This window comes from Dryobates pubescens, chromosome 5, assembly GCF_014839835.1.
Source record: "Dryobates pubescens isolate bDryPub1 chromosome 5, bDryPub1.pri, whole genome shotgun sequence".
In the NCBI taxonomy this organism is placed as follows: Eukaryota; Metazoa; Chordata; class Aves; order Piciformes; family Picidae; genus Dryobates; species Dryobates pubescens.
The window spans coordinates 46,078,359-46,147,005 of record NC_071616.1 but is presented as its reverse complement, the minus strand read 5'-3'; the positions used below and the strand labels follow the sequence as shown (position 1 = coordinate 46,147,005).

The 68,647-nt window shown below is 52.8% G+C and overlaps 2 protein-coding genes across 2 annotated transcripts; both read right to left on the bottom strand.

Annotated features, from left to right (window-relative positions):
- Positions 1-14,627: 14,627 nt before the first annotated feature.
- SCG5 (secretogranin V) lies at positions 14,628-47,714 on the bottom strand. The gene is made up of 7 exons (XM_054162191.1): positions 47,674-47,714; positions 47,339-47,476; positions 44,762-44,994; positions 34,070-34,219; positions 28,921-29,033; positions 20,844-20,897; positions 14,628-14,991 (listed from the first exon to the last, which is right to left on the bottom strand). The coding sequence occupies exons 1-7, from the start codon at positions 47,712-47,714 to the stop codon at positions 14,896-14,898; spliced, it is 825 nt and encodes a 274-aa protein (XP_054018166.1). The 3' UTR covers positions 14,628-14,895.
- Positions 47,715-50,720: 3,006 nt separating this feature from the next.
- ARHGAP11A (Rho GTPase activating protein 11A) lies at positions 50,721-67,520 on the bottom strand. Its single transcript, XM_054162124.1, has 12 exons — positions 67,380-67,520; positions 63,895-63,965; positions 63,487-63,583; positions 62,182-62,432; positions 60,777-60,937; positions 60,539-60,685; positions 58,600-58,674; positions 57,852-58,019; positions 55,506-55,641; positions 54,812-54,920; positions 53,489-53,636; positions 50,721-52,279 (listed from the first exon to the last, which is right to left on the bottom strand). The coding sequence occupies exons 1-12, from the start codon at positions 67,518-67,520 to the stop codon at positions 50,721-50,723; spliced, it is 3,063 nt and encodes a 1,020-aa protein (XP_054018099.1).
- Between the last annotated feature and the right edge of the window lie 1,127 nt (positions 67,521-68,647).

Below are 68,647 nucleotides of genomic sequence, written 5' to 3'. Positions count from 1 at the left end.
ATCATGTCTAGCGTGGAAGTTTGTATTCCTTTTACTGCTGGGTTCTTTTAACAAGACATTCTCTGAGTCTCATCCAAAGGTTCAGCTGCGCTGGTCAGACCCCAACCAAAGGCTACCTTCAGGCTTTAATAAACCTCCCACTGCTTAAAGGAAAATACTTCCCTTCCTCCCCAGCTATCCACACTTGAAAACCTGTTGATTCATTCCTCCTCTTCTTCCTTCGCCTCTCCTCCTCTTCTTCCTTTGCTCCTCCCCCTCTTCCTCCCCCTCTTCCTCCCCCTCTTCCTCCCCCTCTTCCTCCCCCTCTTCCTCCCCTTCTTCCTCCCCCTCTTCCTCCCCCTCTTCCTCCCCCTCTTCCTCTCCCTCTTCCTCCCCCTCTTCCTCTGCTTCTCCTCCTCTTCTTCCTTTGCTTCTCCTCTTCTTCTTCCTCCTTTTTCCTTCGCTTCTCCTCCTCTTCTTCCTTTGCTTCTCCTCTTCTTCTTCCTCCTCTTTTTCCTTCACTTCTCCTCCTCTTCTTCCTTTGCTTCTCCTCTTCTTCTTCCTCCTCTTTTTCCTTCACTTCTCCTCCTCTTCTTCCTTCACTTCTCCTCTTCTTCTTCCTCCTCTTTTTCCTTCACTTCTCCTCCTCTTCTTCCTTTGCTTCTCCTCTTCTTCTTCCTCCTCTTTTTCCTTCACTTCTCCTCCTCTTCTTCCTTTGCTTCTCCTCTTCTTCTTCCTCCTCTTTTTCCTTCACTTCTCCTCCTCTTCTTCCTTCACTTCTCCTCTTCTTCTTCCTCCTCTTTTTCCTTCACTTCTCCTCCTCTTTTTCCTTCACTTCTCCTCCTCTTCTTCCTTCTCTTCTCCTCCTCTTCTTCCTTCTCTTCTCCTCCTCTTCTTCCTTCTCTTCTCCTCCTCTTCTTCCTTCTCTTCTCCTCCTCTTCTTCCTTCTCTTCTCCTCCTCTTCTCCCTTTGCCTCTCCTCCTCTTCTTCATTTTCATTTGTTTTTATACTTCCCTCTCCCATTTCCTGCTGGTCCTCACTGTGTGAGTTCTTTGTTTTAGTGGAACAGTAAGAATTGCCTTTAAGCTTAAGAGAAGTGCTGTGCTTAATTCTTACAGAGAAAAATGGTACTGGGCTGAGCTCCTGTTTGCTACTGCTAAGGCTGAGTGCTGCACAGCATATCCTCACTGCCAGGACACTTGGAGCCTTATTAAAAGCCTTTGCAGAGAAGCCAAAGACTGAGGGGCCAGATCCTCTTCTTGAGTAAATGAAAGAGCTTAGAGTAACTTCAGGGAGATGCAACTGATCATTTCTGAGGGAGCCTGGAGAAGAGGAGGCTCAGGGGAGACCTTCTTGCTCTCTACAACTCCCTGAAGGGAGGTTGTAGCCAGGTGGGGGTTGGTCTCTTCTCCCAGGTAACCACCAACACAACAAGAGGACATAGTCTCAAGCTGTGCCAGGGGAGGCTTAGGCTGGAGGTGAGGAAGAAGTCTTCCCAGCAAGAGAGATTGGCCATGGGGATGTGCTGCCCAGGGAGGTGGTGGAGTCACCATCCCTGGAGGTGTTTAGGAAGAGCCTGGCTGAGGCCCTTGGTGCCATGGGTTAGTTGATGAGATGGTGCTGGGTGCTAGGTTGGACTGGATGAGCTCTGAGGTCTTTTCCAACCTTATTGATTCTATGATTCTAAAAAATCATTTCAGAAGTGTAGCTGAACCTTGGCCTGGCCACTGTGCCTCATGATCAAGCTGTACAAAATAATGACCAGGAAAGGCTGAGCTTGGCCTCAGCTGAGTTAAATTTCTCATAGAATTTGCCAGGGCAAAAAAAAATCAAACCAGACCCTGTGCCAACATTAGGAGACTGACCAAAAACCCCTGTTTTAATTAAAGAATTATCTTATTTGAGGCTTATAATTAATGACTGTGTGGCTGAGGCTCCACCTCACAGCCTGAGAGGAAAGATTTGGATAATACTATGCAATAATGGCAAATTTGGGTTGACAGGGGGGAAAAAAAATCAGCATTTTAATGTACAGATTTCCATCAGCTGCTTGAGAGAGGATTACAGAAGGGAAAATGTTTATTTTGAAGAGAGCTTTTGTTTTGGTTTGCTTTGTTTGTTTCTGAAAGTGAAATATTTTGTTGTTCTTGCTTCAGAATATTCCCTCATCCAGGAGTGTGTCCCCTTTCAATTTCTGAATGCTCAGAAACAGAACAGGAAGGCATCCAGGTGGGGTTGGAAAGGCTCCAGAGCAGGAGACTCCACAGCCTCTCTGGGCAGCCTGCTCCAGGGCTCTGCCACCCTCACTGTCAAGAAGTTTCTCCTCCTGTTGAGGTGGAGCCTCCTGTGTTCCAGCTTGTCCCTGTTGTTCCTTGGGCTGTCACTGGGCACCACCAAAAAGAGCCTGGCACCTTCATCCTGACCCCCAGCCCTCAGCTATTGATAGACATTGATCAGATCCCTCTCAGCCTTCTCTTCTCCAGGCTAAACAGCCCCAGGGCTCTCAGTCTCTCTTCACAGGGGAGATGCTCAAGTCCCCTAAGCATCCTCCTGGCTCTCCCTTGGCCTCTCTCCAGCAGGTCTCTGTCTCCCTTGAACTGGGGAGCCCAGCACTGGGCACAGGATTGCAGCTGTGGTCTCAGCAGGGCAGAGCAGAGGGGGAGCAGAACCTCCCCAGCCCTGCTGGCCACACTTTTCTTGCTGCCCCCCAGGATACCCTCTTGGCCACCAGCGCACATTGCTGTCCCATGCAGAACTCGCTGTCCAGCAGGGCTCCAAGGTCTTTCTCCAATGAATGGGTTGAAGATGAAGGTAAATTCCCTAACATTTAGCACCTCAGTACTTTAAAAGGTTTGGGATCCTGCTGGGAAACCTCTGGCAGGCTGCTGTGTCTGCAAAGCTTTCTAGTTCGGCAGGGCTCATCCCGGGGGAGTCAGGTTTCGGGCTTGTAATGATCTCTGCACCCAGAGCCGTGGTCACCCACCAGCATTCCACTGTGCTGTGTGCTGCAGACTGAGAGCAAAAAATGTGTTTTCTGGCCTCAAAATACCTCCCTATATAATGCAACCCATATGGGGCCGTTTTTCAGGAGTGCTTTAGAAAAGCCTGCATTAGTAGAACGCAGGTTGGCTGTTGGACAAATACAAACCTTCAGGTCAAAAGAGGAAACAGCAGTTGTCAGCCTTAACCTTTTTGGTGGTCATTTTGGGTTTTTTTAGAACTCTTCACAAACTTTCTCTCCCCCTTTCCCTCTCTCTCTCTCCCCCTTTCCCTCTCTCTCTCTCCCCCTTTCCCTCTCTCTCTCTCCCCCTTTCCCTCTCTCTCTCTCCCCCTTTCCCTCTCTCTCTCCCCCTTTCCCTCTCTCTCTCTCCCCCTTTCCCTCTCTCTCTCTCCCCCTTTCCCTCTCTCTCTCCCCCTTTCCCTCTCTCTCTCTCCCCCTTTCCCTCTCTCTCTCCCCCTTTCCCTCTCTCTCTCTCCCCCTTTCCCTCTCTCTCTCTCCCCCTTTCCCTCTCTCTCTCCCCCTTTCCTGCATCTTTCTGTATTTCTTGGTTCTGGAAGGATTTGCCAGGCAAATGAAAGCCATCAAATCCCCCATGATTCAGATTGGCTGTGAGGAAGAAGTTGTTCCCCAGGAGGGTGGTGAGAGCCTGTCACAGGTTGCCCAGGGAGGTGGTGGAAGCCTCCTGCCTGGAGGTGTTTGCAGCCAGGCTGGAGGTGGCTGTGAGCAACCTGCTGCAGTGTGAGGTGTCCCTGCCCATGGCAGGGGGTTGGGACTGGCTGATCCTTGAGGTCCCTTCCAACCCTGACAGCTCTGTGATTCTATGATCTGGGGCATTGGAATGCAGACAAAGCACTGAAGAACTGCTGGGGATTCCCTTTTCTTTCTCAGAACGAAGAATTAGTTTAAAAGAGGCTAAGACTGAGTTCAGCACCAAATCTCTGTGCACCTTCTATGATCCAACAGCTTGACTCTGTCCCTTAGTACCTGTAGCAAAAGGAATTGGGCTAAGAAAGGCAGGATGCCTGCTTTGTTGTGCAAGGAGCTTTGCAAGGCTTTTGTTTTGGTTGGTTTGGGTTGGGTTTTATTATTCCATTGCCCTCTTCTCAACTTTGAAATCTTATCTGTCTTCTTTTTGATTTATTTTTTCCCCCTTGGTTGTTTTTCTGGCAAAATCTGGATAAAAATGCCAGATGGAAAAAGTAGCTTTGCAGGAATGAAAGAGCTGAAGTCCTGGCCTTGGTGTTTGGTTGGTTTGGGTTTTTTTTTTGACTGAGACAACAACTTCTTTAGATTGTATAGATCTGAGGAAGAAGTTCTTCAGCAGGAGGCTGCTGAGGCTCTGGCACAGGCTGCCCAGGGAGGCTGTGGCTGCCTCCTGCCTGGGGGTGCTGAAGGCCAGGCTGGATGAGGCCTTGAGCAGCTGAGTGGAGCTGAGAGGTGTCCCTGGGCATGGTGGGGAGGTTGGGGCAGCTGAGCTCTGAGCTCCCTTCAGCCTGAGCCAGTCTGTGATTCTGTGATTCACTCACACTGATTTTTCTCTTGATTCTATTTCCCTACCTATAAAAAAGGGAACAGAGCCCTCAAAGGAGCAAGAATCATTCTGGCCTAAAACCTCCAAGTTAGTTTGGTACCAAACTTCTCATGAAATAAGTAGCTGAGAATTCTACTTAATCTAGGAAAACAACGATTTTTCTGCTTACTATTTTTCATTCTTTTTCATTCCTCTCCCCTCCCTTCTCCTTTCCTCTCCTCTCCCCTCCCTTCTCCTTTCCTCTCCTCTCCCCTCCCTTCTCCTTTCCTCTCCTCTCCCCTCCCTTCTCCTGTCCTCTCCTCTCCCCTCCCTTCTCCTTTCCTCTCCTCTCCCCTCCCTTCTCCTTTCCTCTCCTCTCCCCTCCCTTCTCCTTTCCTCTCCTCTCCCCTCCCTTCTCCTTTCCTCTCCTCTCCCCTCCCTTCTCCTCCTTGTTTCTCTCTCTTTTCCTCTCTTTCTATAATTTTCACCTATTTCCATAGAACCATCACACAATGGCTCAGGTTGGAGCTCAGCTGCTCCAACCTCCCCACCATGGGCAGGGACACCTCTCAGCTAGACTCAGCTGCTCAAGGCTTCATTTTGTGTCTACATGCCTGAGTGTATTCAGTTTGGACTTTCTGAAAGCTTTTAGTGGGGAGGAAAGCCTTTTAACTTCTGTCATTCTCCACAGAATGAAAAAAGATATTTCCAGTGGGTAAGCCAAGATTTCACTCCTGTGGACAAAAAGGAAATCTAAAGGCAGACAGGGAAGTGTTTAACCAGTTGTGGTTGTCTAAAAGAGCTGCTAAAGATAAGGCTTCAATTTCCCACTCCTTGTTGAGCATTTACAATGCAAACAGATAGTTAATTGCTGTGGTGAGAAAGGTGGATTGTGCACATACTTCAGGTTGGGGCTAAACTTGGATTCAGACCCAGATCCTGTAGGGGCTTGCCAGATGCTTTGACTTTCTTTTCAGTGGGGCTTTTGGGGGAGGATAACATAAAGCACACAGAAAACAATCCAAGAGGCTGGAGTCAGGCAAGTCTTGCTTAAAGACCTCACCATCATCTAGGGCTGCATCTAATCTATAGCAAGTCTTGCTTAAAGACCTCAGCATCATCTATAGCTGCATCTGATCTATAGCAAGTCTTTATTAAAGGTCTCAACATCATCTAGGGCTGCATCTAATCTATAGCTGCATCTGATTGATAGCAAGTCTTGCTTAAAGACCTCAGCATCATCTATAGCTGCATCTGATCTATAGCAAGTCTTTATTAAAGGTCTCAACATCATCTAGGGCTGCATCTAATCTATAGCTGCATCTGATTGATAGCAAGTCTTGCTTAAAGACCTCAGCATCATCCATGGCTGCATCTGATCTATAGCTGCATCTGTTCTATAGCTTCATCTAATCTATAGCAAGTCTTGCTTAAAGACCTCACCATCATCTATAGCTGCATCTGATCCATAGCTGCATCTAATCTATAGCAAGTCTTGCTTAAAGGTATCAACATGATCCATGGCTGCATCTGATCCATGGCTGCATCTGATCCATAGCTGCATCTGATCTATAGCAAGTCTTGCTTAAAGACCTCAACATGATCCACGGCTGCATCCCATCCATGGCTGCATCCAGTCCACAGTTGCATCTAATCCACAGCTGCATCTAATCTGTGGCAAGCCTTGCTTAAAGACTTCAACATGATCCATAGCTGCATCCAGTCCCTAGCTGCATCTCTCCCCTGTTGCAGGCCATCCCAGTCACCGTGCAGATTAGAACGCTAAACTTGGTGAACTGAAGAAGTCCAACGCAATAACAAGAAGAATAATACCAATAAAAGACAAAAATAACCTGGCTTTTATCTCTGTGCTTACCAAAAAAAAATTTACTCTTTCAAAAATTGCCAGAAAAAGGGAAAAAAAAAAAATCCCTTCTGGGAAACTCCAGAGGCAAGCCTAGAGCCAAATCTCTTGTCTCGCTCTTTCCAACTGCTCTGTTTTGCTTCTTCTGTTTCCTTGTCAAAAGTACCCTGGTTAGGCTGCTTGGCTAAAGCCAGTTGGCTATTTATTCATTGATCCTTGCCCTTTCTTCCACTACCTTGATTTCTAATTAGCATTTTCCAAGTCCTTTCTGCTTGATTCTCCAAACACAGCCACAACAGGCATCACCTAGCCCTGTTCAAAGCCATGGCAGAGCTGTCACCTCGCAGGCTAGAGCTAACCACACTGCCCAGCACATCTCCATCAGCTGCTTTCATTGGCAGTTTGACTGAATGGTTTATAACTTTTTTTGGGTGGTTAATTCAATTTCCACACACACACAAACAACAGAAGGTTCAAAGTGCCTGGAAAATGCAGAACCATAGCGTCAGAGAATTGTCAGGGTTGGAAGGGACCTCAAGGCTCAGCCAGTTCCAACCCCCCTGCCACGGGCAGGGACACCTCACACTGCAGCAGGTTGCTCACATCCAGCCTGGCCTTAAAAGTCTCCAAGGATGAGGCTTCCACCACCTCTCCCTGTAAAAATCACTTGATGTTAGGAGAGGTTCTGTAGATAGGCTTGGGAGCAATGATTGAGGTGTTTGGAATTAATCAGGCAGCAAACACCTGGAGCTTCTGGATGCACTTTGGAAAAGCCTACAAATGTCAACAGGGGTTTTTGGTGTTTTCTTTGGTTTTGTTGTTGGGTTTTTTTTTTTCATCTCCCCAGGAAGTCTTAATGCAGTAAAGATGTAAGGGAAGAAGTTTAAATTGCAAGTGATCCAATCAATTCCACTTCAGATTGGGCTGTGGCAGAGCTTTATTGGCTCCCAACCAGATGGAATGAGCCTCCTTATGAAGGAAGGAGGTTGAACATGAGCCAGCAGTGTGCCCAGGTGGCCAAGAAGGCCAATGGCATCCTGGCCTGGATCAGCAATAGTGTGGCCAGCAGGAGCAGGGAAGTCCTTGTGCCCTGTGCTCAGCACTGCTCAGGCCACACCTTGAGTCCTGTGTCCAGTTCTGGGTCTCTCAGTTTAAGGAGGACAGAGAAGGGCAACAAAGCTGGGGAGGGGTCTGGAGCACAGCCCTAGGAGGAGAGGCTGAGGGAGCTGGGGTTGCTTAGCCTGGAGAAGAGGAGGCTCAGGGGAGACCTTCTTGCTCTCTACAACTACCTGAAGGGAGGCAACCAGCACCAGAACAAGAGGACACAGTCTCAAGCAGTGCCAGGGGAGGTTTAGGCTGGAGGCGAAGAAGTTCTTCCCAGCAAGAGAGATTGGCCACTGGGATGTGCTGCCCAGGGAGGTGGTGGAGTCCCCATCCCTGGAGGTGTTCAAGAGGGGACTGGATGTGGCACTTGGAGCCATGGTTTAGTAGTCATGAGGTCTTGGTTTACAGGTTGGACTTGATGATCTTTGGGATCTTTTTCAACCTTATTGATTCTATGATTCTATTATTATTATTATTATTATTCTCTGTCAGGCTTCAATCACCAAAACCTATCAGACACATTATCTGTATCTCTATCTATCTATCTATCTACCTACCTACCTACCTACCTACCTACCTCTCTCTCTCTCTCTCTCTATATATATATATATATATTTTCCCCTTGTAGGTGTTTCTTGCTCTCCTGGACAAGAGAAACCAGCAGGGTACTTTCCTGCCTTGGGAAGCAAAGAACTCCTCCCTTTTTCTTTCTTTTTCAATACAGTAAATTCACAGAACCACAGAATCAGCCAGGTTGGAAGAGACCTCAGAGATCATCCAGTCCAGCTGATCACCCAACCCTATCTAGCCAACCAGACCATGGCACCAAGTGCCTCATCCAGGCTCTTCTTAAATGCCTCCAGGGACCCCACCACCTCCCTGGGCAGCACATCCCAATGGCCAATCTCTCTTGCTGGGAAGAATTTCTTCCTCACCTCCAGCCTAAACCTCCCCTGGCACAGCTTGAGACTGTGTCCTCTTGTTCTGGTGCTGGTTGCCTGGGAGCAGAGACCAATCCCCACCTGGCTACAACCTCCCTTCAGGTACTTGTAGAGAGCACTAAGGTCTCCCCTGCTTGGACTGCAGGTAGCGTTGGGCAGAGGTCATCACCATCTCTGCTGGGCTAAGAGCTCCTGTTCAGCTTGGTGCCCACCCTGCCTGCCTGCCCTGGGGGGAGGAGAGGACATGGACATTCTTAGACTGAGAATGTTTGACTTCTTTTGGCTGTGCCTTTTTCTGTAGGCTGAAGTTTTTCACACTGACACTGAGCCTCTGTTCCAGGAAGGATCTGCAGATGCTGGAAGGTGTCCAGAGAAGGGCCATGAGGATGAGCAGAGGGCTGGAGCTGCTCTGCTGTGAGCACAGGCTGAGGGAGTTGGGGTTGTGCAGGCTGGAGAGGAGAAGGCTCCAAGAAGACCTTGTTGTAGCCTTCCAGTATCTGCAGGGCGCTACAAGAAAGCTGGGGAGGGACTTTTGATGGTATCAGGGAGTGATAGGACTGGGGGGGATGGAGCAAAACTGGAAATGGGGAGATTGAGATTGGATGTGAGGAAGAAGTTGTTCCCCATGAGGGTGGTGAGAGCCTGGCACAGGCTGCCCAGGGAGGTGGTGGAAGCCTCCTGCCTGGAGGTATTTGCAGCCAGGCTGGATGTGGCTGTGAGCAACCTGATGTGGTGTGAGGTGTCCCTGGCCATGGCAGGGGGTTGGAACTGGCTGAGCCTTGAGGTCCCTTCCAGCCCTGACAGTTCTGGGATTCTATGAAAGCTTTTGCAGCGAGCAATCAATGTTTTAGGGGTAGTCTGTGAAGGCCTTAGCAACAAGTTTGTGAACAATTGTGGTCCTGGCTGCTGCTGAGAACATTAAAACCCAACAGGAAATAGCCAACAGTGTCAGAAATTCGAATGTAGCCTCAACTGCTCAAGCACAAAACAAGGCATTTTAAACAGAAAGAGAGATCTGTTGCTCTGGCATGGACTGCTTGCTTGCTGGGTAGCTTGCACTCAGGGAGAGCCCCTGAAAACAAGGCTTCCAAGACCCCATCCCTTCAGACCCACAGACATCAGAAAGGCTGCAGCAGAGCTGGAGACATTGTAGGAGCAGCAGGAGAAAGCTATGGAGCAGAGGAGCCTGAGGGCTGCCCTCATTGCTGGGGATAATGATGTGCAGGGCAATGTGGGGAGGATGGAGCCAGGCTCTGCTCAGGGATGGCCAAGCACAGCACAAGGGGCACTGGGGGCAAGCTGGAGCAGAGGAGGTGCCAGGGGAACAGGAGGCAAAACTTTGTCCCTGTGAGGGTGGCAGAGCCTGGAGCAGGCTGCCCAGAGAGGCTGTGGAGTCTCCTGCTCTGGAGCCTTCCCAACCCCACCTGGATGTGTTCTGTGTGCCCTGCCCTGGGTGCCCCTGCTCTGGCAGGGGGTTGGACTTGATCTTCTGGGGTCCCTTCCAGCCCCTAACATGCTGTGACTCTGTGAAGGGCAAACTTTTCTGCTTGTTGAACTGCACACACAGGTTACAGAGGCACAGAGCCCTCTGGCAGCTGGGGCTGTGTGGGGATCTCACCGCTCACCAGGCTCTGTGCATCAAGGATGGCAGCAGTGCTTATCTGTTCCAGCAACAGCTTTTAAAACAGCTTCATTAAATCAGCCAAGGCTATTTTTAAAGCTGATTAATGATTTATGCAGCATTTAAAAACAGGTTTCTTCCTTCAGCTGCAGGAACACAAGTTTTAAAGCCCATAAATCTCCCAGCTCTTGCAATGCCCACTGGAGACGCTTGGAAGTTTTGCAATGGAGTTAAGTCACTGCTTGAAACTCTAACATTTAAACAAGAAACAAGGCAAAATGAAGCAGAGCTGAAGCCTGAGAGCTCCTCTGGGTGACCTGACTTGTTTTGTCCAGTTGGAGATAAGAAATGCCACACTGTAGTGGTTTTTTTAGTCAATGCAGAAAGGTGGTCTGTGTTAAGAGGAGGAATCATAGAACAGTTTGGGTTGGAAGGGACCTCCAAAGGTCATCCAGTCCAACCTCCCCTGCAGTCAGCAGGGACATCCTCCACTAGATCAGGTTGCTCACAGCCTTTTCCAGTCTGACCTTGAGTAGCTCCAGGGATGGAAGAGACTCAAGTCCCTCCCTGGGCAACCTGTTGCAGTGTTCCAGCAGCCTCCTGGTGCAGAACTTGTTCTTCACATCCAATCCCAATCTGCTCTGCTCTCATTTCCAGCCATTGCCCCTGTCCCTGTCCCTGCAGGTCTTTGGCAACAGTCCCTCTGCAGCCTTCTTGGAACCCCTTCAGGTCCTGGCAGGCTGCTGTTAGGTCTGCCTGGAGCCTTCTCTTCTGCAGGCTGAACACCCCCAGCTCCCTCAGCCTGTCCCCATAGCAAGGTGACCGCATTTCCCCATATGGACCATCCCACTGGAACTTCAGCTGCTTTTAAAGGACTTTGGGGCATTGGAATGCAGATAAAGCACTGAAGAAGTGCTAGGCTTTCCCTCTTCTTTCTCAGAATGAAGAAAAGAGGCTAAGATTGAATTCAGCACCAAAGCTCTGGGCACCTTCTGTGATCTAACAAAGGTGCAGATGCCCAGGACCCAAACCCCCACCCCCATCATTTGTAACAGAGATCTTTGGTGGCTCCCAAGAAAGTTACCCTTCAGGTGGTGCTTAGGTTCAGAAGAAGGATCTGGAATAAAAGTAGTAGTAATAATAATAGCTAAATAAAAGTAAATTATTAATAATGAATCACTAAATCCTAATAAATCACTAAAAATGCATAATTAAATAGCTACCTAATATAATGTAATAAAAGCAGGTCCCTGCCCATGGCAGGGGGGTTGGAGCTGGCTGATCCCTGAGGTCCCTTCCAAGCCTAACAGTTCTGTGATTCAAGGGTCTGTAGCTGCATGAACAAGGGAGAGTTTGAGGCTGGTAGCAAAGAGCAAGTTATTTCCCTTTGTGCTTTCTCCTTTGCCTCACTCAGCTGACAGAGACATTCAGCCACCCACTCCCACCCCCTGTTTTTCTTGGAGAGCAGGGTGGGATGAAGAAACAGAGCAATGAAATGAAGGAGACACCCCAGGCTCTGCAGGAAGAGCTGGATTCCATCTGCTTTGGTTACAGGATCCATAGGAGAAAATAGAAAGAGGTCACTCAGGTCTCCCTAGGTTCCTACCCCCTCTGATTCCTGCCCTCCTTACAAAAGCAGACCCTGTTAGTCCAACAGGGCTTCCAGTTCCAGCTGGCAGAGCTGCTGCCATGAGACTCACATCATTGAAGCTCTGTCCTGCTCCCATGTGCTGCACACGTGGCTAGCAGCAGCCCCAACCACCAGGGCCCACAGCAAAGCAGTTGGCATCACAGACGAAGCAAAGGTGGAAGGGATGCTGCCTGCTTCCTCCTCGTGGCTACTGACTGCCACTCTTCACCTAACAGCAGCAGGCTTGAGTGTCCACTCCTGGGCTCCTCCATTTAAGAAGGATATTGAGTGCTTGAATGTGTCCAGAGAAGGGCAAGGAGGCTGGGGAGGGGTCTGGAGCACAGCCCTGGGAGGAGAGGCTGAGGGAGCTGGGGTTGCTTAGCCTGGAGAAGAGGAGGCTCAGGGGAGACCTTCTTGCTCTCTACAACTACCTGAAGAGAGGTTGTAGCCAGGTGGGGGTTGGTCTCTTCTCCCAGGCAACCAGCACCAGAACAAGAGGACACAGCCTCAAGCTGTGCCAGGGGAGGTACAGGCTCAAGGTGAGGAGAAAGTTCTTCCCAGCAAGAGAGATTGGCCATTGGGATGTGCTGCCCAGGGAGGTGGTGGAGTCACCATCCCTGGAGGTGTTCAAGGAAGGCTTGGATGTGGCACTGGGAGCCATGGTTTAGTTGTCAGGAGGTGTTAGGTATTAGGTACTAGGCTGGACTTGATGATCTCTGAGGTCTTTTCCAACCTGGTTGATTCTGTGAATCTATGAGTGTGGAATTCCTGGACCATACATGTGCTTGACCCTCTCATTGTTTCCTATCTGGGAACCTTGGCTTAGGACCCACTCCTGTGCCAGTCAGCCATTATCTGTGGGCTCCTCTTCACCATCAAGAGGAATAGTTCTCCTCAGCCCCAGCTCCTGGCAGCTGCAAACAAAGGAGTTTCGGTGTTACTCTGTCCACAAGGAAGGTTGGACTTGATGATCTCTAAGGTCTGATGATCTCTGATGATCTCTGATGATCTCTGGTTGTTTCTGTGATTCTAAGTCAAAAGTTAATTGTAGTCATCTTTCTGCCTGGGTCCTTCCCCCAGTTCAGCTTCAGCTTCACACTTGGGGAGGTGTGCTTGCAAAGTTCCAGCTTGGAGAGGGCCTAGAGAATGAGTCTGATGCAGAGGAGCTGAGGGAGCTTGGACTGTTCAGTGTGAGGAAGAGGAGGCTGAGGGGAGACCTTATCACCCTCTACAGCTACCTGAAAGGACAACAGAGAGAGGCTGCTGCTGGTCTCTTCTCATTCAAGATGTGGCCTCCCCAGAGCTGAGTCCCAAGGGGACAATCCCCTCCCTGCTCCTCTGGACACAGCATTGCTGAGCCCAGCCAGGATGCCTTTGGCTCTCTTGGCCCCCTGGGCACACTGGATGAGCAGAGGGCTGGAGCTGCTCTGCTGTGAGGACAGACTGAGGGAGTTGGGGTTGTGCAGTCAGGAGAAGAGAAGGCTCTCAGGAGACCTAATTGTGGACTTCGAGGATCTGAAGGGGGCTCCAAGAAAGCTGGGGAGGGACTTCTGAGGGTGTCAGGGAGGGATAGGACTGGGGGGGATGGATCCAAGCTAGGGGAGAGCCTCATCCCTGGATTTAGAGAGTCACAGAATTGTCAGGGGTGGAAGGCACCTCAAGGCTCAACCAGCTCCAACCCCCCTGCCATGGGCAGGGACACCTCACACTACAGCAGGTTGCTCACAGCCACCTCCAGCCTGGCTGCAAACACCTCCAGGCAGGAGGCTTCCACCACCTCCCTGGGCAGCCTGTGCCAGGCTCTCACCACCCTCCTGGGGAACAACTTCTTCCTCACATCCAATCTGAATCTCCCCATTTCCAGTTTGGCTCCATCCCCCCCAGTCCTATCCCTCCCTGACACCCTCAAAAGTCCCTCCCCAGCTTTTAGCTTCAGGAGATGTTGACACAACTTCAACCCCTCCATCTTCACTTACAGTGTCCCAGGCATGGATCATTTAAGCAGCTTACAATGACCAAATGCTGCAAAGAATCACAGAATGTGAGGGGCTGGGAGGGACCTGGAAAGCTCATCCAGTCCAACCCCCTGCCAGAGCAGGGTCACCTAGAGCAGGAACCAGGGGGGGTTGAATATCTCCAGGGAGGGAGACTCCACAACCCCCCTGGGCAGCCTGCTCCAGGGCTCTGTCACCCTCACAGGGACAAAATGTTTCCTCCTGTGTCCATGGAACCTTCCAGTGTCCCAACATCTCAGACAGGTTCCACTGCCTTCAGCATCTTTGTGGCTCTGTGCTGGACTCTCTCAAGCAGCTCCCAGAGGTCCTTCCTGAACTGAGGGGCCCAGAGCTGGAGACAACATTGCAGAGAACAGTGGGGCAGGTGGAATTTCCACCCAGCAGTACCACTGGTAAGGACTGGGTGATGGGTTGGACTTGGTGAGCTTGGAGGCCTCTTCCAACCTGGTCGAGTCTGTGACTGTGTGAAAGAAGTGGAAGCCTTCAGGAGAGCTGTGGACACAGAAGGCTTCAAACTTATCAGGGGGAAAAGATTGCAGTGGAGAGAAGTCCACAAACCAAAAGCAACAATCCCTGAGACAAATGAGCCCCTGAAAGAGTCTGGGGGAGGAGGGAAAAAACCCACCCCAAAGTCACATTGCAAACCTTGTAGATTGCTTGAAAATGTTTATTAAAAGGGACCAAAAGCCAACAAAACCTCTCTGGGTTAAAATAAATACTTTGCCTTTGCTAAGTAACAATATTTGGGCCCCAAACACGAAGCTGTAATTTCCATGTGTCAAACACAGTTAACATTTCAGGCTCAAGCCCTGGAGTCAGGCATCCTCCTCTTCACGAGCTGCTCCAGCAGGACCCTTCCTACCTCACGTGAGCCAGGGGAAAAACAACTACACAGGTTGAAAGGTTGCTCCATGCCTGAAAGAAAACCAACAGAAAGCCTCTATTTTATTTTTTTGGGGGTCTTTGTTTTCCCTTTTCTTTGCCTTTTTTGTTTCTTACCATAACTTAACAGAAAGCAGAACCATCTCCCTTTGTTATCTAGGAGAACCTCCTCTTATAAATACAGCTGGGTTTCATCTACCAACCAGAGACATAATAAACATGCTGCCCCAGTCAGGAGGGGGGGGTTTAATAGCAAGGATCTAGCAGAGGATGGCAGAGGAGTTTTCATCATTCCTTTGTTGGGTGTTTTCTGCTGCTGTCTTGGTTTGGTTTCTTTTTCAGTTGGACTTATTCGGGGCCTTGGTCTTCGTCTGAGAAGTGCGGCACAGACTTCTTGGCCACGACGTTGTCCAGGCGCTGCCCTTGCAGGTAGGGGTTCACACTCTGCAAGAGGGGGACAGCATTTGTGCTTGTTAGAAGCCAGGAAACACAGCAAAGGAGACTGGGGTTAGTGGATCATAGAACCATGGAGTGGCTCAGGCTGGAAGGGACCCCAGAGCTCAGCTGCTCCAACCTCCCCTCCATGCCCAGGGACACCTCTCAGCTACACTCAGCTGCTCAAGGCCTCATCCAGCCTGGCCTTCAGCACCCCCAGGCAGGAGGCAGCCACAGCCTCCCTGGGCAGTCTGTGCCAGAGTCTCAGCAGCCTCCTGCTGAAGAACTCCTGCCTCAGCTCCAGGCTAACCCTGCTGTGCCTCAGCTTCAAACCATTCCCCCTTGGCCTGTCTCTAGGCACCCTGATGGAAAGTCCCTCTGCAGCCTTCCTGCAGGATGCCTTCAGGTCCTGGCTCTGAGGTCCCCCTGCCTATGTTTTTCTATTTCTTATCTGTCAAATACTGGCAAAACTAAAAACCCAACCAACTGCTCCCAGGGAGTGTCTCCAGAAGTCAGTCAGTGTTTTGTTTTCTGGGTTGTGTGTGTGTGCAAGAATCCAATCCAATCCACTCAGAAGAATGCAAGTGGAGGAGGGCTACTAGAACACAAGGCAGAATCACAGAGTGTTAAGGGTTGGAAGGGACCTCCAGAGACACCCAGTCCAAGCCCCCTGCCAGAGCAGCATCACCCAGGGCAGGCTGCACAGGAAGGCATCCAGGTGGGTTTTGAAGGTCTGCAGCGAAGGAGACTCCACAACCTCCCTGGGCAGCCTGCTCCAGGGCTCCATCACCCAGCCTGAACTAAACACTTTTTGCTCCACTCCTCCTTTCCTTGGCTCAGCAGAGAGGCAGCAGCAGATCTAACTCCCTTATTCTGCAGACAGGACTTGCTAGAGGTGAGCTTTAGCTTAACCAGCGACCTCTGCTGAGGGCTAAGTTAGGTACCAGGATACCACTCGGGACCAACATCTCTCCTTCAGCCTCTCTCCTCCCCAGGAAACCCCTCCTTGCTTCCCCTCTTTGATGGCAAAACAAACAGCTGCTGGCACAGAGCTAGAGCCAAGCAAGGCTTTGGCCTAGGAAATGGCTCTCCCACCACTGCCAGGACGAGGGAATGCTGGAAAGAAGATCCCCAGAGAGAGTTTAACTTCACTCTGCGCCATGTAAGCAGCACAACATCAGAGTGAGGATGAACAGATCCTGTCTCAGAACTGCTTGCAGATTACAGTGCTGGAGAAAGCCTATGCTTGAGTGTTCTCTGTCTTCACTGGGGCTTGCAGCTACCAAGCAGCTCAGTGGAGCTTCCAGCATGAAGTGTTATTTACAGCCACTCTCTGGCCTTTTCAGCCTGCCAGTGCAGACCCAGCTCAAACATCTCCTTTCTCCTTCACAGATAGAGACAGAAATTCTAGCCTGCTTTTTCTCCTTTCTTTTTTGATGCCAAGAAAAACTGTTGGCCTGAAGGACAAACTTGGGAGGAATGCAATTTTTCCAGCACCTCCTGATTCCTGTCAGGCTGTGCCACACAGAAACTGCTTTTCTTGAGGTACTGCTGTGCCTCCTTCACCAAAGTGTAGCTCCTCAGAAATACACTGAAAAAACCCCAACCCAACCACAACAACAACAAAGGCAACAAAAATCAAAGCTGCTTTGGATAAAAGGCATAAAATATTTGTTTTCAACCATCTCAGGTGTTTATCAGATCTCTGCAAAACACTTAGGGGTTGCCTGTCTTCAAGAGCTAAGGCCCCTGGGATCCTACAGGTTGGTCAGCTGCTGACTGTAAAACTGAGCACAGTTAGAGCACAGAGAGGACTTTTTGCCTCCCCTTTTGTTAATCTTGGTTGGGTTTTGTTGTTGTTTTTTTGAGTGTTTTGCATGCTGCAAGTGAAAAATATCCACATCTTAAGGAGCAAGAAATGAGTGTGGAACAGAGGACCACAGGATGTTAGGGGCAGGAAGGGACCTCTGGAGATCATTGAGTCCAAGCCCCCTGCCAGAGCAGGAGCACAGAATCCAGCACAGGTCACACAGAAAACATGCAGATGGGGCTGGAAAGGCTCCAGAGCAGGAGACTCCACAACCTCTCTGGGCAGCCTGCTCCAGGGCTCTGGGACCCTCCCAGGGAAGAAGTTCCTCCTCATATTGAGGTGGAACCTCCTGGGCTGCAGTTTCCATCCACTGCCCCTTGTCCTATCCCAGGGCACAACTGAGCAGAGCCTTTCCCTGCCTCCTGACCCCCAGCCCTCAGCTATTGATAGACATTGATCAGATCCCTCTCAGCCTTCTCCTCTCCAGACTGAGCAGCCCCAGGGCTCTCAGCCTCTCCTCCCCAGGCAGTGCTGCAGTCCCTTCAGCAGCCTTGGAGCCCTCCCTTGGCCTCTCTCCAGCAGATCCCTGTCCCTCCTGAGCTGGGGAGCCCAGAGCTGGATGCAATATTCCAGGGGAGGTCTCAGCAGGGCAGAGCAGAGGGGGAGGAGAACCTCCCTGGCTCTGCTGGCCACACTCCTCTGGATGCCCCCCAGGACCCCCTTGGCCCCCAGGGCACATTGCTGTCCCATGCAGAACTTGTTCCCCACCAGCACTCCCAGGTGCTTCTCCTTGGGGCTGCTCTCCAGCAGATCCCCTCCCAGCCTGTCCTGCTGCAGGTTATTATTGCTTCCCAGGGGCAGGACTCTGCTCTCATCCTTGTTGAAGCTCAGGAGGTTCCTTGGAAAAGAAAACTAACACTAAAGCTTTAAGTTGCTAACAAGGAGACAGATGTAAATGATTTGTGTTTGTTTAAAGGAGTTCTGTTCAATGGCAATTCAGTGAAAACTGGGCTGTTCCAGAAACTTCTAGGAATTGCTTGAGGATTCTTAGGAAGATGAATTGGTCTTGGTTTGGTTTTTTGGGGTTTTTTGAGTGGCAGCAGGGACCAGGACAGACTTGGGCTCATCCTGCTGGAAAGCAGCTCCAGGGAGAAAGACCTTGGAGTGCTGGTGGACAGTGAGTTCTGCATGGGACAGCAATGTGCCCTGGGGGCCAAGAGAGCCAATGGGAACCTGGGGTGCAGCAAGAAAAGTGTGGCCAGCAGGGCTGGGGAGGGTCTGCTCCCCCTCTGCTCTGCCCTGCTGAGGCCACAGCTGCAATCCTGTGCCCAGTGCTGGGCTCCCCAGGTCAAGAGAGACAGAGACCTGCTGGAGAGAGGCCAAGGGAGAGCCAGGAGGATGCTTAGGGGACTTGAGCATCTCCCCTGTGAAGAGAGACTGAGAGCCCTGGGGCTGTTGAGTCTGGAGAAGAGAAGGCTGAGAGGGATCTGATCAATGTCTATCAATAGCTGAGGGCTGGGGGGCAAGTGGAGGGGGCCAAGCTCTTTTGGGTGGTGCACAGCAATAAGCCAAGGAGCAATGGATACCAATTGGGACATAGAAGGTTTCAACTCAACATGAGGAGAAACTTCTTGACAGTGAGAGTGGCAGAGCCCTGGAGCAGGCTGCCCAGAGAGGTTGTGGAGTCTCCTTCTCTGGAGCCTTTCCAACCCCACCTGGATGCATTCCTGTGCAGCCTGCCCTGGGTGATGCTGCTCTGGCAGGGGGGCTTGGACTGGATGACCTCTGGAGGTCCCTTCCAGCCTCTGATGCTCTGTGATCCTGGGGACTGCCACAGCTGTGCTAAGAAAATTCCTCAGCTGCAATGTAAGAAACTGGAAGTTTCACCTCCAGCATTCTGGCCTAGCCCTGGCCCTGTGGCTGCCACCTCTCTCCAGTCATCATTCCTGTTGTGCTTGATCCCCTCAGTCAGCAGGGAGCCAGCAGCTGTGCTGCTTTGGTTTGTTGTGGTGGCTGGTTTGTTTTTCTGATGTATGCATTGCATTAATCCTACTTGAACATGCTGTTCTAGCTATTAATAAATATTCCACATGAGTAGTGCCAGAGTAAATTCTACTTCAGAGCTAAAATCAGGTGCCCAGCCTTTTTTCCTTTCCCACTAACAAAGCTGATAATCAAATGTAAGCAGGAGGCAGATATGAAGCTCAGCACAGGTCATTAGCTTGGGGCTGAGCAGTGTTTATTAGAAGTGATGTGTGAATTGGGAGGAAATCAACTGATCCTCTTCTCTTTCCAGCAAGGGCTTCAGGACTGAGAGTTAAATAAATACATGTGCAAGTAAATCATCTGCACTTAATGCTTCAGTTGTTTTAAACCAAATTGCCTTCATTTACAACATAAACTGCACTGGCAGACTTGGAGAAGCTACTTCCTGGCAGAGAGCTGAACTTTGTTCTTCTGGTAAAACAAATATGAAATATATCTATCTAGATATACCAGCAGCTAAATAGGATCACAGAACTGTCAGGGCTGGAAGGGACCTCAAGGATCAGCCAGTTCCAACCCCCTGCCATGGGCAGGGACACCTCACACCACAGCAGGTTGCTCACAGCCACCTCCAGCCTGGCTGCAAACACCTCCAGGCAGGAGGCTTCCACCACCTCCCTGGGCAGCCTGTGCCAGGCTCTCACCACCCTCATGGGCAACAACTTCTTCCTCACATCCAATCTCAATCTCCCCACTTCTAGTTTTGCTCCATCCCCCCCAGTCCTATCACTCCCTGACACCCTCAGAAGTCCCTCCCCAGCTTTCTTCAGATACTGGAAGGCCACAATTAGGTCTCCTCAGAGCCTTCTCATCTCCAAACTGAAGCTTTTAACCCTGCCTGAAAATGATGCTTTGATAAAAGCCAGGTTGACAGTGCCAGAAAGAGAGAGCTGAGGGTGGATGCCCAGAAGTTCAGTGTGAGATGTGGATTTGTTTCAGGGATGAGAACACATTCTCTAGCAAGAGTTTAATCTGAGGTAAAACCTAAGCATGTGAATCACAGGATCACAGGGGCAGGGGTTGGAAGGGACCTCTGAAAATCATCCAGTCCAAGCCCCTGCCAGAGCAGGACCATAGAACCCAGCACAGGGCACACAGAACACATCCAGATGGGGCTGGAAAGGCTCCAGAGCAGGAGACTCCACAACCTCTCTGGGCAGCCTGCTCCAGGGCTCTGGGACCCTCACAGGGAAGAAGTTCCTCCTCATGTTGAGGTGGTACCTCCTGTGCTGCAGTTTCCATCCATTGCTCCTTGTCCTATCCCAGGATGCAGCTGAGCAGAGCCTGTCCCCTCCCTCCTGGCCCCCAGCCCTCAGCTATTGATAGACATTGATCAGATCCCTCTCAGCCTTCTCCTCTCCAGACTGAGCAGCCCCAGGGCTCTCAGCCTCTCCTCCCCAGGCAGTGCTGCAGTCCCTTCAGCAGCCTTGCAGCCCTCCCTTGGGCTCTCTCCAGCAGATCCCTGTCCCTCCTGAGCTGGGGAGCCCAGAGCTGGATATTTATAAGCATTTATTAAACCCCCTCTCAGTCTTCTCCTCTGCAGACTAAACAGCCCCAGGTCTCTCTGCCCCAAATCAAATCACATCAGCTCAAGAACCAATTCCCCTTCCATTTCCCCTTTAAAAAACAAAAGCTATTGTCCTGCAGAGCAGTCATGAATTCTACCAGCACTTTGTTCTGTTGTTTTCAGTAGGAACCTCTGAAATCCTGCTTCAGAGACATTTAACTGATGTTAAATGGGTTTGTGCAAGCAGGAGCCTTTGCAAGGCACAGAGAAGCTGAAGTCTTTCTTTCAGTCCCTGTTGTGCACTGCAGTGCAGCTGTGGAAAGCAAGCAAGAAGCTGTTTCAAGAAGTACATCTTGTAAGCAGTGGGCAGGCTTGGTGCCTGCTGTAGCAGCCCAGCTCAGAGCTGCTTCACACTAACCCCTTCCTTTCAACACCACCATCTGAGCTCCTATGAACACTCAAGATGACACAAGGGCTAGAAAGCACTCTGATACTCACCCTCTTTCTTCTTTTTGGAGCACCATTCATCTTCTCAAAGAGTAAATTCTTGCTCTGGAAAGGTTAAAACAGAAAACAAAACCAGAGCCATCAAGTTCATTAGGGCTTCCCTTAAGATGCTTCCCCTCCTGTTAAATATTGGGAGGCTTAGAGGGGTGTGTGGATTTACAGGAGAGAGAAACCACAAAGAAACATTTGGGTTTGCCTGCTGACAGCTCTGCAGAAGCAGTCACAGGGGGCTGGAGCAGCTCTGCTCTGAGCTGGGGGTGCTCAGCCTGGAGAGAAGGCTCCAGGCAGACCTAACAGCAGCCTGCCAGTGCCTGAAGGGGCTCCAAGAAGGCTGCAGAGGGACTGTTTGCAGTGATGGGATGAGGGGCAATGGCTTGAAATGAGAGGAGATTAGGATTGGATGTATGGAGAAAGTTCTGCATGCTTCTGTGCATTTAAACCCCACTAATTTTCCACTGTAGCACTGTCTGTGTTAAGGCTTCTTGCCTGAACTTGTGCTCCAGGCACCTACTGCTGTAATGATATAGACTGCATTATCAAAGGGTCTGGGTTGGAAGGCACCTCCAAAGCTCACCCAGTCCAACCCCCCTGCACTCAGCAGGGACATCCTCCACTAGATCAGGCTGCTCAGAGCCTTGTCCAGCCTGACCTTGAGTAGCTCCAGGGATGCAGCCTCCACCACCTCCCTGGGCAACCTGCTGCAGTGTTCCAGCAGCCTCCTAGTAAAGAGCTTCCCCCTAACAAAGTGATCCAGCCCCCTGAGGGACAGCCCTTGTCACTGCTCTCCATCTGGACTTGCAGCCACAGTTTCCTACAAGCAGTGGGTTGTGCTGCAGCCTGGAGGGACACACACATGCTCAACACAATTTTGTTTCTCTTTATTTCCACTGTGGATTAGGAAGGGGGAGGGAAAAAAACCCCACCACAACCCAACCCCCAAAGCCCTAACCTGAAAATGGAAGGAGAGGAGAAGAATGAAGCTGTATAAGAGCAGGACACTGTATAAACAAGGCCATTAATTCTGCCCCTCTAAACAACTGAGCTGAGGTTTGGTTGTATAAATAGAGAAGTGTAATCCTGAGCCCCAGACAAATTCACCAAGCACTTCGACCCTCTCTGCAAGCCCTGAGAGGAGGAAAAACAAACACCTCCAAGTGTCATGCTGAAACCTGCCAAAGCTGCCTGCTCTGCTCTCCTCAAGGTCATTAAACCCCACATTCACAAGGCCCTAATCTCTTGCCCAGCCCTCGAGGTGTTGGGGGTTTTTTTTCCCCCTCTCTCCTTGTTTGAGTGGTGCCAAAAGGGAACAGAGGATGAAGCTGGCCAGGGAGGCTTTCTTGGCTGGGCCCTTGTGCAAACTCACTTCACATTGCCCATTTTAAAGACACCCAGGCTCATGCAAATGCCTCTCTTGAGGAACCAGGGCACCACCAAAGCCTCTCTCCTCTGATCTTATGCTTTTCACCAGAGCAAAAATTGCTGCTGCTGAAGTAGGGAACTCATTCTGCCCTGTGCTCAGCACTGCTCAGGCCACACCTTGAGTCCTGGGTCCAGTTCTGGGCTCCTCAGTTTAAGAAGGACATTGAGAGACTTGAAGGTGTCCAGAGAAGGGCAACAAGGCTGGGGAGGGGTCTGGAGCATAGCCCTGGGAGGAGAGGCTGAGGGAGCTGGGGTTGCTTAGCCTCGAGAAGAGGAGGCTCAGAGGAGACCTCCTTGCTCTCTACAACTCCCTGAAGGGAGGTTGTAGCCAGCTGGGGGTTGGTCTCTTCTCCCAGGCAAGCAGTGGCAGAACAAGAGGCCTCAGTCTCAAGCTGTGCCAGGGGAGGTTTAGGCTGGAGGTGAAGAGAAAGTTCTTCCCAGCAAGAGAGACTGGCCATTGGGATGTGCTGCCCAGGGAGGTGGTGGAGTCCCCATCCCTGGAGGTATTCAAGAAAGGCTTGGATGTGGCACTTGGAGCCATGGTTTGAGTCATGAGGTGCTGGGTGCTAGGTTGGACTTGCTGATCTCTGAAGAGGGAGACCAGACCTGTAATAACCCAGCCTAATAAACACCATTGCTGTGCAGAGACTTACCAGCAACAGCTGGTAAAGAAAGGTGTGCTCATTGCTGACCACTATGACTGCAGCTGAACTAAAGGAGGATCTGAGTGCCTTAAAAACTCTTGAACACGGAGCTCAGCTTTGGTCAATTGCTTTATAGCAACAAGGAGCTCAGCTTTGCTGAATATTTCAGTTCCTGCTTCCCTTTTGCCTTTGTGCTGTCTTGGATCCCTCCAGTGCAAGCCTGGCATTATCTCTACCTTGACAGCAACCTTGCTTCAACACAAAGCAGTGCTGCTGAACAGCACAATTGCTTTCCATTTGCTCTTTGTACTGATGCTGGTGTCAAACACAACCCCCAGCCAACCACCCCCAACTGGACTTCCCTCCTCTCCTTAACCTTTTCCACCTGGTAGTGGTTAACACTTAGGGCTTCAGTGACTAACAACTGACATGGCAGTGGCTTTTGTATTTGTGCTGTAAAATGCACAGTGGGAATGATTTTTGGGCAGGCTTTTCTGCATGCCAACACTTCTCCAGACCACCTAAAGGAGCCCAACTGCAAGACACAGCAAAGACTCAGATGGAAAGTAACCTGGCTCCTGCAAGGACAATTCTGAATGGGCACGGGGGAGCCAACCATCCTAGAGACTGCAGCTGCACACTAGGGTAGAAACCTCCACAAGTCTCTCATCTTACTATTCCCACTGTCCCTCCTTTGCTTTCCACATGTGAGAAGACAATAAGAGAGTCTTTGGGGCTGGGGAGGAGAGAGTGAGCCATGTCACCATCCCTGGAGGTGTTCAAAAAGGGGCTGGATGTGGCACTTGGAGCCATGGTTTGGTTGTCATGGGGTGTTGGGTGACAGGTTGGACTTGATGACCTTTGAGGTCTTTCCCAACCTTACTGATTCTATGATTCTGTGTACCTCACCCTACAAGGAGAGACTGCTCCCAGGACTTCCCACAGGTCAGAATATCAATTCTGGGTTGGAAGGGACCTCCAGAACTCATCCAGTCCAAGCCCCTCTGCACTCAGCAGGGACATCCTCCACCAGATCAGGCTGCTCACAGCCCTGTCCAGCCTCACCTTGAGTATCTCCAGGGATGGAGCCTCAACTCCCTCCCTGGGCAACCTGTTGCAGTGTTCCAGCAGCCTCCTGGTGCAGAGCTTGTTCCTCACATCCAATCTCAATCTGCTCTGCTCTCATTTCAAACCATTGTCCCTGGTGCTGTCCCTGCAGGCCTTTGGGAACAGTCTCTCTCCATCCTTGTAGCTGTCCCAAACCCAGGAAAAGTCTTCACTTTTTTGTCTCTATTTTTCATTCTGTATTCCTCCTCTCCTTCACTGGCACTGCAGTATTTATTCCCAGCAGCCACATGCAATCATACACTTTGCTCTAGCAGCCACTTCCTAGGCCTTATCTAAGAGACCTTCTACTCACAGGGTACTGCAGAGGTCCCACAGCTTTGCCCAAACCCCAGCTGGCTCCAACCTCTCTTCAGGGAGTTGTAGAGAGCAAGAAGGTCTCCCCTGAGCCTCCTCTTCTGCAGGCTAAGCAACCCCAGCTCCCTCAGCCTCTCCTCCCAGGGCTGTGCTCCAGACCCCTCCCCAGCTTTGTTGCCCTTCTCTGGACACCTTCCAGCAGCTCAACATCTTTCCTAACCTGAGGGGCCCAGAACTGGACCCAGGACTCAAGGTGTGGCCTGAGCAGTGCTGAGCACAGGGCAGAATGACCTCCCTGCTCCTGCTGGCCACACTGCTCCTGATGCAGGCCAGGATGCCATTGGCCTTCTTGGCCACCTGGGCACACTGCTGGCTCGTGTTCAGGTGCTGTCAACCAGCACCCCCAGGTCCCTCTCTGCCTGGCTGCTCTCAGCCACTCTGACCCCAGCCTGTAGCTCTGCATGGGGTTGTTGTGACCAAAGTGCAGCTCCCAGCACTAGGACTTGTTGAATGCCATCCTGTTGGCCTCTGCCCATCTGCCCAGCCTGGCAAGGTCCCTCTGCAGAGCTCTCCCACCCTCTAACAGATCAACTCCTGCCCCCAGCTTGGTGCCATCTGCAAACTTACTGATGCTGGACTCAATGCCCTTGTCCAGATCACCAATAAAGATGCTGAACAGGATGGGGTTTGGGTTTTGGTTTGTGTTTTTCCCCCTGACCTGCTAATGCAATTTGGGTTTTACTGTGGTTACACTAAGGAATGCACGCTGGCTCCTTGGAGGGACAAGTCAGGGGGAACTGTGGCATGCCTCAGCTGCTGTGTGGCAGGAAAAGGCAGGGGAGAAGCTCCCCTGAGAGCTGGGAGCACACAGGCCAGCTCGCAGGGCTCCAGGAGACACAGCGGCTCCGAGGGCTTCAGACAGCGGTGACAGCCCAGAGCCTTCCCAGCACGCAGGGCTCCCTGCACATGCAGCCTGCAAACACAGCCCACGGGGCAGCTGGGCCCAGGCTCCTCCAGGGCAGAAGCAGAAGCAGGCTGCTGGTGGGCAGAGGGCCTTCTGGAGGCTGGGGTGGGGGCAGGGGGAGGATGAGGATGCATGCACTGGGCCAGAGGCAGCTGCGCCGCTCGCTCCGGATCTGAGCGCGGTGAGAGCAAGTGACCTACAAGATCTGAGCAGCTTCCTCCTCCTTCCTCCAGAGAGCCTCCAGCAGCCAATTGTGAGAGTGCTCCTCTGCTCTCTTTGCCTTGTTTTGTTTTGCTCCCCAGTAAGATAAAAATAACCAAAGCAGCCAGCAAGGCAGATGCTGCTGCATTCATCATTCCAGTGTGTACTCAGACACAGGGAGGCGGCTGGGGCAGCGCTGGCGCTCAGCACAGCATTTGCTGATGCACAGCTGCTTCACCTCTTCAACTGGAAAGAGCTGGAGCTGGCTACACTGCAGCTAGAGAGGATCCCCTCTTTAGTACCTACCAGTCTGGTTTAATCCACTTGCTCTTGAGTACCTACACTCTGGTTTAATCCACTCCCTCTTTAGTACCTACAGTCTGGTTTAATCCATGTGTGAGCAGCTATCCTCCCCCTCCCCCCCCAGATTAGTGCAGATGGACAGAGAAATGACACCAAAAGAAAGGAGGCCAGGATTCACTACTGATGCCCTACCACTTGTCAAGCATATATGTGGTGCTGAGGCAATGCAGTGTGCATGCTGGAGGCTGAAATCTTGCTGAAATATTGGAGCCAAAGATCATAGAATCACAGAATTGTTATGGTTGGAAGGGACCTCAAGGATCAGACAGCTCCAAGCCCCCTGCCATGGGCAGGGACACCTCACACTGCAGCAGGTTGCTCACAGCCACCTCCAGCCTGGCTGCAAACACCTCCAGGCAGGAGGCTTCCACCACCTCCCTGGGCAGCCTGTGCCAGGCTCTCACCACCCTCACGGGGAACAACTTCTTCCTCACAGCCAATCTCAATCTCCCCACTTCCAGTTTTGCTCCATCCCCCCCAGTCCTATCCCTCCCTGACACCCTCAAAAGTCCCTCCCCAGCTTTCTTGTAGCCCCCTGCAGATCCTGGAAGGCCACAATTAGGTCTCCTCAGAGCCTTCTCCTCTCCAGCCTGCACAACCCCAACTCCCTCAGTCTGTCCTCACAGCAGAGCAGCTCCAGCCCTCTGCTCATCCTCCTGGCCCTTCTCTGGACACCTTCCAGCACCTCCAGATCCTTCCTGTCCTAGGGGCTCCAGAGCTGGCCCCAGAGCTCCAGCAGTGGTCTCAGCAGAGTGGAGCAGAGGGGCAGAATCCCCTCCCTGGCCCTGCTGGCCACACTTCTCTTCCTGCAGCCCAGGCTCTGCTTGGCTCTCTGGGCTGCAAGTGCTCACTGCTGGCTCCTGTTGAGCTTCTCCTCCCCCAGCACCCCCAGGTCCTTTTCTTCAGGGCTGCTCTCAAGCCAGTCCCTGCCCAGCCTATATCGGTGCCTGGGACTGCCCTGACCCAGGTGCAGGACCTTGCCCTTGGTCTTGCTGAACCTCCTGATGCTGTCATGGGCCCTGCTCTGCAGCCTGTCCAGGTCCTTCTGGATGGATCCCTGTGGTGGGTTGAAATTTCCTCCCAGCATTAACTTCTGCCAGACCACAATCCCTTCCCTCCAGCTGTCTGCTGCACCACACAGCTTGGTGTCATCAGCAAACCTGCTGAGGGTGCCTCAGTGCCACTGTCCATGGCACCAACAAAGATGTTAAACAAGCTTGGTCCCAGGACTGATCCTTGAGGGACTCCACCTGTCACTGGCCTCCACTTGGTCATGGACCCTTTGACAGCTCCCCTTTGGGTGCAGCCAGGTGGTCACAGGATGCCAGGGGTTGGAAGGGACCTCTAAAGATCATCAAGCCCAACCCCCTTGATGCTCGGTTCTGAACTATTGCTAGAGGCCACAGATTAGCAGTAGTGCTGTTGCTGGTCTTCAGAGTGGTCTCATGAAAGCAAATCACTGAAGAACAATCCTGCATGATCTGGCAGGAATCAGCAAGTTCACCATCTGCTCTGTTCCACAATGAAACAGAACAAAACCCCAACCCCCTTTCGGATGGCAGTTCCTCAGAACGCAACAAGAGCCTCCCAAATGTGGAGCTCTGGCATGACTCTCCCTAGACAGTTAGGCAAGTAATTAAAGGCAATAAATCTTCCCCTGGTTTGATTAGGACTGATGAATCATTGTCTCCCAATTAGGGCAGGAGGAGAGGCTGCCAAACGTGTCCCCAGTTATCGAAGGCTGCTCGCAGAGCGCTGGGTTAGGGCAGTCCTGCAGTGCAGTGTTACAACAATGCCACATGGAGACTGCAGCATTTGCTCTGGGAGCATAAATTATGGTCACTGTTATTGTTTCCCTGGCGCCTGGAGAGGGATTTGGGATTGGACATTTCACTGATGTAATCTAAGATTAAGCAGCAGAGCTCTCTTTGGAGCCTCTGCCCTGCAGAAAGAGTCTGGCTGGAGCTACTCAGAGCAGGGCTGGTGTCCCCTGCCTGCAGCCTCCTGCATTTCTTAGGTGCAGTGTGGGAAAGAGGGTCTCAAGGTGAGAAAGGGAGAGAGGAGGCAGGGGGAAGGAAAGGGAGAGAGGAGGCAGGGGGAAGGAAAGGGAGAGAGGAGGCAGGGGGAAGGAAAGGGAGAGAGGAGGCAGGGGGAAGGAAAGGGAGAGAGGAGGCAGGGGGAAGGAAAGGGAGAGAGGAGGCAGGGGGAAGGAAAGGGAGAGAGGAGGCAGGGGGAAGGAAAGGGAGAGAGGAGGCAGGGGGAAGGAAAGGGAGAGAGGAGGCAGGGGGAAGGAAAGGGAGAGAGGAGGCAGGGGGAAGGAAAGGGAGAGAGGAGGCAGGGGGAAGGAAAGAAAAATCATGAAGATAATAAAGGAAATAGGAGGAATAAAGGAAATAATAATGGAAAGAATACAAAAAATAGTAATGATAAATAATAAAGGAAAAAGGAGCAGCAAGTCTTCTAAACCCCTTCAGTCAGAGAGGATTCCTCAGAGCAAGTTGTCTGGACCCAGATTTAGGCTCTGCTGCACTCCAGTTGTTATCTTCCTGCTGAGCATCTCAGTGGCTGAACAGGGAACAGTCCCTGCCCCTGCAGCAGCATTCAGGTATTCTGCTGGGTATCTGAGCAGCTGAACTGGACCTGGAGAATCTTTCCCTTATGGATTTTAAGTGTCTAAATAGATGAACTGAACCTGCAGACTCTTTCAGTTCATGGTTGTTAGTATCTAAGCAGCTGGATGAGCCTGGAGAACCTTTCCAGTTAGGGCCTTGGCATGTTTGGAAAGCTCAGTTTTGGTTCCCTGGCCACTGGGGTCTGAAAGGTGCTATGCTGCCTTTACCAAGTCCCTCCATAGCTGTTATGCTTTGAGACAGGTCATAAGCCAAGGACTTCTCCCTTCTAGTTTTCAGGGATTTCTCACCATGGTTCCTACCTTTTCCAAAGCCAGCCCACCCCTCTGAGGAGTCTCCCTCACTGGGTTCCCATTATCCCAGGCAGCAGGCAATTAATCCCCAGCCTGACAAGCCACAGAAATAAGCACCAAGTGTGTACTCACCCACTTGCCCATGTTGGGGTAGTCATGCTCTGGATCAAACAGGTGCTGGTGCAGCTGGTACTCCCTGCTGAACTCTGCTGTGTCTGGGGTGTTCTCCAGACAGCCATCATCAGCTGCAGAAGGAGGTCAGAAAGCACTGAGTGCTGATTAGACTGGAAATGCACACCACCATCATGGAATGGCTTAGCCTGGGAGGGACCTCACAGATCACCTACTCCAACCTCCCCACCACACAAGAATTTGCAGACAGTGTCACAGCAAGGATAATAACCTCTCAAAAACGACTCATCAGTAGTTTAAAGGCTCAGCAGCTTGAGGCTGGAGTAGTTCTTTGGGTAGAGTATTGGGAGAGTTGACCTGCACCAGGGCAGGAGGCTCTGCAGAGGGACTTGGATAGGTTGGATCCATGGCCAAGGTCAACAGCAGCAGCTGCAACAAGGCCAAGTGCCAGCTCCTGCTCTTGGGGCACAACAACCCCAAGCAAGGCTCCAGGCTTGGGGCAGTGTGGCTGGAAAGCTGCTGGCAGAAAGGGACCTGGGGGTGCTGAAGGACAAGCAGCTGAACAGGAGCCAGCAGTGTGCCCAGGGGGCCAAGAGAGCCAAAGGCATCCTGGCTGGGAGCAGCAATGCTGTGTCCAGAGGAGCAGGGAGGGGATTGTCCCCTGGGACTCAGCTCTGGGGAGGCCACACCTGGAGTGCTGTGTCCAGTTTGGGCACCTCAGTGCAAGAGAGATGTGGAGGTGCTGGAGCCAGGGCAGAGCAGGGCAAGGAAGCTGGGAAGGGCCTGGGGAATACATCTGATGGAGAGCAACTGAAGGAGCTGGGGATGGTTAGGGTGGAGAAGAGGAGGCTGAGGGAGACCTCACTGCTGTCTACAACTACCTGAAAGGAGGCTGTGGAGAGGCTGCTGCTGGTCTCTTCTCACAGGGAATCAGTGACAGAACAAGAGGCAATGGCCTCAAGCTGCAGCAGGTTTGGACTGGACAGTAGGAAACATTTTTTTTCCCCATCAAGAGTGGTCAGGGATTGGAATGTGCTGCCCAGGGAGGTGGTGGAGGTTTTTGCATCCAGGCTGGATGTGGCTGTGAGCAACCTGCTGCAGTGTGAGGTGTCCCTGCCCATGGCAGGGGGTTGGAACTGGATGCTCCTTGAGAGCATGGTTGGGGTTGGAAGGGGATTCCAAAGGCCATTCAGTCCAGTTCTGTGATCCTCTGACACAGGCACTGTGGTTCATCTTCCCAAGGCCTCTATGCCTTTGGGTGGGAAACAATAATATCAGCTAGACACATGTGTGCCCTCTCTGCCTGCTAAGCCAGGAGTCTCCCAGCTCAAGTGCTTCAGGCTCTGCTCCTCCTGCTGTGGAATGTGTGGGAGACACTGCAGACAGGGGCTGGAAAAATTGTTTTCCATTAAGCAAATCCACAGACCTGGCTGAGGAAGGCCTGCAGTAATTGGTGTGCACAATGCAGGCCCCACTTGAACCTCCATTTAAGGCTCTGAGGAGCACTGCCCTCTAATCCCAGCCGATAGCATCTTCCCTCACAGCCTACCAAGGACAGAGCCATTTGTCTGGGCAGCCTGCACTTCCCTGCCTTCAGACCTGGCTCTGGTGAGCTTAGCTAACAACTTTTCTTTCACCTAAGAAAGAGAAATGGAAGGGATTGCCAGAGGCATTTCCCTGCATGCCAGCTTTGTAATTTATTGATCTAATCGCTACCAGAAGTCCAGGAGGCAAGAAGGGAGAAAGTCTGAGTGTGAGAACACCAAAGCCCATCCCCTGCAGCCTGTCAGGGCACAGGCTTGGGAAGGGAGGCACTGCCAGCTGCAGGAGGTACAACGAGGCCAAGTGCAAGGTCCTGCAGCTGGGTCAGGCCAGCCCCAGGCACACATCCAGGCTGGGTGCAGAGTGGGCTGGGAGCAGCTCTGCAGAAAGAGCCTTGGGGGTGCTGGGTGCTGAGCAGCTCCCCAGGAGCCAGCAGTGCCTCCTGCAGCCCTCAGGCAGCTGTGTGCTGGGCTGCAGCCAGAGCAGGGTGGGCAGCAGGGCAGCAGAGGGGATTCTGCCCCTGGGCTCTGCTCTGCTCTGACCTCACCTCCAATCCTGCCTCCAGCTCTGCTGTCCCCAGCATGAGAAGGACACAGAGCTGCTGGAGAGAGTCCAGAGGAGGCCACAAAGATGCTCCAAGGGCTGGAGCAGCTCTGCTGTGAGCACAGGCTGAGGCAGCTGGGGCTGTGCAGCCTGCAGAGGAGAAGGCTCCAGGGGGACCTCAGAGCTGCTGCCAGGACCTGAAGGGATCCTGCAGGAAGGCTGCAGAGGGACTTTCCATCAGGGGGTCTAGAGACAGGCCAAGGGGGAATGGTTTGAAGCTGAGGCAGAGCAGGGTCAGACTGGAGCTGAGGAAGAAGTTCTTCAGCAGGAGGCTGCTGAGACTCTGGCACAGGCTGCCCAGGGAGGCTGTGGCTGCCTCCTGCCTGGGGGTGCTGAAGGCCAGGCTGGATGAGGCCTTGAGCAGCTGAGTGTAGCTGAGAGGTGTCCCTGGGCATGGAGGGGAGGTTGGGGCAGCTGAGCTCTGAGCTCCCTTCCAGCCAGAGCCATGCTGGGATTCCCTGCACATGGAAGATCAGATACCACAGAAGAGCTGCAGCCCTCACCACCAGAGTGGCTGTGACAGGGCACAGGCAGGCCAGGACCTGCTGAGGCACTGCTGTATTTTCCAAGCTGTTTGCAGAACTCCTTGTGACAGATTTTCTCACCCCCCCCCCCCCCCCCCAATCAATTCTCAGCCAAATTAGAACATTTTAAACTAAGAATACAGGCAACTGGTTTGCATTTCCCAAACAACATCAGAGAAGACTAAACAGAGAAGATTTCTGAAAGGATCTTTTAGCTCACAAAGGAAAAATGAGAGAGACAGAGGGGGCTCATTCCCAGCTCCAAGCTCCTGCTTTCAGCACTGGAAGTCATTCCTTGGCTCACACAAGAGCAAAGAGGTCAGTTCCCTTTGGGCATGGCTGTACCATGCACATGCAGAGCTGCTTCAGAGAGCCTTCAGCATGGCTTAATGCAGGCATGGCTGCAAGCTGAGGGGCTGCTCTTGCACTCCAAGGCTGCTCCTCTGCCAGAAGCAGAGCCAGGGGCAGAGCCAGAGCCAGGCTGCATGCATGCAAGGTGCCAGGCTGTGGCCCTGGAGCTGCTCTCTTCTTGGCACAGATGCCCCCTCAGTGAGCAGCAAAGCCACGTGGCCTGGGGCCAAGGTACCTTACATATTGTCTCATGGTCTGAGCTGGAGATGAGGGCAGACAGCTTCATTCCTCCTGGCATCATGAAAGCCTCCAAAACAAGGGTAAACCTCATCTGTGCTGAATGATAACTTGTTCCTTTGTCCTTGTCAGGGGCCAGCCTAAAAATGAACTCAAGAGCAAGGCTCTACTTTGAATGTCTCTGTCCTCTACCCCTGGGTCAAGATACAGAATACAGACTAGACCAGGCTGGAAATGACCTCAGAGATCATCCAGTCCAACCTAGCACCCAGCACCATCTCATCAACTAAACCATGGCACTGAGTGCCTCACCCAGACTCTTCTTAAACACCTCCAGGGATGGGGACTCCACCACCTCCCTGGGCAGCACATCCCAATGGCCAATCTCTCTGTCTGGGAAGAATTTCTTCCTCACCTCCAGCCTAAACTTCCCCTGGCACAGCTTGAGACTGTGTCCTCTTGTTCTGGTGCTGGCTGCCCAGGAGAAGAGCCCAACCCCCATCTGGCTACAACCTCCCTTCAGGGAGTTGTAAACAGCAAGAAGGTCTCCCCTGAGCCTCCTGCTCTGCAGGCTAAAATGAAGATGACTTCTTGCACCTGAGCTCCTCTAGCAGTCCCACAGCAGCACAGAAGTTGCCTATGTTAAAAACAAAGAAATAAACCCAGTTAAGATTCTCACCTAAACCACCTGCTCAGCAGCTCTGCTCCTGGGGGAGGGAATGCAAGAGGACAGCCACTGCTGTCCTGAAGGCCTTTTATCTCATGGAAGAGAGGAAACAAATGCTCCACAAAGCCTTTTGGGGGTTGATTTTTCCATTGAGAAGGTATAGTTCACTGCAAACTTAAAGCAACAGGCTTCTGAGCGGATTCAATGCTCTTTCCAAGCTGAGGGAAAGACACACTGCTACCTCAGCTGTTATGCAGGCAGGTGACTGCAGCAAGCAGCTTCTCCAAGCTCAGCTTCAACTAGAAATAGTCAGCTTGCTGCTTTTTTCCCTTGCCAGATCAAAGACAGCTACAAAATTATGAGGAGAGCCTGAGGGAGCTGAGGGCTCTGGAGCTTGGAGAGGAGGAGCCTCAGAGGTGACCTCTTTGCTGGTGCTAAAGATGTGCAGGGTGAGTGCCCAGAGGCTGGAGCCAGGCTCTGCTGGGGGATGCCCAATGCCAGCACCAGGGGCAGTGGTGGAAGCTGAGGCAGAGGAAGTGCCATGGACACAGGAGGAAGAATTTTGTCCCTGTGAGGGTGCCAGAGCCCTGGAGCAGGCTGCCCAGGGGATGTGGAGTCTCCCTCTCTGGAGATACTCAAAACCCCACCTGGATGTGTTCTGTGTGACCTGCTCTAGGTGACCCTGCTCTGGCAGGGGCTTGGCCTGGATGAGCTTTCCAGGTCCCTCCCAGCCCCTCACATTCTGTGATTCTTTGCAGCATTTGGTCATTGTAAGCTGCTTAAATGATCCATGCCTGGGACACTGTAAGTGAAGATGGAGGGGTTAAGGTTGTGTCAGCATCTCCTGAAGCTAAAAGCTGGGGAGGGACTTCTGAGGGTGTCAGGGAGGGATAAGACTGGGGGGGATGGAGCAAAACTAGAAGTGGGGAGATTCAGATTGGCTGTGAGGAAGAAGTTGTTCCCCATGAGGGTGGTGAGAGCCTGGCACAGGTTGCCCAGGGAGGTGGTGGAAGCCTCCTGCCTGGAGGTGTTTGCAGCCAGGCTGGAGGTGGCTGTGAGCAACCTGCTGCAGTGTGAGGTGTCCCTGCCCATGGCAGGGGGGTTGGAGCTGGCTGAGCCTTGAGGTCCCTTCCAGCCCTGACAGTTCAGTGATGCTGTGCTGATCAAGTGTCCTAGTGCCCACGACAGCACTGGGCACTGGCAGAGGCAAGGCTGCAGCAGTTACCTGTTTTTCCAATAGGGCAGGGATTTGGAGGGTCAGGATACCCTTGATCTTCACTGAAATCCTTTGGCACGTTGTCTCCTGTCAGCTCAGCCACGATGTTTGGGATGTTGCCATAAGGACCCAAGTGCTGGAGCCCCTCGTGAGCACCACCTGGCAAAGGGCAGTTCAAACACAAGTGTCAGAGGTTTAGTTGCTTCAAGGAACCCAGACTCAGACTGAAATACACATATATATCTGTGCAATTCTTAGAGAGACAGATCCAAGTTCAGCCTTCAAGTGTCTCTTTTAGAGACAGAGCCCTGAGAGCTACAGCAGAGAAGTCAGATGATGACAAATTAAAGCAGGAAACACAATCAGCCACTTCCCACTCACCTGAGCTTAAAACAATAGTAATACTCTGGAGGTAAGAAAAGGCAAAGAAAAAGGATCAGGAGATGGCAATGGAGCTTCATGCACCTGCTGCACAATCATCTTCAGGCACTGCTCACTGCAGCAACCAGATCTGGGGAGACAGCATCGTGGCAAGGCAAAGGTAGTGCTGTGCTGCCACCCAGCAGAGCTGCACAGGCTGAGAGCTGGCCAGAGGACAACCTCAGGAAGATCAGTAAGGACAAGTGAGAGTCCTGCATCTGGGCAGCAATCACAGCAGGCACCAGGACAGACTAGGGCTCATCCAGGGAGAAACACCTTGGAGCCCTGCTGGACAGCAATGTGCCACGAGGGCATCCTGGGGGGCAGCAAGAAAAGTGTGGCCAGCAGGGCTGGGGAGGTTCTGCTCCCCCTCTGCCTCTGCCCTGCTGAGACCACAGCTGCAATCCTGTGTCCAGTTCTGGGCTCCCCAGGTCAAGAGAGACAGAGGCCTGATAGAGAGAGTCCAAGGGAGAGCCAGGAAGATGCTTAGGGCACTTGAGCATCTCCCCTGTGAAGAGAGACTGAGAGCCCTGGGGCTGTTTAGCCTGGAGAGGAGAAGGCTGAGAGGGATCTGATCAATGCCTATCAATGGCTGAGGGCTGGGGGTCAGGATGAAGGTGCCAGGCTCTGTTTGCTGGTGCCCAGTGACAGCCCAAGGAACACCAGGGACAAGCTGGAACACAGGAGGCTGCACCTCAAGAGGAGGAGACACTTCTGTATGGTGAGGGTACCAGAGCCTGGAGCAGGCTGCCCAGAGAGGTTGTGGAGTCTCCTGCTCTGGAGCCTTTCCAACCCTACCTGGATGCCTTCCTGTGCAGCCTGCCCTGGGTGATGCTGCTCTGGCAGTGGGTTTGGACTGGATGATCTCTGGAGATCCCTTCCAACCCCTAACACTCTGTGAAGTGGTTCAGAGTTGCTATTGCTGATGGGACTCCTTGTGCCTGCCCAGGTACACAGCAGTCTATGGCACAAAACATCCCAATCCACTCTGACCCTGCTCTGCCTCAGCTTCAAACCATTCCCCCTTGGCCTGTCTCTGGACCCCCTGATGGAAAGTCCCTCTGCAGCCTTCCTGCAGGATCCCTTCAGGTCCTGGCAGGCAGCTCTGAGGTCCCCCTGGAGCCTTCTCCTCTCCAGGCTGCACAGCCCCAGCTCCCTCAGCCTCAGAGCTGCTCCAGCCCTTGGATCAGCTTCCTGGCCCTCCTCTGGACTCACACACTATGAGCTTCATTACACACTGGCAGTCCAGAGTCAGCACAAAGGTGATGCTTGTAAGAACTGTACAGATCCACAATAATTCTGTGGTGATGAGGCTAAGAATAAAAGCCCAATTCTACCACACCTTTCCCAGTGCCACTGAAAGCAACATCCAACACAGAGCATGAAATATCCCTGCTGTGCTGAGCTCCTTCCCAGGGAGACTGATTGCATTTCTGTGCTTAAAAGCATCAGGTTCTGATTGTGCTGTGAGCTCCAGCCCCACCTAATCAATAGGTGTTTGACCATCCTGATCCCCATGGCACCACCCATCAGACAGGAGCAGATCTGCCCTTGCATGTGGTGCAGACCTCTTGGCTCCATCCATGAAGCAAGCAGAGGGACTCAGCAGGCTCCAGGGTGCTATAGGCACATGGAACCTCCAGCTGCCTGCCAGGAACTTCCCTGCCTGAGCACAACCCAACCTTCTTGCATGGGTAGAAAGGATTGTTTCCTGCCCAAGATCCTGTCAGGGCTTTTCCCTTTCTTTGCCCAAGAGCTAGAGACAAGGGCACCTGCTCTGGTGCCATCACTGAGCACACTGCAGTGACTGAACAGTGTCAGCAAAGCTCCTTCCTTACCAGCTGGGCTGAGCAGTGCTCCCAGGAGAGCTGCAGCACTCACAAGGAGATGCTATGAATGCAGCAGAGGGGCAGGGGGCTGTGCACAGCCATTCACAAGCTGCATTGCTTTGGGGGCTGTGAAGTTACTGATTGGAGGGCTGGGGGTCAGGAGGCAGGGGACAGGCTCTGCTCAGCTGCACCCTGGGACAGGACAAGGGGCAGTGGATAGAAACCCCAGCACAGGAGGTTCCAGCTAAACATGAGGAGGAACTTCTTCCCTGGGAGGGTCCCAGAGCCCTGGAGCAGGCTGCCCAGAGAGGTTGTGGAGTCTCCTTCTCTGGAGCCTTTCCAGCCCCTGGATGTGTTCTGTGTGCCCTGTGCTGGATTCCATGCTCCTGCTCTGGCAGGGGGTTGGACTCAGTGATCTCCAGAGGTCCTTCCAACCCCTAACCTCCTCTGATCCTGTGAATCTCACAGGTTGGAAAAGACCTCAGAGATCATCAAGTCCAACCTAGTACCTAACACCTAACACCTCCTGACAACCAAACCATGGCTCCAAGTGCCACATCCAAGCCTTTCTTGAACACCTCCAGGGATGGGGACTCCACCACCTCCCTGGGCAGCACATCCCAAGGGCCAGGGAAGCACTTTCTCCTCACCTTGAGCCTGTACCTCCTCTGGCACAGCTTGAGACTGTGTCCTCTTGTTCTGGTGCTGGATGCCTGGGAGAAGAGCCCAAACTCCAGCTGGCTCCAACCTCCCTTCAGGTAGTTGCAGAGAGCAAGAAGGTCTCCCCTGAGCCTCCTCTTCTCCAGGCTAAGCAACCCCAGCTCCCTCAGCCTCTCCTCACAGGGCTGTGCTCCAGACCCCTCCCCAGCTTTGTTGCCCTTCTCTGGACACCTTCCAGCAGCTCAACATCTTTCCTAACCTGAGGGGCCCAGAGCTGGCCACAGGACTCAAGGTGTGGCCTGAGCAGTGCTGAGCCCAGGGCAGAATGACCTCCCTGCTCTGCTGGCCACACTGTTCCTGATCCAGGCCAGGATGCCATTGGCATCTGGGCACACTGCTGGCTCATGTTCAGCCTCCTATCAGCCAGTCCCCCCCCAGGTGCCTTTCTGCCTGGCTGCTCTCCAGCCACCCTGACCCCAGCCTGTGGCTCTGCCTGGGGTGAACACACATACTAGGATTAAATACACAACAGCTACCAAGTCACAACAACTGTGACACAGACATGCAAAAATAGCCCAGGAGGGCTCTCTTGCAGCTTGAAGCAGAGACTGACAAAGACATGACTACTAATTATTGAGTAACAATACCATCCCCTTCCCAGGGGAAGCAGGAGACAAAGCATTGTGCAGTTGGTTGAGACTGGGCTGGCAAACAAATACAGAAACATTTGCACAAAGAACACCCTTGGAGTGAGGAAAGATGGGCTGGGAACATCCACCTGGAGAGCTGCAGCCAGCTCTGGAGCACTCAGCACAGGAAGGAGCTGCACCTGATGGAGCAGCTCCAGAGGAGGCCATGAAAATCATCAGGGGGTTGGAGCAGCTCTGCTACAAGGACAGGCTGAGGGAGCTGGGGGTGTTCAGCCTGGAGAGGAGAAGGCTCCAGGCAGACCTAACAGCAGCCTGCCAGGACCTGAAGGGGCCACAGGAAGGCTGCAGAGGGACTGTTCCCAAAGGCCTGCAGGGACAGGAGCAGGGACAATGGTTTGAAATGAGAGCAGAGCAGATTGAGATTGGATGTGAGGAACAAGTTCTGCACCAGGAGGCTGCTGGAACACTCTTTTTCCTTCCAGTGTGACAGCTCTCCATCCTGCCCTGCACTTTCCTCCCAGGTCCCCTTGCCAGGTCTACCTTTGCTGTGCTGCCACACTCAGGAGAGATGCCTCACCCCTAACCAAAGGCAAGTTTGGCACAATGCTTTCTGGAGCTATGGTATCTTTAGGTGGGGCACCCTCCAAAGACTCTCTTCTTCCTTTCACAGCATGGTTTGGGTTGGAAGGAATCTCTGAAGCTCACCCAGTCCAACCCCCCTGCAGTCAGCAGGGACATCCTCCACTGGATCAGGTTGCTCACAGCCCCATCCCACTGGATCTTGACTGCTCACAGGGACAGACAGGGCTTCTCTCTGGGCTGCTCCAGCGTTTCACCACCCTCTAAGATCTTAAATTCCTTCCTTTATTATCTGCAAGCCTCTCCTGATGAATTCAAACTGTCAAATCCTGGATGCAGAACACTGCATTTCCTTTTTCCTTGCCCTTTCTACCACCACCAAAAGCTTTACAGCCCCAATGCCATTCCCCCCTGCCCCCACAAGCATCTTCTGCTACCTTCATCCCGAGAGCCCTGTCCTGGCTGCTGAGACTGACTGAATTATCACATCCCCTCTGTTGCACAGAAGCTGCTGAATGGGAGGCTGGGGAAGGAGAAAGGGCATAGGGGAAGCAGGAATGGAAAAATGCAAAGCCAGCCAACTTCCTTAACCACTCCAGAGCTTGCCTCTGGAAACCCAAGGGGGCTGCAGCCATACATCCTGGAGCATCCCAGATTCCAGAGCCAGCTTGCCTTCTGCTCAGTGACACAGCTTCTTCAAGCCAGAGCCATTCCTTCCTTTTTATTTCCCCCTCTGCAGAGGGACAGACTCCTTCCAGCTGTGTCTCCTAAGGCCTTAAGCACACACATCCCAACTCCTGAGCCTTGCTTTCAACTGAGCCCCCCCCCGAGTTTTTTACCCCAGCTTTTAACTACCACCAGCACAAAGAGTTCAGCTACAAAAAATGCTTTAGCTGGGGTGTTGTAGTTTGAGCAACACCCAGGCCTCCCCACCATAAAGCATTTATTTGTTCTTCACAGCAGCTTTTGTGCCATTGGTATCATTCCCCATTCCAGCTGCACACCCAATGACACACAGCCAACAGCTCCCTGGCTGACAGAGCACCAACACAAGCCTGGTGCTTCAGCAGCCCTCTGAGGGACTCTGTTCATAGAGTCACAGAACTGTCAGGGCTGGAAGGGACCTCAAGGCTCAGCCAGCTCCAACCCCCTGCCATGGCCAGGGACACCTCACACTGCAGCAGGTTGCTCACAGCCACCTCCAGCCTGGCTGCAAACACCTCCAGGCAGGAGGCTTCCACCACCTCCCTGGGCAACCTGCGCCAGGCTCTCACCACCCTCCTGGGGAATAACTTCTTCCTCACATCCAATCTGAATCTCCCCACTTCTGTGACCATGTGTGCAGCACACAGCTCCATGGATCAACACAGAGGGAAGTCAGGAACCTGCTTCAGCCCACAAGGGATGGACACTGTTCCAGTACTGGGCTGGAGCTGCTCTCCTATGAGGACAGGCTGAGAGAGTTGGGGCTGTTCAGTCCAGAGAGCAGAAGGCTCCAAGGAGACCTAATTGTGGCCTTCCAGTATCTGAAAGGGACTACAGGAAAGCTGGGGAGGGACTTTTGAGGGTGTCAGGGAGTGACAGGACTGGGGGGAATGGATCCAAGCAAGAGGAGAAGAGATTTAGATTAGACTTGAGGAGGAAGTTGTTCCCCATGAGGGTGGCCAGAGACTGGCACAGGTTGCTCAGGGAGGTGGTTGAGGCTCCTCACCTGGAGCTATTCAAGGTGAGGCTTGACAGGGCTCTGGGCAACCTGATCTAGCTGGGGATGTCCCTGCTGGCTGCAGAAGGGAGGTTGGACTGGATGAGCTTTGGAGGTCCCTTCTGGCCTGGGCCATCCTCTGGTTCTAGCCCAGCTTCTTCCTCCCTCCTGTTCAGCAGCTGAGCACACTCCTGCCACTCAGCCCCGCAAGCAGCTGTGAGGCACTGCTGTGAGCATGCAGGATGGGAAGCACAGAGAGAAGGGCTCTGGAGCCTGCCAGAGATCCTATCTCCTGCCCATGACACCACAACCAAGGGAAGCAGGAATCCCTGCTCTGGCTGGACTGCAAGGAGTCTAGAAAGGGCTTTTCAGGAATGAAAAACCACAACCACCAATTCGAACAAACCAACAGCTCACCAGAGGCTTTCTCCTCTCCTGAGCTGTACGGCAGGCAATGAGAACGCCAAGGGAGACCTGCAGAAGGGAAGCAGGACTCCAGATTCCCCCGGATGAACTCCAGGGGGCTGGGAACTGCCCGAGCCGAGCTGCTGGTGCCCTCCTGTGTTTAACTGGGAGCTTACTGCTCTCCCACCCCTGCTGCCAGCCCTCCAGTTGACACTGCACACAGCTTTGTCCTCCCTCCTCACACCCCCCTTAAACACTGGCAAAAGCCCTGAGGCATGCAAAGGAAGAAAGAACCAAACCACAACCGAAGAGGTGGCCTCTCACTTCAGAAATTCAGGCACAAGACACAGCTTCAGTGATCCTGAAATGCTGAAAGCACATCAGAGACTCAACCAGCTTGGAAAAGACCTCAGAGATCCTCCAGTCCAACCTGCTCCCTGGTACCTGACACCTCCTGACACCTCAGACCTCATTTCTTTCTTGGAGTCTCTTGCCCTCTATCAACATAGATGCAGTCCTTGCCCTGTCTACACACAACTGGAATGCAGCCCAGGGGGAAAGCCTTCTGCAGGGTTTTAGTGAGAATAAGCTAGGCAGGGACTACAGAAACACAGCTCCTCGTCACAGATTCCCTCCTGCCACAGAGACTGCTGAAACTCTGCAGGCTGAGGGAGCTGGGGGTGCTCAGCCTGGGGGAGAGAAGGCTCCAGGGGCACCTCAGAGCTGCCTGCCAGGACCTGAAGGGATCCTGCAGGAAGGCTGCAGAGGGACTTTCCATCAGGGGGTCCAGAGACAGGCCAAGGGGGAATGGTTTGAAGCTGAGGCACAGCAGGGTCAGACTGGAGCTGGGGAAGAAGTTCTTCAGCAGGAGGCTGCTGAGACTCTGGCCCAGGCTGCCCAGGGAGGCTGTGGCTGCCTCCTGCCTGGGGGTGCTGAAGGCCAGGCTGGATGAGGCCTTGAGCAGCTGAGTGTAGCTGAGAGGTGTCCCTGGGCATGGTGGGGAGGTTGGGGCAGCTGAGCTCTGAGCTCCCTTCCAGCCTGAGCCATGCTGGGACTCAGCTGTCTGTGTTACACAGCAGGATTCTGCTCCACTTGCAGTCAAGGCTGCCCTAAGCTTTGGGTTTTGTTTTTCAGGAGGAAGGGAAGACCACATCTAGCTCCTTGCAACACATCCACCCTCTCCTCCTCAGCATTTTAAAGCCAAAAATATGATGATTAACACTGGAAAAAATGTAGATAGCTGAGATGGAAAATGGGCACAATTAGGCCATCTGCCCAGGAGCTCACAGCAAGAGCATTTTTGTTACACATCAAGGGAAAAAAAAAGCTAATTATTAAGATCTTATTCAGCTGGCAAAGGTCCTGCTGGTAATCACTCAGCCCTGCAAACATTTCAGTGCAATCAGGCTGCTCGTGTAAACTCTGGCAGCCTCAAGTTTGGTTCCAGACTCCTAAGCCCCAGAAAAATGCACTGTCCCTGCCAGCACCTCATTTGCAAGTGTATACACAGGAGGGTGAAACGCTGCCCTGCTGGACACCAGTGGTGGCTGCTGGACCCCTGCCCCAGCCTGAGCCCAGCAGCACTGCTGGGCAGCCGAGGGTGATGCCATCTGCAGCCAGCCACACTCCCTGCAGGCCTGCACTGGTGGGGAAAGCTCTGACAAGAGCAGCTGATGAAGCAAAGCCATCTGCTGTAGGAACACAATAAAGTCATCAGGATCTCACTGATAAAGGTTTGGGTTGGGTGGGTTTTTTTCTCTTTATGGTGAGGTGCAGTGTCAGGACAAACTGAGAAATAGAGGCACTGCAAAGCAGTCACTGCATTGGTGATTGGGTTGAGAGCAGCTCTGCAGATAGAGCCTTGGGGGTGCTGGGTGCTGAGCAGCTCCCCAGGAGCCAGCAGTGCCTCCTGCAGCCCAGAGGCAGCTGTGTGCTGGGCTGCAGCCAGAGCAGGGTGGGCAGCAGGGCAGCAGAGGGGATTCTGCCCCTGGGCTCTGCTCTGCTCAGACCTCACCTTCAATCATAGTATCATAGTATCAGTCAGGGTTGGAAGGGACCACATGGATCATCCAGTTCCAACCCCCAATCCTGCCTCCAGTTCTGGGGTCCCCAGCAGGAGGACACAGAGCTGCTGGAGAGAGTCCAGAGGAGGCCACAAAGATGCTCCAAGGGCTGGAGCAGCTCTGCTGTGAGCACAGGCTGAGGGAGCTGGGGCTGTGCAGCCTGGAGAGGAGAAGGCTCCAGGGGCACCTCAGAGCTGCTGCCAGGACCTGGAGGGATCCTGCAGGAAGGCTGCAGAGGGACTTTCCATCAGGGGGTCTAGAGACAGGCCCAGGGGGAATGGTTTGAAGCTGAGGCAGAGCAGGGTCAGACTGCAGCTGAGGAAGAAGTTGTTCAGCAGGAGGCTGCTGAGACTCTGGCCCAGGCTGCCCAGGGAGGCTGTGGCTGCCTCCTGCCTGGGGGTGCTGAAGGCCAGGCTGGATGAGGCCTTGAGCAGCTGAGTGTAGCTGAGAGGTGTCCCTGGGCATGGGGGGGAGGTTGGGGCAGCTGAGCTCTGAGCTCCCTTCCAGCCTGAGCCATTCTCTGGCTGTCTGGCAGCACAGGTGGATCCAGGCTGTGAATGGTTGACATTGGTCACTGCAAGCCACAATCTCAGACATGGGTGGAAGTCTACACTGCTGGCAGCTCAGCAGTTCTCAGGAACACAGAGCTCCACATCCAGCTCTACTCTCCACTACTTTGCCACACAGGCAAAACTTGCCAGTGGCAGTGGTGCCTCAGGAGGGCAGCTCAGGCATGAACCTCCCTCCCAGCATGGTCTTTAGGATGAAAGTCCTATTTTGCTGTGACATATCCCAATCACTGCTGACCTTCTTTCTTCCCTTTCCCCTTAGCTTCCCCTCCTGACACCCTGCAGCTGTGTTTCTAAGCACTTGCACCAGAGTTACTGCCCGGTGTAACTGTGCTGTGGAAAGCCCAGAGGTGAATGAATCCTTCAGAAGCTGAACCCTTGCACCGAGGCACTCTCCAAAGCCCTGCAGCTGCTCTTTCTACAGCTCAGCCATGAATTGCCTGCTGCTCACATGGACAGCCCTGGGAACATCACTGACAAGGCCCAGTCCTCCTCACTGCCTCTGCCAGGCAACATCTGTGCTACAGGCACAGGGGGTTTTGCTGCAACATTACAAGCAGGGCCCTGTTCCCTGCCCTGCTCTGCTCACCTCCTTGCACACTGGCCAAGAAACATCTGGGGTGCAAGCAAGCTGTTAAGATCCCAGCAGCAGCAGAAACATTCTTCCACAACATCCTGAAGGGCTGTTTAGCAGAGCAGAGATTGGAGCTTCCTCCTCCCCTGAGGAAGTTCTCTTTCTACAGCACAGGATAGAATTCCACACAGCATGGAAGCTCCAGGCTCCTCTCAAGCAATCAAACAAACAGCAGCTCAGAGCTCACAGTGTGGGCACTACACTGAGCAGTACACTTCAGTATCACATCAGTGACTCACTGGAGTCCTTGTTTCAGATGCCTTCTCAAACCTCTTGCCAGACCTGGGCAGGCTGCAGAGCTGGGCTGAGAACCTCATGAGGTTCAATAAGGCAAAGTGTGAGGTCCTGCACCCAGGTCAGGGCAATCCCAGACACCAGTCCAGGCTGGGGCATGATGAGAGTGGGCTTGGGGGTGCTGGTGGGGGAGCAGCTGGCCAGGAGCAGGCAGGGTGAGACTGCAGCACAGAAGGCCAGGGGCAGCCTGGGCTGCATCCAAAGCAGTGTGGCCAGAGATGGAAAGAGGGGATCCTGCCCCTCTGCTCTGCCCTGGGGAGACCTCACCTGCAGGGCTGCATTCAGCTCTGGAGCCCTCAGCACAAGAGAGACATGGAGCTGATGGAGCCCAAATCTGAGCTCTGAGCATTCATCACAGCAATACAGAGCTGGGGGGCTGCTTGTGGGCAGAGGGAGAGCAGCCCTTAGGTCCTTTCCACCCCCTGCAGAGGGACCCCTGCCTGCTCCAGCCCTGGAGAGCTCCACGTACCAGGTTTCTCCCTGCACCTCAGACATTTGTTCCCTCCTGCCCTGCAAAGCTTTCTACACCCCCCCCGAGCTGTGGGCACTTCAGCTCCCTCCATTTGCTTCATGTGAGACGTGTGACACATTTATGCAGCTCTTGGTGGTGGGGGGGTTTAGCAAGCCTGCTGTTCTGAGGAGCTGGGGAGCAGACACTCCTAGGGCAGCACAACTTTTCTTCCTGCCAAGCCTGTACATTAAAACCCTCTGCTGCTGCTGCTGCCAAAATCAATACCTGGAGGAAGAGAAAAGATGGATGATGGTTTTATAAAACCCAGCTCCTCAGCCAGCAACAGAGAGAAGAACCCCAGCTCAGGCTACTCTCCACCTACATGCAAGCAGTGATTACCACCAAAGGATGCCAATGAATTCTTCATGCAGCAGGAGGGAGCTACCTTCAATGCTCTGCGGCCCGACCACGTTCGTAGCCTGGTGTGCTGGGTATTCCACCCGGGGTCTAGCGATGCCCAGCTGCTCCATAACCCCATGGAGCAGCCTCTGAATGTCTGCTTCAGAAACCCTGTCAGGGGTCCTGGGGCTGTGGCTAAAGGCTGAGGCCGATCCACAGGCCAGCAGAAACACCACGTTGCAAAGCCAAGGAGCTGGCATCCTGGCAGCTGCTTTTAGCCTGTGGAGAAAGAAGATGGTTTGAGCAGCAAGGAGAGTGGAAACACTGCTGAGTAGCTGCAGAGCGTTAAAGGTCACAGGCCAGTGGGAGCAACTGGGTCCCTTGGGGATGTTCAGCCTGGAGAAGAGAATCACAGGAGCAGAGGATGTTAGGGGCAGGAAGGGACCTCTGCAGATCATCCAGTCCAAGCCCTCTGCCAGAGCAGGATCATGGAACCCAGCACAGGGCACACAGAACACATCCAGATGGGGCTGGAAAGGCTCCAGAGAAGGAGACTCCACAACCTCTCTGGGCAGCCTGCTCCAGGGCTCTGCCACCCTCACAGGGAAGAAGTTCCTCCTCATGCTGAGCTGGAACCTCCTGTGCTGCAGTTTCCATCCATTGCTCCTTGTCCTATCCCAGGGTGCAGCTGAGCAGAGCCTGTCCCCTGCCTCCTGACCCCCAGCCCTCAGCCATTGATAGACATTGATCAGATCCCTCTCAGCCTTCTCCTCTCCAGACTGAACAGCCCCAGGGCTCTCAGCCTCTCCTCCCCAGGCAGTGCTGCAGTCCCTTCAGCAGCCTTGGAGCCCTCCCTTGGCCTCTCTCCAGCAGATCCCTGTCCCTCCTGAACTGGACAGCCCAGAGCTGGATGCAATATTCATGGGGAGGTCTCAGCAGGGCAGAGTAGAGGGGACAGGGAACCTCCCTGGCTCTGCTGGACACACAGAGAAAGCTCTGCAGAGTTCCTGTAGCAGCCTTCCAGCACCTGAAGGGAGCCTACAGGAAATCAGGGGAGGGACTATTTATCAGGGCCTGTGGTGACAGGACAAGGGGCAATGGTTTCAAACTGGAGCAGGGTAGATTTATGTTAGACCTTAGGAAGAAGCTCTTTACTGTGAGTGTGGTGAAACCCTGGAACAGGTCTCCCAGAGAAGCTGTGGACACTTCATCCCTGGAAGTGGTTAAGGCCAGGCTGGATGAGGCTCTGAGCAGTCTGGTCCAGTGGGAGATGTCCCTGCCCATGGCAGGGGGGTTGGAACTAGCTGATCTTTAAGGTCCCTTCCAACTCTGGCGAGTCTATGGTTCTATGAAACATCCTGCATGCACGTGAGGAATCAGTTCTGATCTTACTGCTCCACATCACAGTTTGCTACCACAGCTCCACAGGGCTCTGGGCAACCTGATCCAGTGGAGGATCCAGTCAGCAGCTGCTGACTGCAGAGGAGCTTGGACTGGATGAGCTTTGGAGGTCCCTTCCAACCCAGACCATCCTGATGCTGTGATTCTAGGGGCAGCTGACAATCTAAGGCAGCTGCAACACGGAAGGGAGGAAACTGTGGGTAGGTTTTTGCCTTCTAAACCAAATCCATTCAGCAGCAAACTGCAGAAACCAATTTTCTGCGTTGCATTTGCCCCTAATCTTCACCACCCACCACTGCACCCAGAATGGGTTTGCTGCTTCATTTAAATTGAAGACATTTCCTCTCCCCCCACCCCGCTATGTGTGGTAGCTGTTTTCTGAAGCTCTGGGCTAACAGCAGGGCACTCTTCAGGCAGGAGCTGTGTTTTCCAAGCCCTGTTCCTGCACTGCCTGGAAACCAAAGGGCTAAGAACTGCTGAGCAACCCAGCCTGTGTGTAATTTGTACCTTAGGACCTCCCTGCTCCATATGGCATCACCACCCCACGCAGAGGCTTCATTCCCTTGACTGTTTCATAAAATCACAGAATCGTCAGGGCTGGGAGGGACCTCGAGGCTCAGCCAGTCCCAACCCCCTGCCATGGGCAGGGACACCTCACACCACAGCAGGTTGCTCACAGCCACCTCCAGCCTGGCTGCAAACACCTCCAGGCAGGAGGCTGCCACCACCTCCCTGGGCAACCTGCGCCAGATGCTGACCCGCTGCACAGTAGCATTTGATGATCAACCCCCAAAAATATCCCCAAAGAACCCAAACCCTTCCAGCCCTGACAGTTCTGGGGGTCTATGAAATCGATCTGGTTTGGTGGTTCCACGTTCCGCTGCTCCGAGCGCCCCAGGCAGAGCACCTGACAACGGCTGGGCAGCAAAAATGGCTGCAAGCTCCGAAGCCGCAACCCCTCCCCGCACGCCCGGCTCGGCACGGCTCGGCACGGCTCGGCCTCCCCCCAGCGCCCACCCGCACGCCGGCACCGGCTCCCCGCCGCCCCGGCCGTGCAGAACGGCGCTGCCGCACTGCCCTGCAGCTGGCTGCAGCGCCCGCCCGGAGCAGGAGCCTTAACCCCGCTCCCTGCTCCCTCCTGCCGTGCCCGCTCGCACCGCGGCGCCGGAGCCGCTCAGGTCCCGCTCCGACCCCGCCGGGCCGCCGGCAGCCCCGCACTCACCTCCCGCTGCCGGCGCTGCTCTGCGGGTCCAGCGGCTCCGCGGCCGCGCATCCTCCCTGCGCAGCCGCGGCCCCTCCCCAGCCTGCCCCCGCCCGCGCCCTGCCGGCTTCCCCGCAGGTACCTGCTGGCCAGCTCTCGCTGCAAGGATTGGCCAGGGTAAGAAGCTGCCACCAGGCTTGGCGGAGATGTCCAAGATCGCAGATCGATCGAGGCTAGAAAAGACCTCCGAGATCGTCGAGTCCAACCTATGAGCTACCACCACGACGGCAGCGACCCGCTGCCTGTTTACCTCCCTGCTCAGCTAAGCACAGCCCTCTGAGAAATGAACTGAAAACGGTTGATGGATGAACGGCGACAGACATGCAGTGCTGTGCATGCCCGGGGCTGCGGCTGCCTGCCTGCTGCAGTTTCTCTCCCAGGAATGACACAATCAACAGTTTCCCTAGGGAATGGCCTAGCTGCAGGGTTAGGAGATAAAAGAATCACAGAATCATAGAAGTATTAAGGGTTGGAAGGGGCCTCAAGGCTCAGCCAGCTCCAAGCCCCCTGCCATGGGCAGGGACACCTCACACCACAGCAGGTTGCTCACAGCCACCTCCAGCCTGGCTGCAAACACCTCCAGGCAGGAGGCTTCCACCACCTCCCTGGGCAACCTGTGCCAGGCTCTCACCACCCTCATGGGCAACAACTTCTTCCTAGCATCCAATCTGAATCTCCCCATTTCCAGTTTTGCTCCATCCCCCCCAGTCCTATCACTCCCTGACAGCCTCAAAAGTCCCTCCCCAGCTTTCTTGGAGCCCCCTGCAGATCCTGGAAGGCCACAATGAGGTCTCCTCAGAGCCTTCTCCTCTCCAGCCTGCACAACCCCAGCTCCCTCAGTCTGTGCTCACAGCAGAGCAGCTCCAGCCCTCTGCTCATCCTCATGGCCCTTCTCTGGACACCTTGAGCACCTCCAGATCCTTCCTGTCCTAGGGGCTCCCGAACTGGCCCCAGAGCTCCAGCTGTGGTCTCAGCAGAGTGGAGCAGAGGGGCAGAATCCCCTTCCTGGCCCTGCTGGCCACACTTCTCTTGCTGCAGCCCAGGCTCTGCTTGGCTGTCTGGGCTGCAAGTGCTCCCTGCTGGCTTCTGTTGAGCTTTCTCCTCCCCCAGCACCCCCAGGTCCTTTTCTTCAGGGCTGCTCTCAAGCCAGTCCCTGTTGGTGCTTGGGAATACAACACAACACAGCCAAGAGTTTACTCAAGGAATTGCCTAACTGCAGGTTTAGGAGATAACAACCTGGCAACCATCACTCCATCACTCCCTCAGCAGGTGGCAGGTCTCCAGGTTCAGCAACTCCATAGCATCCACATGAGAGGTTAGCAAAAAGCCAACCAGAAAGGGACCTTGCTGAATGAAGTGGTCACAGAGTCCTTTCTAAAGGCTGTTTTATAGCCACCTGCTGCTGAACTGAACAGGACATGTTCCACATGAGTAACTACAGAAAAGTTCTGAGCTTCTGCCCCAGAAACCAGAACAGGAAAGCTGCAAAGCTTCCCACAAAATAAATACATGAAAATGCAAAGCTGAGGAGGTTCAGGACTAGATCTCTTCTAATTCATCACAAAAAGCATCATAAAAACATCAGAAGGACACAGAGCTGCTGGAGTGAGTCCAGAGGAGGCCAAAGATGCTCCCAGGGCTGGAGCAGCTCTGCTGTGAGCACAGGCTGAGGGAGCTGGGGCTGTGCAGCCTGCAGAGGAGAAGGCTCCAGGGGCACCTCAGAGCTGCCTGCCAGTAGCTGAAGGGATCCTGCAGGAAGGCTGCAGTGATAGGACTTGGGGGGGATGGAGCAAAACAAGGGGGGAGATTCAGATTGGATGTGAGGAAGAAGTTGTTCCCCAGGAGGGTGGTGAGAGACTGGCACAGGATGCCCAGGGAGGTGGTGGAAGCCTCGTGCCTGGAGGTGTTTGCAGCCAGGCTGGAGGTGGCTGTGAGCAACCTGCTGCAGTGTGAGGTGTCCCTGGCCATGGCAGGGGGGTTGGAGCTGGATGATGCTTGAGGTCCCTTCCAGCCCTGACCATGCTGTGATTCTGAGTGAGGTAGCTCAGGTGGGCTGCTGGGGGCAGGAGGTTGCCAGCAGCTGCCTGAGCTGGGGCAATTCAGCTAGTAAACTGCTGGAGATGTGGAAAGAGGAAGCATGAACTCTGTCTTTCATTAACCCATCACTTCAGAAGCTCAGAGGCCTTTTGCTTCCTGCTAACTGCTGTTGGCCTTTTGCTAGTTGAGAATCATGAAAGATGACCTCTACCATTCTGTGATTCTAAGAAACATTACTCAAGGCAGCAGTGCTTCTGTTCTGGCTCTTCTGCTTCATCTTGAGTAGCTTCAGGCTTGCTGAGTTTTGATGTCCACAGTCTGCCATGCCACAACAAAACCTAAATTGAAGTCACTGTAGAAGAGGCTCAGAAAAAGGGACAAAGCCCCTGGTTTTATTAAAACCAAAAGTACCCAATGCTTTTGGCCCCTCCATTTTGCCAAGCAGCAGTCTGCACCTACAGGAAAGCTGAAGGAAGAGTTTTCAAAGGTTTAAATAGTGTACAGCTGCTGACAGACAAACAGTTTCCATTCCAAGAGATGTAAACGTTTGCTTGTGCAAGTCCACTTTTGACAAGGCTATGGCTTCTTACAGTCGAGGCTTGCAGCGTTCTCAGCCTCTGAAGGCTGCTCCTGCACCACCCATTCTCCCCCAAAATAAGTTACAAACCATTCTTTCAGAGTCAGACAAACCAGGTTACTGCTTGTGACTGAGAATCCTTGGTACCTACTGCTGGATGGACCTCAAAGACTTTTTCCCCCTTCCTGAATCAACCCAAACCTTTCTTTTCCTTTTGTTTGAAATCTGAGTGTTCTCCACAGCCAAAGTAGACTCCAGCAAGGATGGCTCCAGATTTATTCCCCCAGGAGGAAAACACTCAACTGAAGCAGAGCTGGTGCAAGGCCCAACTTAGAGCAGTGCTACAATACACTTCAGGCTAAGCAGCAAATCAATTCAACTACCACTGCTCAGCACGAAGGATTCTCCTTGCACCTGTTTGCAATGTGGGGAGAGTTCCTGACTTGGTATTTAGCCTTACTGCTGCACCCCCAAACAACACCAGGGGGGAGATGCAGCTTGTTGGGGGAAGCTGAGGGAATCCACCAGGAGCTCTGACACCAACAGAGCAGGCTGGGCTTTACACCAGGTTCAGGCAATTAAGACAAAGCTCAACATAAGTTTGTAAACTCAAAATAGTAATTGAAGAAGGGGCAGCAAGTGAGAGCTAGAGAGAATTAAAAACACCCCAAATCTGTGAAAAATTGGATTTCCCAGAGGTCAAGCAAGCTCCAAGCAGCTCAGTTGGTCTTACAAGTCCACTGGTTTTGCAGCTGGCAGCAGTTTCACTTGAGCTATTGGGTTCTTTGGAGAGCCTCTGTAACGCCCTCTGGCTTTTCCTGAAGCACTTCTTGCGATGGAGGATTTCCCTGGGGCAGCCTCTGGCCCATTTGCATGAGCCCTGCAAGTGGATTTCACCGGGTCCCGGTTGGTCAGGTCTTCCAGGACAGCCTTCGGAGGGGGAAGAGTCACTTTCTGCTCGCTGAGCCCAGCGGCCCTGCCGGCAGCATCAGCGCCGCCTGGTGGATGCAAGGGCCCGCACCACGGTTTGGATGGCAAACCCAGCCGCTGCTGAGATCCAGAGGCTTGGTCAGATGAACCGAGTGGCAAAGGCAGAGAGTCCTTGGAGGGCTTCTCTGTGCAGGAAGCCAGTGCAGAATCACAGCTCAAGGACTTGACCAGCGGCGAACCGACCTGGCCGGCTTTCAGCGGCCGAGAGCTTCCCTGCGGCCTGGTAGCCTCCAGTAAGGAGTTGATTCTTCTCACAGACTGCCTCACAGGGGTTCGTTGGAACTGGAGAGGGGGTTTGGTTTTGCTTGCAGAGCTTGGATCCTTCAGAGAAAGCTTGTTGAACCACTGGATGTGGTCAGAAACCTTCCCGTGGTCAGGGAGAGCTGACGTCCTGGGCTGAGCTTTCTCAGCCTGCGTGTGCTGGTCGCCTGCTTCGCTTTGTGACTGAGGCACCTGCAGAGCAGGGAGCTGTGCCACCACAGGACCTTTGGTGGCCTCCTCTGCCAGAGGACAGCAGTTTACCCTGCAGTTTTCAGCTGCTTGTGAGTGTGTTAATTCTGTTCCCTCTCTCCTTCCCAAGGAATGCGATTTGTTTAAGCTCTCTCTTGATGAGCTCTTCTCCCCAGTCAGCTTCTCTTCCCTGGCCAGTACTTGAGGCCCAGGAAGTTCTGTTGCACCTTTCCCAGCTGGTGCTGGGAGCTGCAGTTCAATTGCAAGAGAAGTTTTGAAGCTTCTTTTCTCCAAAGCTTTTACTTCATCTCCTCTTGCTTGCTGTGTATCACTAGCAGAAGTTTGACTGGCCTGGAGCAGTTTCTCTCTGGGTGCTGCAGATTCAGAAACTTTTTCAGCTGGTGATTCTTCCTCCTCTGAACTGAGCTTCCTGAGGCATGGCCTTGCACTTAATGTTTCACCTGCTCCACCTGAGAAGGAAGGCTTGGCAGCAGCTGTCAAGTTGTGAAGGCTGCCTGCAGATGCAGAGAAGGCTTCCTGCACTTTCAGCAGCGTTTCTGCAGCTGAATTACTTTCATCTTCATGAACCCAAAGCTCGAAGCTGTTCTCTTCCCTGGTTACAGTGCTGGCTTTAAACTCACCTGCAACAACTGGTGGCTTTCCAAACACCAAGCCAGGTTCTGATAAACCAGTGCCTGCTTTGGAGTGTCCTGGCAAAATCCCCTCATCATTCCTGCTCACCTCTTGAGCAGCTGTCACAGGAGGACTGCACCACGACATGCGGTGAGCTGGGCTGTGACATTTTGGGGCCAGCAAGTTCTCCTCTGACTTGCTCACATTCTTTGAGCCTGCAAAATAAGTAGCACAGTGTTTAAAACAAACCAGGCAACCAGAGCTTGTGGTTTTAAGTGGTCAAGACAGGCAAAACTCTCTTTAAACCCCCTAATTATCAAAGCAGCACTGAGTTGAGAGATGCAAACAAAAGGTTCCAATATGAAGGAGTGAAATCACAACTCCTCTTGCCTAACTGAAATAAAGAGAACCACCAAAATACACCAGAAAGCACAAACCTGTCCTCAAACCAATTTGCTTTCCCCAGGAGCCACTAACATTCAAGTTCACTTTTGCCCTACTGGCTGGAAGCACTTTTAATCAAATTGCTGCCAGGCTGTGCTGCCACCCAACCAGAGCTGGGCAGGCAACCACCTCATGAAGGACAAGTGCAGAGTCCTGCATCTGGGCAGCAATCACAGCAGGCACCAGGACAGACTAGGGCTCATCCTGCTGGGAAGCAGCTCCAGGGAGAAAGACCTTGGAGTGCTGGTGGGCAGCAAGCTCTGCATGGGACAGCAATGTGCCCTGGGGGCCAAGAGAGCCAATGGGATGCTGGGGGGCAGCAGGAAAAGTGTGGCCAGCAGGGCTGGGGAGGTTCTGCTCCCCCTCTGCTCTGCCCTGCTGAGGCCACAGCTGCAATCCTGTGCCCAGTGCTGGGCTCCCCAGGTCAAGAGAGACAGAGACCTGCTGGAGAGAGTCCAAGGGAGAGCCAGGAGGATGCTTAGGGCACTTGAGCATCTCCCCTGTGAAGAGAGACTGAGAGCCCTGGGGCTGTTTAGCCTGGAGAAGAGAAGGCTGAGAGGGATCTGATCAATGTCTATCAATATCCAAAGGCTGGGGGTCAGGATGAAGGTGCCAGGCTCTGTTTGCTGGTGCCCAGTGACAGCCCAAGGAACAACAGGGACAAGCTGGAACACAGGAGGCTCCACCTCAACAGGAGGAGACACTTCTGTATGGTAAGGGTGGCAGAGCCCTGGAGCAGGCTGCCCAGAGAGGTTGTGGAGTCTCCTTCTCTGGAGCCTTTCCAACCCCACCTGGATGTGCTCCTCTGCAGCCTGCCCTGGTTGATGCTGCTTTTGTCAGGGGATTGAACTCAGTGATCTCTGGAGGTCCCTACCAGCCCCTAGCATTCTGTGATTCTGTGCTCTCCTACCTTTATGCATCAAGGGTTTCTTTTGCTTTACACCAGGAAAAGTTTTCCTCATTTCTTTGTAGGTCCTTACCTTTCTTGGGGAATTTCTCACTGACACATGGGCTGAAGAAGACCTCTCCTGTGGCACACTCACTTCTGCTTTCCAAGCCTTGCTGACTTGCCAGTCGCCTTCCAATGTTTTCAGATCTGCTACCACCTGCACCTCCTGGTACAACATTCTGGGAAGGAACAAAAGCTCTTCATTACCTTCCCAGAAACTTCTAATTAGGAATCCCACCTACAGAGGAACCCCTAGGCAAAGGCTATGCAATCCAGCCACACAGCAGCCTTTCCTGGGCTCTATTTCATCTTCCCTTGGTTCTCTCTAGACCCAACCTGCATGCAGGTATGCTCTGAACAGAGTGATCCTGTGCACAGGCTCTGGAACAGCAGAGCTTGAGGAACTGTGACATCTTCTGGTCACAAGTGCAGTGGGTTAACCCAGCTGGCAGGTCAGCTCCCATCCAGTCAGTTGCTCACTTCCCAGCAGGATGAAAGTAAGGATTGGAGAGGCAAAAGGGAGGTGGTGAAGGGAATTAAAACACATACTACCAAATCTCCAAAGCCAGAAGTGACCCAGCAGCAGTCATTGATGAGCAGGCAATGCTCAGCCACACCTGAGGTGGCTACTGGGAAAAAAATAACCCCATCCCAGTTTTATTGGCAAGTCCAGTTCTGGGGGTCCCCAGCAGGAGAAGGACACAGTAGTTGGAGTGAGTCCAGAGTGGGGCCACAAGGAAGACCCAAGGGCTGGAGCAGCTCTGATCTGAGGACAGGATGAGGGAGCTGGGGGTGTGCAGCCTGGAGAAGACCCCAGGGGCACCTCAGAGCTGCCTGCCAGACCTGAAGGGATCCTGCAGGAAGGCTGCAGAGGGACTTTCCATCAGGGGGTCTAGAGACAGGCCAAGGGGGAATGGTTTGAAGCTGAGGCAGAGCAGGGTCAGACTGCAGCTGAGGAAGAAGTTGTTCAGCAGGAGGCTGCTGAGACTCTGGCCCAGGCTGCCCAGGGAGGCTGTGGCTGCCTCCTCCTGCCTGGGGGTGTTGAAGGCCAGACTGGATGAGGCCTTGAGCACCTGAGAGATGTCCCTGGGCATGGTGGGGAGGTTGGAGGAGATGTTCTGAGGTCCCTTCCAGCCTGAGCCATTCTGTGATTCTCTGGCATGTGGAATACTTCCCTTGGTCAGTTTGTCCGCTGTCCCCTCCCCAAAGCCTCTTGCCCCATCCCAGACAAGCTCAGCAGGAGCTGCTCCATTACTGCTCTGAACACAAGCCTGGGGGTTGTTGCACTGGAGGGCAGTGCCCAGCTCTCCAGGTGGCAGTGCCCAGCAGGCAGGGGGAGCAGCAGCAGGCTTACCATCTCTCTGCTGCTTTTACCCAGCCCGAACTTCAAGCGCAGCGACCTGCGAACCATCTCTTTGCGGCTGACCTTGGGAGAGAAGCAGCCTGTCTTGCCTGACTCAGCCCTGCAAGAGGGGACACAAACACCTCCTTAGCCTGGCAGGGCAAGGAAAGCAGCCCAACCTGCCCACAGGGCCATTTCCTCTGCTTTTGCTGCCCCTTTGCCCTTCTTGCCCGGCATTCTCAGCTGCTATACCAAACCTTGCTGTGTGTGGAGCTCTGTTTCGCCATGCTGCAAGAGCTGGGGGGGTTATAACAGCTATAAGAAGACTATTTGCCCAGGGATGGGGGAGAAAAAGAGGGGAAGCCAGCCCAGGGATGAATTTCAAGTTAAAATTGAAGATTAAAAGGAAAGAGAGACTTAACTTCAACTATTATTAACCATGAAAGGATTATTTTAGCTTGCAAGGTTGACTCTGAAAAGATTTCAGGTTAAAAATGAAGAACAAAAGGAAAAAGATGAGAGGTAAACTTAAAAGATGATTGTAAGAAGATTTTAAAGACAGATTGAGATTTTACAGATCATTATAGGTTGGACTCAGTGATCTCAAAGGTCTTTTCCAACCTGGTTAATTCTATTCAGAGGGCCCAGATCTACCTTCCCAGTTGATCTTTGCTTTCTGGGCCTTAAGCCAAGAGCTGTGAGTTACCTGTATAACTTCTTGCTTGCATGCCTCTTGCTTCTCCTGTTCCCTGTACCATACAAGTTGGTTTCACCACCAGTTGAAGGAGACAGCGAGGTTTGTGATGACTCAAGAGACACACAAGGGCTTCCTTCAAACTGAACTGCAGGAACAACACCACAAAAATCATATTTACATCAGCTTAAAATAGTGGCTTTCCCCCCTACATAAAGACTGAGGAGTTAACACAATAGAAAATAGGCTTTTAAACAGCACAGGTTGGTTTGCTTATTTCATAGAATCACAGAAGGCTTAAGATAGAAGGGAGCTCAGCTGCCCCAACCTCCCCACCGTGCCCAGGGACACCTCTCAGCTACACTCAGCTGCTCAAGGCCTCATCCAGCCTGGCCTTCAGCACCCCCAGGCAGGAGGCAGCCACAGCCTCCTTGGGCAGCCTGGGCCAGAGTCTCAGCAGCCTCCTGCTGAAGAACTTCTTCCTCAGCTCCAGTCTGACCCTGCTCTGCCTCAGCTTCAAACCATTCCCCCTTGGCCTGTCTCTAGACCCCCTGATGGGAAGTCCCTCTGCAGCCTTCCTGCAGGATCCCTTCAGCTACTGGAAGGCAGCTTTGAGGTCCCCCTGGAGCCTTCTCCAGGCTGCACAGCCCCAGGTCCCTCAGCCTGTGCTCACAGCAGCCTTCCAGGTGTTGGAAGGCAGCTCTAAGGTTCCCCCCTGGAGTCCTCCCTTCATGGAGTGCTGGCTGACATTACTTTGACTCACACTTTTACAGTGAAGTGATTGCCTGTAGCATGCAGAGACAGGGCTGGATTGCCATTAACTGCATGCTGCTGATCTCACTACCTCAATGAAGTTTCCACACTGCTTTCCTCAGCTAAGTCCCTCAAGGTTAGGAGCTTTATAGGAAAAATGATTCTGTCTTAAAATGATTTGCTGTGTGGTTTTACACAGAGCCAGAGCAGTCAAAGCACCAGTGAAAGAGCTGCTGATCTACTCAACTTTATCAAACAGATGCATGCCTACCTTCACAAAGAGCTCCTGCTTTAGTTGGCTGCTCCCCAGAAACAAGAATTTTAAGGGAAGTATGAAATGATTTAATAACCAAAGGGGAGACATGTTGTACAACTGAACTGGGGGGGAAGAAGTAACCTTTTGGCCAAGCAGAACAAAGACCTTTCTAGGTTGGCTAACTTCAGCTGGCCACACATTAAAGAACCAAGCAAGACTGCAATAGGATCTGCAGAGGAGCCTGAGAGTTGGGAGCACTCTGGTAGCATGCAGAGGGATTAAAGCACTGTCAGAAGTAAAAACTTGTTCTAGAGAGTTCTTAGATTGTTTAGCATCTAAAAACCAAGAGGCAATTAGATTAAAGAGAAAGCATTTCTAATAGCTACAATTGCATTCCACTGAGCTAAGGCTCTGGTGAGGCTCCACAGGCCTGCAGGGACAGGACAAGGGACAATGGCTTCAAAGTAGAGCAGAGCATGGGGTGTTAGGAACAAGTTCTGCACCAGGCTACTGGAACACTGCAACAGGTTGCCCAGGGAGGTGGTTGAGGCTCCATCCCTGGGGATATTCAAGGTGAGGCTGGACAGGGCTCTGAGCAACCTGATCTAGTGGAGGATGTCCCTGCTGAGTGCAGAGGGGGTTGGACTGGATGACTTTTGGAGGTACCTTCCAAGCCAGAGCATTCTGTGATTCTAAGGCTAGCTAGTTAAGGATTTAGGAGACAGCAGCAGGATACAGCTCTCAGAAGGTTGGAAGCACAGGCCAAGACAGGAACACAGCTATAACACTGGTGATAGAGAAGGACTGAAAAGGTGAAAGGACAGCAGGGCTGCAGATCTGAAAGAGCAAGGGAACAGGAGAGGAGAAACAGCTTTCCTTCTGCTCAGTGCATGTAGTATGACATTCAGTGATGATGACAGACTAGTCTGTCAGAGCAACACCATCAAGTGAAGGTTACCAGTGACTGCCTAACAAGAACAGAAGCCTGGATGTTTAAACTGAAAGCCATAAACAAGCATTCCACAGAAAACATCAGGTTGAAAGAGACCTCCAAGCTCATCCAGTTCAACCTTCAATCCAGCACTGCAGGGTCAACACTAAACCATGTCCTTAGGCACCAGAGGCTGCTTGAACACCCCCATGGATGGTGACTCCAGCACTGCCCTGGGCAGACCATTCCAATGTTTGAAATCCCCTCCAGAGAAGAAATGCTTCCCAATATCTAGCCTGAACCTCCCCTGGTGCAGCTTGGAACCATCTCCTCTGCTCCTGTCACTTATCACCAAGGAGAAGAGGCTGGGCCCTCCTTGCTCAAGCAGTAAGGGGACAGAGAAATGAAGGCACTGTACCTGATGCTGGTGTTGAACTGATGTTAAAAATGCTGCTTGGTAACAACTCAAAAGCAAAAGTGTGCTTAAAAGATCTTCTCTTCTTGCTGGACAAGCCCTGGGAGCAATCAGTTGGAAGCTTACGCTTGGTGCTTGGAGTAAGGACCACAGGAGTCACCGAGGGAAGGACTGGAATTGAGAGAGCAGAATCTGCAGTGACAGCTTCAAAGGGGGAGAGGTCACAAAAACAGAGTTGTTTTGTTTGCCTTTTCTTAAGCTCTGAAAGAAAAAGGGTTGTGAAAGCTCAGAGACAATGCATGCATCCTAAGCAGGCAGGGAGAGCTTAGAGGCTGGGGGGTTATTTGGTTAGTTCTTTGCAAGCTGGAGAACCAGAACAGAAAATCCATGACTAGGGTGGGGAAGAAGTGTAGTCATCCTCTGTAAGCTTAAGAAACAGCCAGAGAGAAAGGATTCCAGTCCTGGCAAACTCATTGCCAAGGTGACAGACCGCTGCAGCACTGCACCAAAGCCTTAGTGTGCATTAGGTGAGAAGCTCAAGCTCAGCTGTGCCATCCTAGCAGCACTGCTGCAGGCACAGAGCTGCTCTGGGCACCAGAGCAACTGCAGGGTCCTCAATAGCTCTGTATCTACATTCACAGCTGCAAGCAGATTGGATTACTCCTGGGAAGTTTTTAGGGCTTAGAATGTAGCTGGCAAATCCTGAAGATACTGCCTGGGCTTTACTGAGTACAAACAGACCAATACCTACCCCTTCTGTCTGGCTGAGGTGTAGTGGAGGGGGTTCTGTTAGGTTTAATTTTATGCAATGCTCCACTAACAAAATCTGAAATGCAAGACACACCAAGCAGTCAAAGTCAAGATGAGGTTTGTCTTGCTCTGTTTGCAACTCCAACTTGTATTAAAGCAACCAAACCAACCTCTGTTCAGCAAGTTGTGCTCCTCACCACCACTTCTGGGGCTTTCACAGCACCTGGGGAGTTCTTTGCCTGAACAATTAGGTTTTTAATGTTTCCTTTAGAAAATTCATAGATCTGGAGAATGCTTTAGGTTGGAAGGGAGCTTGAAGATCATCCAGTTCCAACACCCCTTTCACTAGCTCAGGTTGCTCAAGGCCTCTTCCAGCCTGCCCTTGAACACCTCCAGGGAGGGGACAGCCACAGCCTCCCTGGGCAACTGTGCCAGCATCTCAGCAACCTCACTGTTAATAACTGCTTCCTCATCTTCAGTCCAAACCTGCCCTCCTCAAGCTTCAATCCAGTCCTCCTCATCCTGTCATTACAAGCCCATGTAAGAAGTCCCTCCCCATCTTTCTGGTAGCCACCTTCAGGTAGTGGAAGGCTGCTATTAGGTCTCCCCAGAACCTTCTCTTCTCTAGGCTGAACAGCTCCAACTCTCACAGCCTGTCCTCATAAGGGATGTTCCCCAGCTCTCTGATCATCTTTGTGGCCTCCTCTCGATCCCTTCCAGGAGTTCTGTGTCCCTCTTATGCTGGGGGCATCAGAACTGGTTGCAGTGCTTCAAGAGGGGTCTCAGCAGAGCAGAGAGGCAGAATCACCTCCCTGTCCTGCTGCTGTCACTGCTTTCCATGCAGCCCAGCACACAGCTGCCTTCTGAGCTCCAAGCGATTGTGCTCCTGTGAGACCCCAACACAAATACTATGTCCAATTCTGCTGTCCCCAGCAGGAGAAGGACACAGAGCTGCTGGAGAGAGTCCAGAGAAGGGCCACAAAGATGCTCCAAGGGCTGGAGCAGCTCTGCTGTGAGCACAGGCTGAGGGAGCTGGGGCTGTGCAGCCTGCAGAGGAGAAGGCTCCAGGGGGACCTCAGAGCTGCCTGCCAGGACCTGAAGGCATCCTGCAGGAAGGCTGCAGAGGGACTTTCCATCAGGGGGTCTAGAGACAGGCCCAGGGGGAATGGTTTGAAGCTGAGGCAGAGCAGGGTCAGAGTGGAGCTGAGGAAGAAGTTCTTCAGCAGGAGGCTGCTGAGACTCTGGCACAGGCTGCCCAAGGAGGCTGTGGCTGCCTCCTGCCTGGGGGTGTTGAAGGCCAGGCTGGATGAGGCCTTGAGCAGCTGAGTGTAGCTGAGAGGTGTCCCTGGGCATGGTGGGGAGGTTGGGGCAGCTGAGCTCTGAGCTCCCTTCCAACCTGAGCCATTCTAGGATTCTAAACTATGACAGAGCACAATACACTTGAACCCACAAATGCCTCTAATTCAAAACACACACAGTTTATCTCTCTGCCTTCTCATGCAAGATTATAAGTGTCCAAATTAATTTCAAAAGCAGCAAAAAAGCAGTTAAAGATCTTTATATGTTCTGCAGCGGGATCTGAAGTTGACTCAACAAAAATCCAGCTTCCCAAAAGCTGCAGACAAGCAAAAGAGCTTCTTTGGTAGACAATAAAGACACTACAATAAACCCAGAGTGCAGGTAGAATAGAATCCTAGAATTGTTAGAGTTGGGAGGGACCCCAAGGGTCATCTAGTTCCAACTTCCAACCCCCCTGCCACTGGCAGGGACACCTCACACCACAAACTGCTGTGGCTTGCTGCAGTCTTAGAGATGATGCAAGTGAAGCCCAACAACTTCCCCATTCTGGATGTAAAAGCAGCAAGTGCTCAGGATCAGCACTCCTGAAGCCTCCAAATAATTCTCCTTTAGCTGTCACAACTTTCACCCCACAGACCTACCTCCAACACTCCTGTGCCTCCTCTTCTTACAGTCACTGGGAGATTCATTCTCACTGTCTTCATGGCCCCACAGGGAGGGAGTAGATTGAGAAGCATCAACACCTAACATTGCAGGGATCTTCTCCAAGATGAAGTCTGGCACTTGTCCTAAATCAGTTGATTTTAGAAGTTACAAAGAACAGCTGCATCATGCAGGTTTGCACAGCAAGAGGTTTCTGCCAGCTGTTGATCACCTTACCAATCTCTGCTGCATGCTCAATGAGTGTCTGCACCACAGCTGCTTGCAAGCGAACCTTTCGTTCTGTCCCCGCTGACATCTTCTCACTCTCAGTGCAGTGCAAGAGGTTGGGAGCAAAAATCACTGCCAGGTTACTGCTGTCCATTCTGTTTTCCTTGGATCTTAACAAGAGAAGGGTTGTGGGGTTTTTTTTTAATGTCTACATATATAAATGATAAGGATGCAGGCAGTGGAGAAAGAAACCAAAGGAGGAATGACTCAGCTGGGTGCTCACAAAGCAAGGTCAGGTGCACACAGGAGGGTTGGTGCAAGCCAGGGGATACAGATCTCAGTCAGTTTTGAGGAATACAAATGACCAGGTTAAATCACCATAGTCAGACACCCCTTTTGCTTTTTAGAAGAATACAGCTGTGAAAGAATGGAGCAAAGTCAGATCTCTGGCAAAACAGAAAACACCTTGGGTTTCTGCAGGAATAGGCCACCAGAGAGAACTGCAGCTAAGAAGGTTTAAAGTCACAAACCAGCCACAAAGTTACCTTGCCAGGCTGGGCAGAGTCCAAGGGCAGGAGATTGAACACATCTAAGTGCCAGGTTCTACACATTGGCCACAACAACCCCAGGCAGCGCTACAGGCTGGGGTCAGGGTGGCTGGAGAGCAGCCAGGCACAAAGGGACCTGGGGGTGCTGGTCGATGGTAGGCTGAACATGAGCCTGCAGTGTGCCCAGGTGGCCAAGAAGGCCAAGGGCATCCTGGCCTGCATCAGGAACAGTGTGGCCAGCAGGAGCAGGGAAGTCATTCTGCCCAGCACTGGTTAGGCCACACCTGGAGTCCTGTGTCCAGTTCTGGGCTCCTCAGGTTAGGAAAAAGGTTGATCTGCTGGAAGGTGTCCAGAGAAGGGCAACAAAGCTGGGGAGGGGTCTGGAGCACAGCCCTGTGAGGAGAGGCTGAGGGAGCTGGGGTTGCTTAGCCTGGAGAAGAGGAGGCTCAGGGGAGACCTTCTTGCTGTCTACAACTCCCTGAAGGGAGGTTGTAGCCAGGTGGGGGTTGGTCTCTTCTCCCAGGCAGCCAGCATCAGAACAAGAGGACACAGTCTCAAGCTGTGCCAGGGGAGGTTTAGGCTGGAGGTGAGGAAGAAATTCTTCCCAGCAAGAGAGATTGGCCATTGGGATGTGCTGCCCAGGGAGGTGGTGGAGTCCCCAGCCCTGGAGGTGTTTAAAAAGAGCCTGGGTGAGGCACTCAGTGCCATGGTTTAGTTGATTAGATGGTGTTGGGTGATAGGTTGGACTTGATGATCTCTGAGGTCTTTTCCAACCTGGTTAATTCTATCCTATTGTACAGCAGTTGCCTGAAAAGTGAAGGCATTCAAGGAATTGAGAGCTGTTGCCAAGCTGTCCTTACACTGACCTTAGGGACACTGTCCTCAGGAAGTTGAAAAAGTATCTCAAAGCATCAATGGTCCTGTCTGCCATCAGACAGGACAGCAGCACAGTGGCAGCTCTCTTCTCATTTCCCAGCTGCTGGGCTTTGAAAAGGCCTTCCTGCAGGTGGGGTGGAAGGATGGGCTCTGGGAGCTCTCTGAAGAACTGTTTAAGAAGCCCTGCAACATCACATGGCAGTGCAGCTGACAGGCAGTTTTCACCTTGATCCAGTTTACTCTGAAATCATTCAGAAGAAACATGATTGGAAAGGCTTTAAGATACCATCAGAGCCCTAAGTTAGGCATCAACAGCAGAACAGGGTCACATCACGCTCAGTTTCAGCTCTGTCATGACCTATCAAACTCTAGCACCCACAGCAGATGCAATGCTGCAGTCATTTAGAGGTTTCCCATGCCTGTATCCTGTTGGGAGAACACAGCTAAACAACATGCAGGGGGAGCAATAGCCAACAAGTTTGTTCAGCCACAAGCACATCCTCACCACCTGGGGAGCTGAAAAACCTCCCAGAAAGCAAAAAGCAAAGGCAAAGTTCACCAGGTTCTGGTCTAAATCTCCTCTCATTCATCATCATAAATCACCATAAGGAGCAAGTTCAGAAGAGGGCCAAAAAGGTGATCCAGGGGCTAGAACACCTCTGCTGTGAGGACAGGCTGAGGGAGCTGGGGTTACAATCATAGAACTGTCAGGGTTGGAAGGGATCTCAAGGATCATCCAGTTCCAAACCCCCTGCCATGGACAGGGACACCTCACACTGCAGCAGGTTGCTCAGAGTCCCATGGTTCAGTCTGGAGAAGGCTCCAGGGGAACCTCAGAGCTACCTGCCAGGAGCTGAAGAGATCCTGCAGGAAGGCTGCAGAGGGACTTTCCATCAGGGTGTCCAGAGAGAGGCCAAGGGGGAATGGTTTGAAGCTGAGGCAGAGCAGGGTCAGACTGCAGCTGAGGAAGAAGTTCTTCAGCAGGAGGCTGCTGAGACTCTGGCACAGGCTGCCCAGGGAGGCTGTGGCTGCCTCCTGCCTGGGGGTGCTGAAGGCCAGGCTGGATGAGGCCTTGAGCAGCTGAGTGGAGCTGAGAGGCGTCCCTGGGCATGGAGGGGAGGTTGGGGCAGCTGAGCTCTGAGCTCCCTTCCAGCCTGAGCCATTCTATGATTTTAATTTCTGAAGCAGGCAATGTTATCAGTCTGCTTCCACTCTTAAAACCCAAGTGTGACTGAAAAGCCTCCAAAAGCTAAGCCAAGCAGATTCAGACCCAAGCCAAAGTATTTAGTGAGTACCTTTAGAGCCTTCAAGCGAAGCAGAGACCCAGACTTCCTGAAGAGCCCCTCGGTGTGAACATGTTCTTCCAGGTATTCACAGGTATCAACAAGAAAGCTGAGAAGGGAACAGTAGCACACTTCTGACCCTCAGAATAAACCTGGGAGGTTATCCCAGGAAAACTGTTTCCTAGCTAAAGCTTTATTCAGAGGAGTTCCCCCCAGTGACAAGAGGAGTAAGGAAATACAACTGAAGGGGAGCTGTGGCTCCAAATCCCCCATCTAAACTTCTGCCTCCCTACTTCCCCAACTGAAACTGCTCTGATGTGCCCCAGAAGCTTTAGCAGGCCTGGAATAAGTATCCTGTTCCTCTGACAAGAGTTCAGAGAGCAGAGTAAGCACAAATCTAAACACAGAGTGTTCACTTACCTGGGGACATAACCATACTCTGGCACCAGTGATTGTGGCAAGGCATGGAAGCAAACTCCAAAGATCTTACCCTAAAATGCAAAAGTCAATGAATGTTATTCCAAAGCTGATAGCATTACCAACTGCAAAGTAGCCACAAAGCACACACAGAAGGGTGGTTAAGACAAAAGAAAGGCTTTCAGATAAGGCAGATAAGAGGCATTGCCATCTCCAGGTACCTGAGCCTATGCAGATTGTGGCTAGAGGGAACACCCTGGATTACTGCCAAAGGACACAAAGGGTTTCTGCAGCATGCTTTGGGGGTTGGAGAAGATGATCTCTAAGAGCCCTTCCAGCCTCTGCTATGGAGATAGATTGAGAGAGTTGGGGTTGTTCAGTCTGGAGGGGAAAAGGCTCCAAGGAGACCTTCTAGTGGCCTTCCAGTATCTGAAGGGGGCTACAGGAAAGCTGTGGAGCGACTTCTGAGGGTGTCAGGGAGTGAAAGGACTGGGGGGGGGATGGAGCAAAACTAGAAGTGGGGAGATTCAGATTGGCTGTGAGGAAGAAGTTGTTCCCCATGAGGGTGGTGAGAGCCTGGCACAGGTTGCCCAGGGAGGTGGTGGAAGCCTCATCTCTGGAGGTGTTTGCTGCCAGGCTGGAGGTGGCTGTGAGCAACCTGCTGCAGTGTGAGGTGTCCCTGCCCATGGCAGGGGGGTTGGAACTGGCTGAGCCTTGAGGTCCCTTCCAGCCCTCCCAAGCCACTCCATGCTTTTCACTCTTTATTTGACAAAGAGTCACTTTCATAAGATCCCCAAGTCAGACATCCAGACTGGTTTGGAGTTTCACCTTTGGAATCTTACCTCTTCAAATGGACTGAGTCTTATTTTTCTTAGAAAGCAAAGCACAACAGTGATGAAATAGCTTTTGGTTAAGTTTCCCCCCCTTTCCCCCCCCATCATCTGAGGCACTGAGGAGGATTAAACTCAACAGAAGAGTCTGGAAAGCTGTTCAGAACTTTCACACTTAGCTTTCTCATCCGAAAAGTTGGAACTCTGTTGCCTTACAGGAAGGCCTCAGAGTATCTGTTACACAGAACAAAGCAAACTCTTCAGTCATTACCACTGATGCTTACCTGCAGAGGGGTTTTTAAATGCTTATCTGAGGTTACTGCAGAGTTGTCTCAGCTATAACCCCCCCACATTTCATCATAGCCACTTGTGCTTGTCATTTCACATCTCTTTTCTAGTCACAGAACACATGAGCCAGCTCCTGCCCCAGCCCAAAGAGGACTGGGATCATGCTCAGCTCATTATCAGATGCAAACATTTGGTCATTTAGAGATGAAATTCAAAGTGCTGCCCACGATGGGGAAATAGTTAATCAATAACTAACTCATATCTGTCCCACAGAAAACCAGCACAAGATAAAGAGAGAGAAGCAACACATTTGCCACTGTGTTCCAGGTTGCTTCTCAGAGTGCAAAAAGAAAGTTAACACCAAGATGCAGAGTGCTTGTGGCTTTGGTCAGGACTTGAGAGGGGGTCCATGCTTTGGAAATTAAGAGTCCACTTCATCAGTGTTCTGCAGATTACTTCACTGTTGTTAGCAGCTGACAGCCATTATGATACCTCAGGGTTAAATAAGAATCCTGAGACAGAAAAGTCACTTTTTCCTCTCAAGGCATTCAAAGGAGGTATTTAACAGGACAGATTCCATTCCTCTGAGCACAGGCAAGTCACAGCCAGATCTGTCTGCATCAGAACACCCCCAAGACATGTCTTAGTACTGGGAGATAATGTCCTTCAAACCAAAAATCTAAGGAACTAAGTAAAAGCAAAGGCATAAAGCTTTTAGAAAGTGCAACAGAGCCCTGCACTCCGAGAGATGAAAGAACTAAGATTGCAGAAAGCCAATGACATCCTGGGCTGCAGGAAGAGAAGCAGAGCCAGCAGGGCCAGGGAGGGGATTCTGCCCCTCTGCTCCACTCTGCTGAGACCACAGCTGCAGCTCTGTGCCCAGTTCTGGAGCCCCTAGGACAGGAGGTGCTGGAAGGTGTCCAGAGAAGGGCCACAAGGATGAGCAGAGGGCTGGAGATGCTCTGCTGCGAGGACAGACTGAGGGAGTTGGGGTTGTGCAGGCTGGAGAGGAGAAGGCTCCCAGGAGACCTAATTGTGGCCTTCCAGTATTTGAAGCAGGCTACAGGAAACCTGGGGAGGGACTTCTGAGCATGTCTGGGGGGAATGGAGCAAAACTAGAAGCAGAGAGACTGAGATTGGATGCTAGGAAGAAGTTGTTCCCCATGAGGGTGGTGAGAGCCTGGCACAGGCTGCCCAGGGAGGTGGTGGATGCCTCATACCTGAAGGTTTTTGCAGCCAGGCTGGATGTGGCTGTGGGCAACACGATTTAGTGTGAGGTGTCCCTGCCCATGGCAGGGGGGTTGGAACGGGCTGATCCTTGAAGTCCCTTCCAGCCCTAACCATTCTATGATTTGAATTCCATAGTGAGAGACATTAAGCACAAGGAAGAGTAAAAACCTCTTGTAGAGAGCAGACACGCTTGCACGTTCGAGAGGCTATCGACTACACCAACAAAGAGGAAGGGAGCGCGGCCACCATCTGCGCTGCCTTGCAACACTCGGGTCCGCAGGGGGCGGCGGCAACGCAGCACCACGGAGCCACCACCTCACCAAATCACAGCGCGGCTTATCTACCCACACGCTCGTCTGGAGGACTTGCTTAAGGACACAAAGGACGCCAAAACGATTCTCCCCGCTTGCGGGGATTAAAAGGTTTCCCTGCGGCAGGAGCTGATGCCCTGGCAGGAGCAACAGAGCTGCGGCAGCGTCACGAAGCCGAAGGGCAGCTCCCAGCCCCGGGTGAAACTCACAGCACACAGAACATTAGAGGCTGGAAGGGACCTCCAGAGACCATCTAGTCCAACCCCCCTGCCAGGGCAGGGTGCACAGGAAGGCATCCAGGTGGGGTTGGAAAGCCTCCAGAGCAGGAGACTCCACAACCTCTCTGGGCAGCCTGCTCCAGGGCTCTGCCACCCTCACCGTCAGGAAGTTTCTCCTCATATTGAGCTGAAATCGCCTATGTTCCAGTTTGTATCCATTGGTCCTTAGCCTATTCCTGTGCATCACCAGAAAGAGCTTGGCCCCCTCCGCTTGACCCCCAGCCCTCAGCTATTGCCAGGCATTGATCAGATCCCTCTCAGCCTTCTCTTCTCCAGACTAAACAGCCTCGGGGCTCTCAGTCTCTCTTCACAGGGGAGATGCTCAAGTGCCCTAAGCATCCTCCTGGCTCTCCCTTGGCCTCTCCCCAGCAGGTCTCTGTCTCTCTGGACCTGGGGAGCCCAGAACTGGACAGAGGATTGCAGCTGTGGCCTCAGCAGGGCAGAGCAGAGGGGGAGCAGAACCTCCCTCGAGCTCGAACCTCCGCGCTCTGCCCCCACGCCGCGGCAGAGCGCCAGGGAGTTGGTGCCCTCCCTGAGAGGGCAGCATTAACAGCCTCACTTACCTCCGTAGCCGCGGCTACCGGCTGCTTGGGCCCCGCCAGGCAGCTCCCGCTCTTCACCTTAATTCCGTAGGAGGCGCGGAGTTCCTCCAGCACCGCCAGCCGCACCAGCTTTCCCCTCTGCTCCGCCATCCCAGCACCCCCCTACGCCTCCCACCCTTCTCTCCCCAACCGTCTCACACCCTGCTCGGTGCCATCGCGACACCCCCGCTAATGCCAGGCCGAACCCAGCCCCCGTCCGCTCCCGCGCCGCCGGTAACCGCCTGGCTCAAATCCAGCGCTCGCACCTCTGATTGGTCCGCTTGCCGTTCGAAATCAGGCCCCCGCCGCCCAACGGCCAGCTCGGGGCTGCCCTAACGGCGCCTGATTCCTGTGCCGCGTCTCAGCCGCCCAGGGCCCTGCGCGCTGCCTTCAGGCGATCGCTGTAGCTACCCAAAGGCCCTCGCGCTGGGGGGGCGCCGCGGGGGGATGCGGAGGGGCGAGCCGGGGCCGGCGTCTCCCGGCAGCTGCTGGCGGCTCGGTGGCGTCGCGGCGCTGCTGAGCGTTGCTAAGGAGCTGTCCCTTCTCCGGGCAGCGGGAGGCCAGCGAGCCAGCAGCCGGGACAGAGCGGCGAGAGGGGAGGGTCCTCCCCCGCTGGACCCAACACATTTCCCTCCCCTCGCCCCCGGCGCGTCCCGGGCTTTGGGGCTGCCCCGGTTGGTTGTTTACTCGAGACTCAGTGTTTCTTGGGAAATAAATTCCAGTTTAAGAGCAAACTGCTGCCGTGTGGCGAATAAACCGAATTCTTCGCGGGGCAATTAAGAGACGGAGCCAGCCCCGCTTGTTTGTGGGGGCGGTGGAAAGAGAGGGGCGCGGAACGCAGTCACTGGTCTTCCTCCTGCCATTACCTTCGGGCAGAGCCAGACAAAACTGATTCATCGTGTTCCGGGGACAAAGCCACCATTCACTCCAAATTCCCTGAGCAGTTAAACCATTCACACCAGCTTGCTTTGTACTTCCTAAGTCGGGGGTTGCTCACCTGTTCCAGACTCATACACTCCTTGCAGGAGGCTCATTTGGGGGTCTTAGTGTTTTGTTTTGGGGGTGTGTGTGTTTGTTGTTTGTTTGGGTTTTTTCACTGCTTTGCTACAGGAAGAACTGCCTTTTTTTTTTTTTTTTTTAACATTCCATTTTTAAAAGCTTCTATTCCAGTGATAACTCTGAAGTACTCTCTAGAGCCAGGTATCCTGGAATGGCTCAGGTTGGAACTTCCAGCCTCC

Bases quoted from the DNA above. Each gene is read 5' to 3' on its own strand.
- ARHGAP11A (XM_054162124.1), bottom strand. From the start codon at position 67,520: ATGGCGGAGCAGAGGGGAAAGCTGGTGCGGCTGGCGGTGCTGGAGGAA. The intron at 60,686-60,776 runs GTAAGGTGATCA...CAACTGATTTAG, and splicing joins TGAGCATGCAGCAGAGATTG to GACAAGTGCCAGACTTCATC. The intron at 54,921-55,505 runs GTAACTCACAGC...CCCCTCTTGCAG, and splicing joins GCAAGCAAGAAGTTATACAG to GGCTGAGTCAGGCAAGACAG.
- SCG5 (XM_054162191.1), bottom strand. From the start codon at position 47,714: ATGCACAGCACTGCATGTCTGTCGCCGTTCATCCATCAACC. The intron at 47,477-47,673 runs GTTTTCAGTTCA...CAATCCTTGCAG, and splicing joins TCGCCGTTCATCCATCAACC to CGAGAGCTGGCCAGCAGGTA. The intron at 44,995-47,338 runs GTGAGTGCGGGG...CTTTCTCCACAG, and splicing joins AGCAGCGCCGGCAGCGGGAG to GCTAAAAGCAGCTGCCAGGA.